Below are 72,089 nucleotides of genomic sequence, written 5' to 3' on the forward strand. Positions count from 1 at the left end.
TGCTGGGTGCAAGCAAGTATCAATGAATATTTAAAAACAATCCTTGTCAATGCTGCCCTTATTTTATTTGAGTAATTTAACCACCTCAGTATGAAAAGGACCAATAGCCAACCTTTTCTTCGCCTCTCTATATATTACATATTATTATCAGCATCATTATCTCACACTCTATATCCATATAATATTCTGTTTTACTATAATAACCTAGACCACAAGTCACTCCACAACAAAACCCCACAAATATTGCTATATTTCTTTCTTTCTTCGCTGCGGGACCATCGTATAAATCTTAAATTTTAATTTCTAGGTAGTGTTGGCCTTTTGTTCTTGTCGATTAAAAGGAAAACAGAAGCATTTTGCTTATAATTTCGGCAAACATTCGTCTTTCTTTTCATGCATGTATGGTTTAAGCTATTTCGTTGTTTATCACTTGGTATAAATAAATCTCATTATCAGGATAACTTTTCTTTATATATTAACCCTGTTTTTTCTTGATTGATTTTACAAAAAAATTTCAAAGGTAGGAGCTAGTAGATCACATTTGTCTGTAGATCTAATCATCCGTAGATAATGTGTTTGGTCGATTTTGATCCTACATGTTAGTATAGTAGTAGGGGCCAGAGAGTATCGAGCGAGTGGAAGGAGCACAAGGTTCATTAAGAAAGGGATACCCTACTAATTCACTTCACTTATTTCTTTTGTCTCCATTCTCTAACCAAGGCCAAGGCTAAGGGGTTTCATACACTAGTTTTTCTCGTTTGGCCTTGATGTATTCATTGTATTTTTGTTTTGCTTAATTAATATCAACATTAGAAAAAAAATTAAAGAAAATGTTAGAAACTTTGACTGCCTTTGGAGCAATCAAAGTTTTGGGCGTGGACATATTTGACTTTTTAATGGTTTATGCTTTAATATTAGTTAACAACAAACGATAAAGAAATTCATGGTAAATTATAATATTATCATCATCCATTTAATTAGTCTTGAAGAGGAAGGAGAGGAGTTTGACCTTTGGTGGATACTTATTTCTATCATTATCCATCTTTCAGAATATTTGAGGTTGTTGGGAAGCTTATTTATAAAGGTTTTTATGTGATAAATGTTCAAGATAATTGTTAGAGTTGTGTGACCCGAATCATTGTTAATGAATCCTTGTTAAAGAAATAAAGTATAGTCAAGATAAGGGGATCTGTGTAGGGCTTAAGGTCGAGAGCATGCTGTACAAGTAGAATATATATAGAACTGCACTTCTTCTATTTGACATTGATTAGAATAAAGTTTTTCAACCTTTAAATAGATGTAGTCGAAACTCCCTTTGTATCATTCAGTTTTCAACATTAGCAAATTTCTTCTCCTCTTCCCGTGGTTTTTTCCCGAAAGGGTTTCCACCTAAAATCTGTGTGTTTTTATTTTTCTTTTCTTATTGCGTTACGATTGTTCTATATTGTCATTATCAACGTTTAGTTTGAACAATAATTATGAGACAAAATCAGTTTTTAAATGAATGTTTCAAGCCTATCACAACATTGTTGGTTGATCACTTGAAGAGGCCTATAAATAGGTTAGGTTGTTTGTGCAGCACACTTCTGTGTAGTTTTTGAGTGTCTTTTCAATAACTTTATTGTGTTTTCTTATGGTTGTTTTGTGACACTCTTTTAGGTATTCTTTGGAAAGTTTTGTTGATTGTAAAGTGAGGGATTTGGGATAGTGGTTTGTAACGATCTGGATTAGACTTTAAGGCTACAAATATCTGTGTGTGTAAAAGGTAGTTTGGAATTTGTAGCCTTAAAGTCTAATCCAGATCGTTACAAATAGTCTGTAAATGAGCAATATTTTCATTATTCTTATGGAACTAATGAAAACACTTTATCTCTATTTCTACTCTGTAATACCTCGTTACCCGACCCGATCATCGGGTCTAAGTTACAAGGTACCACATTTATTGCCGAAACAACTACGATCAAATTACATTCAATTACAAATCGTTAATCATTCAAATATAACCAGGACAAGTGTATAAAATGATACATAATCATTTTCGGGTCTTATACGAGTTTATGAAAACTCTTTTACTAACCTGGGGGCGAAATAGGATCAAATTGTAAAGATTTCAAATTTTTTGGGTTGACATCGCGACATCGGGGGTCCCTCGTCACGATGTAACTCTTTTTTTATGCTTGTCGTGACCTCAGAGCAATAGCGTCACCGCGAGAATTCTACCTTGTTCCTCGTCGCGACACTAGGGGTTCATTGTCGCTACGTGACAACCTGTTACTTCCATAATCAACCTAATACAAGTTTGAAATGACTTGAAAACCTTTATATATATTGCTATGCTATCAAATAGTAAGACTTTCATAGATATCAAGTCAAATTGTGCCTAAAATGGTAATCTCTAAACATTGATTTCAAGGCTGAATTTCAAACTTTATATGTCTAAAAACCATCAAAATTCTATACCAAGCATGACCTTTAACTTAGAACTCAAAGCAACTAGATAAGCACATCCAAACACAATCTTTAAACATTAACATAATGCTACATCACATACAACCTAACTATTTAGCAGCATTTAACCAAAAGTCCCCAGGTACATGCCATAAAACTAAAATGAAATACAATTTACAAACTTTATTTAGTCATAAACGGTAGTCTGGATGTTGACTTCAAGTCTCGAGGCTTCGAGAAATACCTGAACCTGGGCACAGAGAAAACGAAATAGTATGCTGAGTGATCAAGCTCAGTGGTACCTTCACGATTCAAGGTAACATAAACATTTACAATGATCATGCATAACACCATTACACAATTTAACCAAGTTATAATCTACCAATCTAACAATGTCACATCTTAAATGCGAGGGAGTATATGAATATGGCAAATAATTAATGCATTCATCTATATTTGCAAGGCAAATAATCTATACATATCATTTGACAATTATCAATTTTCATACCTTATTAGCTAACACTATCAAACATATATCACACATCTCTATATATAATTAACATTATACTATTCATGTTCCATGGCATTCATATTATTTATCTTGTTTTCTTACCATCCAAACTCGTTTTTGTAGTGTATCAACTTATTTATATTTATTTTGGCATCATATTCTATTATCAATCTATTTCTTTACATATTCAAGTTTTCCAATTCTAATTAGGATGTTACGCTCGATGGAACCCTATTAAAATTTACACGGAAACACGAGTAAACTACACCATACACTTAAATTACAACACAGCATGGCACCGAAGTGCAAAGCTCAAAGGCATCAAATGCATTTTCATATGCTAATACATTCCTCCACCACATCATATTATACTCGACGATCTGCAACAAATGTTGGATCTTGGTACACATATCTCACACAAGTGCGCATACAACCCTATTGGCATTCCAATCGTATCATAATCATCTTGTTCGCATATTGATTCCCTGTATTCAGTCACATGCATTTCATACTCTATGTATTGTTCTATCGCATGACAATTATTTTGCAATTTAGTACATATATTATTTTTCGATCAAATTCACAATCGCAACCCCATTTCATCATCAAACACACATATTACATATTACAAGATATACTTCAATATAATTTTCATATCACATACCATAATTTAAGTATTTCATATCATTTCCCATTTTAGTCATCTATCTCGATGTTCCATATCAAATTTAATCAAAACATTTCATATTATCATAATAGACTCACCTCAATGATTTAACGATGTAAAAACATGCATATAAAATCAAACATCTCTATCATGAATCATAAAAGTACAAATCGAGGTTTTCTATCCCTACCAACAATTCATGACCATTTTGCATTTTATTCAATTTGGTCCATAATGTACGAAACTAACAATTAAGTTTTACAATTTAGTCTGTTTCATATACTAAGCTTAATTTGTATCAATTTCACACCTAATTCTTCAAGAAATCAACAACGACAACTTTCTAAAATTTTAATAGTTTTACAGATTGGTACATGTGCTAGCTAAATCAAGCTCCCGTGACCTCAAATCTATAAAAAAATTACAAGAAAATGACTTGAATTTCATACCAAATCAAGTAGTCGAATGTTGAAAAATCCAAAACGGTTTTTCTTTAGCTTCAAAAATGGAAGACAGTGAGTTGAGGAAGAGTGGTGGTTATTTTTAGCTCGATTGACATCAGCATTGTTGTAAGTGTAGGAGGACGTGGGTTCGAGTGCATTGAAGCGCATTATCCTTATTTGAGGGTTGGGGAGGGGCTATGGGTAGTTTTAGGCATTATATTAAAAAAAAAATATGATAAGAACCTATAATAAGATTAATGTTAAAAAAAAACCTTTAAAATGTGACATGAAAAATAAAATAAACACCACATAAAAGCCATCAATATTGAAATAAACATGATTCCAATTATTAACTTAAAAATAATACAAAATTAATGTTTATCAGTTTTTTTCTTTTTCCTTCACATGCTTCTTATTTTTCTTCTTTATCAACCCCCTCTTCTCACTCTCTGTAAAAAGAATACCACTTGTGAAAGCCTAAAACCCCAACGCCTACAGTATGTTCATGTATTTACTTTTTATAGTAGTTATAGGTTTTACCTCATTTGTTTCGAAATTCACATTTATATATAATTATTACTTTCTAATTTTACTTGTAAAATTTAAATTTATTACGGTTAAAATGTGCTCTAAGAACCTATATTGTTTGTACATTTGAAATTCAATCTCCTTATTTTTATTTCAAAAAATTTATTCTTTTTATTTTATGGATTTAAAAATACAAATCTAATTGTTAAACCGTTAATTTTTTTTTATTAAATTCAAGCTTATTACAAATGTTATTTTCTTGTTACGTGATTACCAGAGGCGAATTTAGGGGGGCTGGCAGCGCCCTGGTCTCCCCTAAAATGAAAAATTTACTATTTTGGCCCTTTAAATTTTAAAAATTTTAAATTAGTAAAGGTAAAATTATACTTTGGCCCCCCTTAAAAATAATAAAAATTTGATTTAAATCTTTAAAAATTATAAAAATATAGACAATTTAATTTCGGCCCCTAAAATTTTTTCATAGCTTCGCCCCTAATGATTATTAAGGTTTTTAAAAAAAAAAGAAAAGAGATTTAAGCATATTTTAACCTTATACCATCAATCTACCAAATAAGAAGGGTACAAGAGAAATTTATTACAGATTAAGATTAGACCACTTCCATGGGATTTTATCCTTAAACTTTTGTCGGTAGAAAAGCCAAGTAATTATAAAGAAGGCTTAGCTTAGGTGTTCACATTAAATGATTGATGACTCGTATGGTTTTGATTGTAAATTAATCAAAATTGTGCGTCTGGCTTTTCGCAAACAAACAAGACCATTAATATATGATTAATGAGAATGATATTAAAAGAAATAAAAAGAATAAAGCAACATTTAATTTTTAATTTAATTTTTTTTGGGTAAACTACACCCATGGTCACTTTTGTTTACCTTAGGTTACATTTTAGTCATTCATATTTGAAATGTTACGTTTTAGTCACTTACGTTATCCTGTTGTAACATTTTAGTCACTGAGTCGTTAATTGCCGTTAAACGGAGTAACAGTAAGCTGACGTGGCACGTTAAATAATCATTTCAAACAAAAAATTTAAGTTAAATTATGCAATCGATCTCCATATTTTTTTCGTTTTGAGCAATTTAATTTTTTTAAATGTTCTTTAAACTTTTCTCTCTTTTATTTATTTATTTTCCATTCTCTTCTGTTTCTCCCTCTAATTTCCTACCTTCTCCATTTCTTTTAACATATCAAGAAGTCGAATTGGCAGTGAAAAATGAAGCAAAAAGTCAAAAGTCATCATTGTCTATAACCAAAACCCATAAACCCATACTATGCTTCTTTCTTCACTGCCAATTCAACTTCTTGATATGTTAAAAGAAATGGAGAAGGTAGGAAAATAGAGGGAGAAGCATAAGAGAATTAAAAAGAAAAAGAAAAAGTTAAAAGAATATAAAAGAAAAAAAATTAAATTGTTTAAAGCAAAAAATTATGGGGACCAATTGTAAGATTTTTGTTTGAAATGATGATTTAACGTGTCACGTCAACTTACTATTATACCGTTAACGACAATTAACGACTCCGTGACTAAAATGTTACAACGCGATAACGTAAGTGACTAAAACATAACATTTCAAACATAAGTGACTAAAATGTAACCTGAGGTAAACAAAAGTGACCATGGGTGTAGTTTACCCTTTTTTTTAACTTAATTGTTAATTTTTTGGGATATTAATCTTTAAATTTAATAATTTTGATTTATATGATGACATTAATTCTAAAATTATATTACATTTATCGCCTAAAAATTATATGAAATATTTAATAAACTAAAATTAAGATTTAAAGGAAGTTGCCAATATCATCCTTATGGAATGCTTAAATTTTGTAATTGTGATCCCTCTTTTACTCATAATATGTAAAGAAAATTAAGAGAATTTACTTAAGAAAGAATATGAATTAATATTATATAATCATATATTATCAATGGATTAGATAACTACACATCATTTAAACTTTTTTGTTATACCACCCATTGATAAGGACATAAAATAATTTATAGGTAATTTTTCGCTAGGAACAACCCACGTGCAACCTTCTACTAGAGATTATAGTGACCCTTCGCTTAAGACAGTTTGTAGGCGATTTCTCGTGCATTTTGTCCAAACCAACTTCGAAACAACCTGTTACACACTTTTCATGAAAACCACTTGTTGCACACCCTTTGTAAAGACCACTAAGGTGTAACAATTTAGTATAGCTTCAAGGATGAAAATATTATAGCAAGACCACACAATCATGCCAATCTCCCCCTACTATCAACTATGTGGCACTACAAGACAAAGGGTAATCGCTTTATGTCAACCCCAAAACATAAGGGACTAAGAATCTCTCCTTTCATAGAAAAACCCTAAGTATCACCAAACACTCTCCCCTTCTCCTTAAACTTCTTTTTCTCCTCCTCCTTTCCCCTTAGTTTCTTTAGCTCCGACTCTTCGTCTATCATAGGTGAATCGACACTCCTCTCTGCCATCTTCTTCTCCTTATAATTCTCGCTTGATTGTTACTTATATCAACACTTTCAAAAATAAATTACCTTAATTTTGGATAATATTTAATCATTTAATTTAGTAGAATCAAATATAAATTTATATTATTATTATTATTATTACTTTTTGAAAGCAACCTCTATCTTTAAGGTAGACAAGATAAATACGTGACTTTAGAGACCCAGCGCTGGTACTGTTTTATATTTTCAGCTTCTTTTTGTCATTTTGTGTTACAATGTCAATATTACATTTCCCACAATTTGGTGCAAGTTTTGAATGACATTTAATGCCAGAGAAACAACCACAAAAGGAAAAAAAAGAAAACGATATTAATTTCCAAGAGATGGTTAATCTCTTCGACAACAAGAAGAATGTATATAGGGTGAATCAGGCAGATGGGGGTTGTTTGGAGAAGAAGAAAGAATGAGAAATAGGCAAAGGAATTTGATTAGCAATAAGGAGAAACAAACAAGTGAGTGAGTTATGAGGGTGGACCCTTGGCTTGGCAGTTGGCAGCAGAAAGAAAAATTCTAAGGGTTGTCCCCTCCCCTCCCCTGTTGAAAAACTGTAGTTTTGGTCGCCGACACCTTATCAGGCACGTACGCTACATACACTGCATTTCATTTATCTGACAAATACGCACTGCATGTTCTTCCCAATTTATCTTCAAATGCCAACTTCTTAATTTGGCTTTGCCTTTGCTTTTAGTCTGCTATTTTCAACACAAAGATGCTGTGGAAAAAAGCAAACGAGTGGTTGGACATGGAAATATTGGAAAAAGAAAGGATTATTCGGTCTGCAGAACTTTTGACTAAATGTATACTAGCTAGGAAAAATATGTATATATAAGAATTATTTTAAGATGAGAGAGAAGAGATTTCACATACATCCAACTTTGTCAACACTTTAAGCCATATACAAGTTGCTACTACACCAATAACTTGTTGGCATATGGGTTCTTGTTGCTGGTATCCACTGCAAGCCTTGGGCAGAGCATTTACCTTTATAAGCCTTGCATAGTTTTGAAATCACAGTATGTTTTCCGCATGAAATCAACCACATCTCTCGGCTTTAAATTTACGCTCTTTTTAAAATTAAATCCCTACGCTATGCTTTTACTTTTAAAAATTTAATCTTTTTCATATTTTAGATTTTAAGATTCAAGTCTAATTATTATCACTATTATTTTTTATTTAAATTTATTAGTGTAATATTTTAAAATAATAAAAAAATACTCATTTAGTAGCAATATAATTAAAAAATAATATTGTAATGAACTTGTATTTAATAAAATAATTTTGACATTAATTGAACTTGAATTTTAAAATTTAAAAAATAGAGAAACTAAATTCCTAAAATTAAAAATAAAAAAGTAAATTTTAAAAAATCATATACTACTTATAATATATTATCAATTCATTTTTACACTTTTTTTTGTTTGACAGAGAATTTTTTTTCAAGAAGTTTACAAATCAAATAAGATTAAAACTTGAAATGAAAAAAAAATTATGGATTTGAGTTTTTCTTTTCTAGGGGATGGAAATTGGGGATATGGAAAAGAGATTTTCTTTTTAAAAAAATTAGGGTTAAACTTTATTTATATTAAAATATTGGAGATTAAAATGATAATTTTTTCTTAATTTATGTGAAAAATCAAAATTTTAGAAATAATTTCACATAGGCTTTTGTTAAAATTTTTAACGAGAGTAACCAAAATGAATCCAAGGGCGAAGCCAGAAAAATTTTCTAGAGAGAGCCGAATGAAATTTTAATTTTTTATAGAGTCTATATCTTTATAATTTTTAAAGGATTAAATTAAATTTTTATAATTTTAAGAGGGCCAAAGTACAATTTTACCTTTACTAATTTAAATTTTTTAAATTTTTAAATGGCCTAAATAGCATTTTTCCATTTTTAGGGGGACCAAAGCCCCTGCCAGGCCCCCTAGATCAACCTCTGAATGAATCTACTATATAACATAAGTGTCTAAATTGTAATTTTTTTTTATTTTAAGTGCCTAAAATGAGAATTATTATAGTCGAGTGACTATCTACGTAGTTTCCCCTTTAGATAATTAATATATTAAGAAAAATAAAACCTATTTATGCTAAAAGTGTTCATTTTGTTAAATTTATGTACATATAATTTTTTAAAATATGAAGTTTAATATTTATATATATATTGGTTAATTATGTTCCCATGGTTTAAAACTAGTGTAAACTAAATCAGAAATTAGAATAAGATCTAGGAACACTAATAGTGAGTCTAATCCTACCATTATTGATAATTTTGTACAAAACTTAAAAGCAGGTGCTTGTGAAGTTGTACAATAAACATATTTACAGTGATAATTGCTTTAATCTAATTGTAAGTTTCAATCACTGTTTTTAACTTAGCAATGAGCCCCCTTTCAAGATATACGTTCCAGAATTTTCTTAATTATGGAGCTGAAGCTTAATTCATGACCCTTTTTTTTTTTCTTAATTCCTCTTAGCCACGCATGATTTCACTGTAACCAAAAAAAAAGGAAGATAAAAATCAGATTTTCAGGGAGATTAGATGACCCAGCATCTTTTTTATCAAATATAAAGTATAGTTTTTACTCACTTCTCTCCCCTGAAATTATTCATACATGCCCTTTACTTATCGGTTCGTGGCCACACTCATCGGCTATACAGCACAGCTTTTAGTGTAGAAGACACATTCATGAAATAAAGCCCTTACTTTTTAAACTCTCAACCGCATCTTTGATTATCTGCTCCATGGGAATAAACTCCAACCCCAAGTCCATCAGCTTTGTACCTCCATTCTTAGCCCTTAACAGTCCAGGTTGAGTATCCCTTGGCAAACTATGCACACAAATTACAATTTAGAGTTAATTTTGACAGTAGAAAGTGTTGCACCTCTATTAACAATTGAAAAAAAAAAAGAGGAAAAGAAAGATGATATTTGAAGGCAAATAGCATGAAATTTTAAAAAGATACCAAAGTGCATTAATTTTATGGGTGCATAAAGCATGAACTTATTACCTGGGAATATTATATTCAGGGTAAAGTTCAGCAACCTTGGCCACGAAGTCACCATAGTGAGATAGAGCTTCAACGCACATGTGCCTTCCGGTTGCTGATGTGTTCTCATATACCAAAATGTGTGCTAACGCAACATCTTTGAAATGGACGGATCCAATGAAAAAGTCCTGATATGTCTCTGTGCAGCCTGCAACAAGAGAAACACTTAATAAATTCAAGCTTCCGGAAATATCAGAGAAAAGAGACTACTTAAATACAAAGCACACAACTCAAATCTTTATGATTGATATCCAATGACAAACTCATGATTATTCAAAGTAAACATATTCATTTCAGGGTTTGGTTCCCCTCTATTACACCTTTAGGCATTAATATCCGATACATGTTTAATTACCTTTCAAAATTTTATTTTCATATTCAATGGATGGATCTTACAAAATTGAATGTTCACCTTAAACCTTCCCACGCTAATTTGAAGTGTGATAAGTATAACAAGCTAATTCTCTTAACAAAAATTTAAATTATATCTCATGCTAGTGACTCTTTTTTCATTTACATCTCAAGTTAGCATGTTTAATTCCCATTTCTAAGCAAAAAATTTCTTCAATACTTGACTATGAATGTTCCAGGATTAAGGTATAAACAAATTTCTTACATGTACATAACAGAACTAACATGGATTTTGTTGAAATGGATTAACAAGCTAAGAGGACAAAAGTCCATACATCCAGAGAGATGAATTTTAGGTCAACCAAATGCAACACATAGATGATAGAGCTACAGAATCATACTCAAAATTTACCCATTTCAACCAAAAATTCCAACAAAAAATATTTGAGAAGAATATTACCTTGCAGAAGGCGTAACAACATTACCATGCTAGCATTAAGGTTTGGAGGTATATTAGGACCCATCACGGTGCCCGGATTCACAACCACCACATCCAGACCTTTCTCCTTGGAAAATTCCCATGCAGCCTTCTCAGCTAGTGTTTTGGAAATTGGATACCATAACTAGCGCAATCCACAATGATCAAAACCCACAATATATTAGCTAATATGGTTTATTTTAACATAGCCATCAGAGGAAAAAATATATAAAAATAATATTTACTTCATTTTGCTTGCAATACTCAATATCAGTCCAGCAATCCTCTGTTCTGATTTTATCAGCTGGCCAGTTTGGGCAGGGCCACATGGAGGAGATTGAAGACGTAACCACCACACGTTTAACACCAAGCTCTTTGGCAGCTGTCAGTACATTAAGCGTTCCTTTAATCGCAGGATCCAAAAGCTCCTTCTGTGAAAATAAACATCTTGAGAATAGTATAATCCACTCTTAAATTTGGAAATAACAGTAGAAATTGTATTAAGAGAGGCCGCGCATACCTGAGGATCGTGAACTCGATCGACGCTGCATGGAGAAGCAAGGTGGAAAACACCAGCACAGCCATTGATTGCGGCGGCGAGTGAATCATAATCGAGGAGATCGATCTGGAAGAGGCGGAGACGTGAGTCTGCTCCTTCTAGAGCTTCTAGATGCTTCGTTTCTTTCTCGTCCTCTGCCACAAGGGAACAGTAGAGAAGATGGAATTAGCATCAAAATTGAAGCCACTGTGAAATGAAAGAAAAAAAAACAAACAAAAAGGCAAAAAAAGTAACTGAGATTTCTGACGGTCCCGTGGACGGTGTAGCCGCGAGCAAGGAGGAGTTTGACAACCCAAGACCCAATGCTGCCGCTGGCACCGGTTACGCAGACCACTTCTCCTTGCTTAGACATATCTCAACTGATTCTCTTCACTGCTCTGCCACTACACCAATATCAGTGAGCAACTGTCTTTTTCTTCTTTTTATTGAAATTAATCAGTGAGCGACTGGAGTGTTGAAGCTCGGGATTTTTTTTTCCCCTGTGTTTGGTTTACACTTTTCGGGTTTAGTAAGTGGTGGTGGGCGGCTTTCTTGTATTCGTAGGCTTTTCCTGTTGATAAGGCATTGATTTGATGGATCATAATTTATAGGACATGTGTTTGTACCATATTGATATGGTAACTTGTGTCGTTTTAGATCTTTTCATACACACGTTAACCTCTATAAATAAGGCATTAGAGATTTTATTACAACTTTTATGCCAATTTTACTAAGCGTAAGTTTGGATAGACAGAGCGTTTACTTATAATTAGTGTAAAAATAACGGTGGCGTGAAATTAGATACTGTAGTGATACTGTCGCGTGAGATAAAAAATAAGTTAAACGCATTGCATCTAATCGTCCATCCAAACTCACCCTAAGAGATATAGGATTTTTAAGTTAGGTTTAGAAGAAAGCTTTTATTGCTAAAGATCATGCTCGAGTGTTTGTCTTTGATTTTCCTCTACTAAAGATTTTAGGCTCTTTTAACAAAGATTTTAAGGAATAAGAACTTTAGGCTTTATATTGGGAATACCATGGCTAGTGTGGAGAGTTGCTTAGAAGGAGGGAGGAGTATGAATTATGGGAGTACAAAATTCTTTAGTATTTATAAGTAAGGTCAATCATCCTTCACATCAAGCCTTGACACATGTTTAATGTTGATCTTATCGTGGTTGGTATAGACTAAGCAAGACTCTGTGCATGATGCGTGCATAGAACGATCTAACAATTGTCCCTAGAGAAGTAGATCAGTGTGATCCATGTGCCATATATATATATATATATCTACAAGGTCCATCAATGGTGAAATGTTATCCATAAGCAAAGTTGTAGCCAACGAGATTGAGGCTGGGCAAGGTGAGGTGTGGGTGGCGAAGCCCACTTTGTTGAAGTACTAATAACAATTGTCTAATGGCTCAAGTGGTAGCATAGTTACCTATAAGTACCCCTATATATATGTTATAAGGTATAACTTCAAACTATACCGAGCACAAATGACTAAATTTTCTTGGTAGGTGGTGGTACGTTACGTACGATCCTTCTCAATGAAGTGTTCTCACTCTGTTTGTTAAAACTAATGTCAATAATGGCAATTGAACGATCGCAAAGTAATAAGAAAGAAAACAAAAAAAAAACACACACACACACACAAAAATTTTTACATGGAAACCTTTTTGGAAAAAAAACCACGGGCAGAAGAAAAGAAAATTCACCAATGTCAAATACGAATGACACATAAGGATTCATATACGAAAGGAAGGTTGAAAAGCTTTATTCTAATCAATGTCAAATAGAAAGAGAGAAATTCTATATGGATTTTACTTGTACAATCAATATCAAATAGAAGAAATACATATATGAATCCTTATATGGCAGAATATTTAGGTCTATGTAGGGACCGATTTTTTTACTATGGGTATTATTTATTTGAAAAGGATGGTAAAATATTACTTGTCTCTTCCAAAGTTTTTAACTTTTTTTTAAATTATCATTGTATTGTCATTTAAAAGAAAATTTAATTTTAATTTTGGTCCCTCCACAAAATTTTAATTTAGTCTTGGTAACATTTTTACTTTAATGATAAATTGTAAATCATTTATTAGTTTTAACTTAGTTTTATTTAATTTTTAATTAATCAAATGGATATTTTTACATTAATTATGTTGTTTAGTAATAGTTTTCATTTTATGCTCATAATGAAAAAAAAACATCACTATACTTAGCACGGATTAAATATTACTTATTTTACTTGTTATACATTAATATAATTTTATGTTTCTATTTATAATATTAAATAATTTTTTACATATTTTAATTTCTTAGGAATTAAAATTTTAATAATTAAATAATTGTTTTTCTTAATTCATTCTACTCCACTTGTCATCTAAAGATATTTTTAATTAAAATTAAATAAAAAATTTTAAATTAATAAAATAAATTCAAGTTTATATAAACTTTTCAAAAAAAAATTATTCGGACCGGATCATCAAATTATGCAAATAATCTAGCTTATAAACAAATTAGCTTGTTTAAAACTATATATAATTGATATATATGTTAACAACATAATAATCTTAAATTTGCGCTTATTTTTTCCCTAAATAAAATTTAACTCTCGTTAATATTTTTCGTCAAAAATTATTATTAATATAAGTTTTTAATTGATTTTAATTGAGTTAATGTCACGAATTAATCAAATATCACTTTAATTAAGAATTAAAATATCATTCATGTTAAAAAGTACAAAATAATATTATGAGCATGTTATTAATTTTTTATGTTTTTATATAAAATCCGAAGAAAATATTTTAAATCTAAAAAAAAAAAAAAAAACCTCACAACTTTAACCTACAAATATGAAGTTACCGAAAATCTCACCTATACCAATTGAATGAAGTTTTAAAAGATTGGACATTGCACTATATTCCAAGTTTCTTAAAGAAGAATGTTAATGAATTTTACAATTATTCTTTTGTATGCATTAGTTAGTCATTAGTCGCTACTTCTCCGAGGCTTAGAATACAACATTTTTCTTAACACATTTTAAAATACATTAATTCGAATTTTAAAACTTAAGCTGAAAATCATACATTAAAAAATGTTAATACAAGTTTTTGGACAACTTAAAAGCCCACATTGCAAGGCAACCCATAAGAGGGTTACCTGATCAAGAAGAATGCAAGAGTTTTAATTGAAATATAGCATAGAAGGATGATTGAACTCGAGACTCATGGAGGAGTTTTTACTCCGTTTAAACGCTTAATTTTCATCTATCATCAGTTTCTATTGCTTGTGACACATCATTGAAGTGTTTAGAATTCTTTTTTATTCCGGAGTTTTATTTATATACTAATTAGTTTATTTTAACCATGAGTATTTTAAATTATTTATATTATATTTTAGTCACTTACATTATCGTGTTGTAATATTTTAGCCATTGATGTTAATTGTTGTTAACGGTGTAACAGTAAGCTAACGTGACATGTTAAATCATCATTTCAAATGAAAATTTTAGGTTAAATTATTCAATTGGTCCCTATATATTTTCGTTTTGAGCAATTTAATTTTTTTTCTTTTATTTTTTTTAACTTTTCTTCTTCTTTTTTTCATTCTCTTTTTAACTGGCAATGACTGGTTAGTTCGGAAAAAAATGAACAATGATATAAAGCAACTTAAGATAGCATACTCAGGTGCATGATAGACGAAGGTTCCCAAAAAACTAGTAGAATGAAGACGAGCAACCATGTCAGGAGCTTGGTTTGAAAGATTAAAATTTACCATCTTCGTTTTGAAGTCTTCGAAAAGAAGGACATTGCAAGAGCTGATATCTCTATGGATAATCGAAGGTTGAACCTTCTCGTGCAAATATTTCAAGCCCCTTGCCGCATCAATCGTGATTCTTACCCTCTGCATCTAGTCAAGAATCAGACCCGGTTGTGCCCCTTGAACTCCATTCCTTCCTGTGATTCCCAAAAGCAAGAAAAAAAAGAGCTTAACCTATATGCACGGATGTTTTACCAAATGGAAAACATAGAAAAATTACGTTAAGAGAAATGAAGAAGAGAGGAAAACAAAAGGAAAAAAAGAAGAGGATGGAAAATAAAAGAAAATTAAAAGAACATAAAAGAAAAAATTAAATTGCTCAAAACGAAAAAATATAGGAACTAATTGTATAATTGAACTTAAAATTTTTGTTTGAATATTTTATTGTGTGTAGAAAATATTGTGAAAATAAGATTGATTTTTTTATTGATATTTTTTGGAGTATTGATTTAGTTTCAAATCTTCAAGGTTGGTATTAATATCCAAATATTTCATCCTTTCTTATTAATTTTAATTTCATTATAAATTATTTGTTTCATTTGAATCTAACTACTTGATTTCCACATTCAATTGAACCTTGCTTAAATACTCAATCCTCTTCTTTCTTTTCGAATCGATTCTTCTCTTTCAATATTTAATTTATTTCTTGATTATAAAATCTGATTTCGTAGTTTTTTTTTTTAAATAAAAGTCTTGGAGTTTCAGTACATTTTGAATCCATCACATATATGTTTGCGTTGGAAATCCAACACCACACTCTGTTCAAGCAATTGATGAAATTTCTTAGGTCAGTCATTGCTTCTACTCTCCACCCTTTGTTTTCTTCGTCATATATATAATACACAGATATTGAAGAACCGAATCTTCCAAATCACCATGCTCATTTAATGTCCGCATCGAAGCTTGCATGTTCCATTGGCCTCTAAGATTGTGAAAAGATGTCTGTTTTTTCCTCTATTCGATCACATTAAAATTATTACAGTAAAACATGGTTTACAATGTTCTGTCCGTCTAGAGTCTAGAGCTAAGCATCGGGGTTTTCCTCCTTTCCCTAGGGCTTAGAGTTTGAAACTTTGAAAAAACAGATACTTAGCCCCAAAATTAATTAATACTATTTGTATGTTTGTTAGGTTAAGACTATATATATTTTTAAAAAATGGTTCATTTAGATTGATAAGTATGTTTTTTTTAAAGTAAAATCTTAGTAAAATTTGTAGTTAGAAAATGATTAAGTTTAAATACTCTGAAAACATCTCGTACTCATACATATTATATATTAAAATTACAAATTATACTATACGCGTATACATGTGCAGATAATGTATTTAGAACAATTAGGTATGTTTGAAAAGAATATATATAATAAATAATAAAACGTATGGTTTGAACCTATTTAATAATAACACATAAAATATGTATGTAATAAAAGTAAAATACATAAATAAATCAAAATGAGATATTGGTTGAGTGGTAAGTTTAATACTTTTTGTACCGTAATTGGCATGAGTTCAAAACCCATCATGTGCATTTTTTAAAAAAACAAATTAAAATACCTTCAAATAATTAGAAACGTTTTTTTAAAAAAATTTCTCAAGTATTCAATTGATTTATGACACCAATCCAATTAAAAATTTTATTAATAGCATTAGATAATAATTGTAAATTATAACAAATTGTACATAGATATGCCAGAGTTGTTTTTTTCTAGACATAGAAGATTAGAAGGGCTTGGATTCATGTGGAAGACATTAAATGCAATCGTCCGAAATAGGTCATAGGGTTTCTGGTTTTTTGACCATAAAAATAAAAAGATTTATATTTTTTGGTTTCAATCTCTCTCGAAACGGGTTTCATTTTTTTTAATAATCCTTAAACTTCAGCTTCATGTCGGATCTCATAACTAGTTGAAATTAATTGCTTGTACGTTTACGACTAAATTATATTCTATAAAGATGATAAGAATATTACCAAGAGGGAAATCCTCAAATTTCTAAAGAAATAATTTTTATAAATTATAAAATAGATAATAAAAAATATCTTAGTTTTGTTGTTGATGTTAACTCTTCGCAATAGTGGTGATTAGGAGTCATTTGGTATGATGTTGTAATATTGTATGAAGTTGTTTTTAGAACTAGAATTATAAATATGATTGTAGATTGCTACAAATATTGTGACAACACGAGAAGAAAGGAAAGTTGGGGTGTGGGAATAGAATGACTACATTGTAAGTGGAGAGGTTAATATATGAAAAGATGCATGCATGTGAATGTCCGCCAACAAACATTCACGTTGGAACCTAAGGCTTAGTTTGGATGGGCGGTGTGTTTAGCTCCGGTGAGGTTAAAAACAGCGGTGGTGGTGAGATTAGTTACTGTAGCGGTGAGATTAGAAACAGCGGTGGAGTGTGTGTTTGGATTCAAACGCAGCTGTAGCGGTGAGGTGAAAATAGAAAATGACTTTTAAGGACATTAGATTAAAAATGATATATAATAGAAATTTTTAAAATTATTTAACAATTATAAAATTAATAAATGATTAAAAATTATTACAATTATATTTATTTTCAATAATAAATAATTAAAAATGAATTATTACAATTACATAAATATGCTACTGCTGGTTTTTACTAATTCCTAGCACATAAGTTACTGAACATCTCAGTTTAACAAGAAGGTTTAACAGTGTTACTCAATTGAACTAATTTCGTTATCTATGTTTGTATGAAATTTTGCCTACATACCAAATCCTTTAAAATGTTTTACTAATACAATATTATAAGACATTGGGGGTGATAAAAAGTTTGATTTAGTTTAACATTGGAGTTATAATATAAGATTAAAGACGTCAAAATATGACTTTATAACATTAGCATTGTTAAATCCCTGTTTAGCCTACAATCAATCAAAACATTATTTCAACAGAAATTGGATAAAATATTTTTAAAAATGTAACATTCATATTTTCAAAATATTTTTATACTTTTCATTTCATTCTTACTATTTATATAATAAATCAAATTTAAATATATAATTTCTGCTTCATTTATATTGAAACCCAAGGCATACAATTCAAATCTAGATCCATGTTTTCAACATCACACTAGTGTATTTGTCCAATAGATTGGAATATTCATCAGAAGAGAAAATGCAAAATGATTCACATTTGAGCTAAAGATGAAGCAATGCAATGATGAATGAAAAATGATTCATTTCTTAATTTCAGAAGAAATCCAATAGAAACCACATGTTCAATTCTTCATCAACATATCTGATTCATTTCTTATTGTTCATGGTTCAAAAACCATCAAAAGCTTGAACGAGTCAAGTATAAGATACATGACTAAAGCCTAGATAGAATTACAAACAAAATGTAGCAGACATACCAGCTATAACATCAAACATAAATCAACAACTACTCCTACTAACTTTAAGTATAAATTACATTGCAACTAAATCAAGTTACAAATGAACAAAATAAACAAAATGCTGCTGCTTATCTGGTTCAGCTTGGATGCTGGTTTGCACGCTGGTTTGCTGCTGGTTTCCTATTGCATTGCAGGCCAAAGTTCAACAACATCCTGTGCACCATCCTTTGCAACAAAAGAAAACCATTCAAAACAAAGACTTATTGATTGAATCCAGGAAAAATGGACAAGCTCCAGCCTTAGGATCATTTTTATAGATAAAAAGTTATTAGGCATCTAACCTAAAACCAATAGGCAATAGGTTGAGAGGGCCAACCTGAATATAAAACCGAAACAAACCCAATATTTAATAACTTTGGGATAGCACTACTTAAGGCCCCTTCAAGTGTAGATCAAAGGGCATAGACATGGACAACCTCAAGAGGGTTCCTTGTACTGCATTTTTTGGTTAATGGGTACCACCAGAGATGCAATAGACAGCAGTAGGTATCTCAATTTTTAGATAGAACTTTATCTAAGCACAAACAAGTCTAAACCAATGTGCATATGTGCACACATGACACATGCCATACAAACACCATTGCATTAACCATATGACATAAAGTGGTATGTAGTTATATAAGATTCAATTATTTCTAACAATTTGAAGTGACTACCAGTACCTAAATATAGTAAATACTAACCAGTTGGGCCTTGATTTCTTCTTGTAAGCTCTCCATGTCAGATTTTAGCCGGTTGACAATGCTTCTCTGGGGAGAAAAGTAAATGTAAGATAATTAAAAGATTTTTAAGAAGGATTGAGAATACAAATTAGGATAATAAAATGACAGAAAGTGCTGCAATAGAGAAGCACGATGAACTGATAAAAAAAACATATCATGACCATGACAGCCGGTAATGCTGCTAATCTAATATTTGGAAACAAACCTGTTGGTTATAACTATCAGTCAAAGATGAATTTTCAGCAACCAAAGATTCTGCTAATGTACGTGAGGCCTCAAGAGCTCATTGCAGTGAAAACTTTTCCTGAGTCAAGTCTTCAATATGCTGCAGAATAAGGATGAATAGATTAGAAAAGCCAAGACAATGAATAGAGAAAACATTAATAAACAAAACCATTAACAAATTTGTAACAAGCTCCCTAACAATTTGAACATCACCAGACAAAGAACACAAGAGAATAAAATGCAGATCAACATACAGACAGCATAGCATTTTAAAATACAGCATAAAACTGAATTCATCCTGTGCACCATCCTTTGCAACAAAAGAAAACCATTCAAAACAAAGACTTTATTGATCAGACTATTGAAGAGTCATAAAAGAAGTCACAGGAGTCTAACAATAAAAATTCCCACTGCAAGCATCTTTAGAAGCAAAAGTTTGCAACATTGATCATAAGAACAACTCCGATTCTACAGAATAGCAAATAAACTCACCGATTCTACAGAATAGCAAGGAACCATAAGAACAATATATCACATTTGCAGTGATTCTTTGATTCTGGATATTAACTGATCCAAAATCCGACAACTTAGGTTATACATACTAAAACGAGCTATTTTTTAATGCTTTTCACGAGTCACGACTTCCACCATATGCCAAGAAAATAAGCAAATGGCATTGAACCAATCTGGTAGATACCACAAAAGTTCACTAGTTTTGCAAAAGTTTTAACAACCTCTCCCAAAGCCCAGTGAAAATAAAAGGAAAAATGTAAAACTTAAAATATTTTTGGGAGACGAGAATGCTAGATCAAAAATCCACAGGACGGATATACTCCAATGACCATCATTACAGAGCCATAAAGCTATGTAAAAACTCTCTGAGAAAGAAAAGTGAAAACAGATTCCATCAAGGTTTACACCTGAGCATAACAAATGTAAGTCCCTTAAATAAGAGAAAAAGAAAAAAGAGGGATCAAATAACAATGTCCTCAGTACACCCCCATGTTATCACTGAAATAATATGGATTATGGACTCATAGTACATGCATATCTGATGCAGAATAGGGGAAACTCAAGATTAGAAAATAATCAACAAAAAAAACTGAAACACGATATTGAAGCATAATTACAAAGGCCTTACAGAATGTTAACCAAGCAATAAATAATGGAAATGAAGCAAGACAGTTTTATTATTGAACTTCCGATCAAGAACTTTTGCTCCTGTCAATCCAAGAACACAGAATTTTAAAAAAAATGCAAAACCAAATAAGGAAAAAAATGAAAATTTCAATTAGAAAAAAAGAGAAACACAAAAAATCCAAGAACACTGATTTGCAACCCAAGGGGAAGGGGAAAGGGGAGAAGAAGGGTAACCAAACATCAGAAAAGCCTGAAGAAGAATGCAACGGAAGAATATATGGGTAAAAGAGGAAAAAAAAAGCAATTGAAGTTACCCAATTTTCACTGGAACAAAAGGCTCCAGTCTGAAATTAAGCCTCCGGTGAGGTGAAATGCATTCTCAACGCACTGAAGAATGCTTTCCAAACAGCCTTGCGTTTACTAACGTTTCAGTTGCAATTTTTTTTTAGCCTAAAACAGCCAACGCACTGAGATGCAGTTGCATCCAAAGGGAGCCTAAGTCTCATGAAATCCCGGTTTGAGGTTAGGGTTTTAATTTCTCCTCATCAATTCTCACCTCTATGATGCGATTACCTAGAAACTTTAATTATTATTTCTATTAACCATTACTGTTGGAGATATAATTTTGAAAATTATATGGAATTTAATTCAGTATGTATGGGATTGAAGCCATAATAAACTTAGACAGAGCACAAGCGTAAGATGTAATTCAAATTGGAATCTTACGTACGTACAGTTAATATTATATTCAAGAGTAGCATCCTTTTATGCATAAATAAATAATTTATTCATCCAATATAAAATAATTTAGTTTTTTTAATTTTTAAATATAGACATATAATTTTTTGTAAGAATTTTCTATTTTGTTCATTTCTTCTATTACACATTTTGAACCAAAATCAATTTATAATTTTAAGATTTAAGGTTGGAAGACTCAAATAAGAATATGGAAACTACACAACTCCACGGCATGCATGACAAAGTTATAGAGTATGGTTATTGAACTACGTGGTTGATATTTTGGTTTTGTTAAATTATAGAGTCAAAATTTTAAAGTTAAAATATGCTCTAAGTCTCTTTACATTTATATTCAGAAATTTAATGCCTTTAATTTTCAAATTAAAAAGTTCAGGTCCAATTATTACTGCAATTAAAATTATTCTATTAAATTTTCTGGTGTAACATTTTAAAATTAAAAACACACACTTAATAGTCATGTAACAATAAAAATAACATTGAAAATACTGATTAAGATTTTTTTTCTTAAAAACATTTATTCAAACTCATCAATATCAAATAATTATTTTTTGCTGGAATAGTGTTCTTAAGAAAAATTAACATTATGATTTTGATTGAAATAGTTAATTAACAGTAGTAACTATTTAGGCTAACTAATAACATTATAAAAGTAAAGAGGTCAAATTATGTTAAAAAGTAAAATATATAGATTAAATCTCAAGTTTCAACATAGTCTAAGGGCCCAAAATTGAAATTTGACAATTGTTGTAAAAAGATACAATATTGCAAACCTAAAAGAAATGGAAAATCATGCGTTAATCTCTAAGACTCTTTTGATCTAAAATATTAATTATTTGGATTAAGTAGTAATATTATAAAAATTAATAACCAAATTATGTTATAAATTAAAGTAGAGAGGTTGAATATAAAATTTAGATATAATAAAGGGATCAAAACTATCATTCCCTAAAAAATGTTAAATTATAATTTTCATTCTTCAAATATATTCATGAAATTGAGTTCCATTTTTTTTTTAAAAAAAGGAGCCAAAAACTGTTTTCGAGCAGTCTCTTTTAAATTTAAAGTAGCAATATTTAAAGTGAATGTTCCTACGTGAATCTCAGTAATTATTTAATCTGATTCTACATATTCATCATTTTGAAATAAAAGAAAAAATTTTATTGGAATAATCACTTAATGTATTATATGTTGGTTCTCAATAATTATATACAAGTTCGTATAATAAAAAAAAGTAGAATACTCGTGACGTATGCATGTAGGATGAACTAAATCTTCATTGAATTTGATTTTTCTATTAAAAGGGGTCCCTACACATTCTGCAGTACCTTTTGTTAAAGAGTATTATATTGTAGGCATGGGAGTTTAGATTCGATATCAAGTAGCCTCATTTCTCACCCTCAATTATAAAAAAGAAATTAAAAGAAAATTTTATATTTTGATAACTAATGATTTTATATTTAAATATGAAAATTTTGAGTTTTTATTTTTATTCAATTCACATTAGCCCATTTATGAATTTTTAAAGATTTATGAAGGTAACTTTTTATATAAAATGAAAAAAAAATTATATAAAATAATATTTCAACAAAACCTATTATAATTTTAATTTTTCCGATCCAACCAAAACTTTTTTTTATATACACACTTTTAATAATATATTTTTACATAAATTTTTTAACATTTAAAGCGTGTTTGTACAGTAGTTATCTAGTAATCCTGGGCTTCCTAAGTCAATTCCATCCAAATTTAATCAAGAAACATAGGTGGAATGAATCCCCAGTCTTCACCCCCTGCCTTTATAAATACCCATTTTAATCACCATTTTCTTCAGCACTAGGCTTTGTTGTTTTGGAATCATATATTGAGTTCTCTTCTTTGGCTAGTATCAGGAGATCATCAGAGAGGTAGAGAAAATGGGAGGTTCTTCACCATGCGCCTCGTGCAAACTCTTGAGGCGTCGCTGCGCAAAGGATTGCATCTTTGCTCCTTACTTCCCTTCTGATGACCCTCACAAGTTTGCTATTGTTCACAGAGTCTTTGGTGCTAGCAATGTCAGCAAAATGTTGCAGGTTTCTTTCTAAATTCCTACGCTATATATTATCATTTACTTAGAAATGCATGCTTGGTACATGTAGTTCCAAAAGTGTCGTCTTTTGTTTTGGTTTGGTTGAATTATACAATGTATATGTTGTTCTAAATCTGACTTACATGCAGGAGCTGCCGGTTCAGCAGAGAGCGGATGCTGTAAGTAGTTTAGTTTATGAAGCAAATGCAAGAGTGAGGGACCCTGTATATGGATGCGTGGGAGCCATATCCTACCTTGAAAATCAAGTATCACAGTTGCAAATGCAGCTGGCGGTGGCTCAGACGGAGATGCTTTGCATTCGGATGCAACAGGAATCGGCCTTGCCAATGCCTATGCCAACTCAAATGCAACAAGATGACAAGTCCTTCCTTGCAGCCACTAATAACTTGGATAACATATCCCAATACCTCAACTTCGCTTCTTCTTCTTCTTCTTCTTCCAGCAATGTAATCCAAGATCCATCGGCTCTCAAGAGAGAGTCTCTTTGGACTTAAAACTCTAATTAGCTTCTCTTCCCTTTGTTCAAATGAACTAGTACGTTTTTTTCCCCGCATTTTTCTTGGATATATTTGTATAGCAATACAAAGAAAATAATCCTCCATGGCAACTTGAAGTACGAGAAAATCATATTAAGTATTAGCACACCCACGGCATGTAAGAAATATATAAAAATTAAATGACTTTAAACTTTAGAAATTAAGGTCTCACACTATAATAATATTTTATATAAAAATATAAAAAAAAACCAAAATATTTTCATATAAATATTTGTTACTTTGTAAAATTATAGATTTCTTTTTTTATTATTTTTTAATTCAGTTGATGTCATTTTAACTTGTGTGATAATTGGAATATGGATCTAAAACTTAAGGTTAAATGTAAAAAGCATGTATATTAATTTTTTGATCGAGGCATTAAATATAAATTTATAAAAAAAATAAAGAATAAAGTATATTAATATTACTATTTCTTAATTTATTCTAAAACGATTTAAAAAAATTTAACCATTTCAAAGGTTAGAAGAAAATTCTTGTTCAATTTAAATCAATTTTTTATAATAATATTTTTAATTTATTTGTTTCTTATATATATATAATATACCAAATAGAGGGAAATTGATTTTCTTTCACCTCGTTTATTTTTTTTATTATACTATTAGTGGTCCTCGGATAAGGAATGGGGTCATTGTGGGCATTTTGTAATGGCCCATTTGATTCTCTTTCGGCCCATAACTTAGAAGTTTCATGGCGGTCTTAGACTTAACCCATGTTGAATATTAATCAGACTGTTTATTTAGGCTAAATGAGAAAAAAATTTTAAAAAATCAATTAATTCCTTCAAGTTAAATTTGTATTCCATTGAACCTTTATGGAGAATAGTTTAATCAATTTGGTCTTTTCATCAACATGACTGTTTATTTATGCAAAAATATAAAATAAAAAATCAATTAAATCTTTTAACAAGGCGGCGGATAGGATGGATTAAAATTGTACTCTGAAAATAAGAGCAGAGAAAAGATTAATCATAAGATGAAGATAAGGGCTAATTAAAATAAAATAGATTGAGAGAACAGAGAAGTGAAAGATTGTTCCTCCTTGAAACAAGATGTTTTACTAAAGACAATTATGTAGGAGAATGGCAAACAATCCTTCAAGTTTAGAAAATTGAAATTTCTTCTCAAGAACTCTAGGGTATTTTCATTAACAAAATAAATTTCACAATGAATACAAATTTATAGGCACCTAAGCCATACAATTTAAGCTACCTCGAACTCTTTTAGGTAAACGTAAAATTCATGGACAAGAGTTAAAGTATATCCTAACTCTTTATCCATTAGAATAGAGGCTACTAACTCATACTAAATCAAAATGCATACGTTTTAAAATAGGGTAAACTACACCCATAGTCACTTTTGTTTACTTTAGGTTACATTTCAGTCACTTATATTTGAAATGTTACGTTTTAGTCACTTACGTTATTGTCTTGTAACATTTTAGTCACTAAGCCGTTAATTGTCGTTAATGGTGTAATGGTAAGCTGACGTGGCACGTTAAATTATCATTTCAAACAAAAACTTTAGGTTAAATTATACAATTGGTCCCCATAATTTTTAGTTTTGAGCAATTTAATTCTTTTATGTTCTTTTAACTTTCATTCTTTATTTTCTTTATTTTCCATTCTCTTCTGCTTCTCCCTCTGTTTTCCTACTTTCTTTATTTCTTTTAACATACCTGGAAGTCGAATTGGTAGTGAAGAAAGAAGCATGGTATGGGTTTATGGGTTTTGGTTATAGGCAAATGATGATAGTCGATTTCTTACTTCTTTTCGACTTCCTAATATGTTAAAAGAAATGGGAAAGATATGAAAATAGAGGGAGAAACAAAAGAGAATGGAAAAAAAAAGAGAAAAGTTTAAAGAACATAAAATAAAAAAAATTAAATTACTTAAAACGAAAAAAATATGGGGATCAATTGTGTAATTTAACCTAAAATTTTGTTTGAAATGATGCTTTAATGTGCCACGTCAGCTTACAGTTACACCATTAACGATGATTAACGGCTCAGTGACTAAAATGTTACAACATGATAACGTAAATGACTAAAACATAACATTTCAAAGATAAGTGACTAAAACGTAACCTAAGGTAAACAAAAGTGACCATGGGTGTAGTTTACCCTTTAAAATAATGGACTAATTTTTGTGATTATTTATCATTTAAATAATGCTAAAAAGTAGCTTAAAATAATATTAAGTGGGCCTATCAACACATTAGGCTATAAATAAACTATTTTAACCCAAATGAGCTAAATGAAGCCTTGAATTAAAGCAATTCAAATGAACAATCTAAATAAACTTGAACAACCCAAATGACGTCATTCTCTATTAAATGTGTGCGTGGCTCATCTCTTCACATTTGGGTCTCTTGCAGGCTTATTAAAAACGTTCATTTAACCGCACTACTTGAACTTACATCCTTGTAACAACATGAAACACTATCTTGAATGTTTGACCCTTCCAATCTCTTCTTTTGAAAGTCTTTTGACACTCATTCTTGTACCAACACATTGAGTTGAGCTTTCAACTGCTTAGCTTTAGATCGAGAATATGGACCTTGTGGTAAACTAAGTCCATCATATCCATGGGCTCAAGAATAACTTTTGATATTCATATCACCTTTCAAAAATTATTATCAGATAATAATATTAATAAATTATTATTCTAATATCAATTTAGTAATATAATTAATAATAAAAAAATTCTCAACAGTTTAAAATTTCTCCAAACTTATAAACTTGTGCTTCTGTATATAAGAAGCTCACATTCTAGAAAGGAGCTAACAGTGAGTACATCTAATTATGAATTATTTTATTAATTGTTTGTTTGGGGGGCTTTCTTAGAGAATAAATCTACGATACAATATTTCCTAACCAGCCCAATTTACAAGCTTACTTTTCCAAGATGTACATCTTGTATGCACTCACTTTCACTCAAACCCTTCTCACACAAGGCTAATAACCACAAACACTTAAGTAGTTCCTCAGTTCCTCAAAGTAGTATTCTTTTGCGTCTACATGAAGGAGGATTCCAAAGACTTTTATAGGTAAAACCTTGATGTAGCTTCAATTCATCTATACTTTTTTAAACATATCCTCAATGCCAAATATTATCTTCTTATAAAAATCTTTTATCCCTTCCATCTCATCTTGTTAGATAGATACTTATTAAGTCCTCAAAATTGATCAAGAGTTTTCCAGATTAAAACTCTAATCATAAAGCATGTGACCAGCTTTCCTAATCCAAGGACTCTTTAAGAGATAAACTAGTTTTATTTTTACATATTGATCCTATATTTGTTGCATAACCACGATTTTAGCCTAAATAACAAAATTATAATAAGTCAAAGTTCACAACTCAAGCAAGTAATACGATTGTCACGAAGCACCGTCCAAACTAGTATTGCAACGCTGCTCATACAATCAATGTTCTAACAAGGGGAAAAGGTCTAAGTTTAGAGGTTTGGAAGTCTTGATTACACTTGGCAATTTACTTCCTTATTTGCTTGACTAAATGGGATGAGAATGTGTTGGGCCATGTCCAAACTCAAAGGTAGAGCATCGATCAGAGCCATAGGGTGCATAGCTTGGAATCCCTACAATTATTACCTTTAGAAAGAAAAAGATTAGTAGGCATTCAAAAACATGGAGATTCAAGCGCGCAGGTTACTTGAGAATGACGAGGAAACAATAGCTTTTAAGGTCGCATGATCTTGGCAACGTTAAAGCAGACACTATTAATCTTCCTGTGGATGCTTGAAAGCTTAATTAGGTTCTGTTTGCTTAGTTTATTTGATGTAATTCTAAGGGGGTGCTTGGTCCAAATCATATTACATTGTTATTGGTAATCTTACATTTTGGCTTAATATTTCAAGTTTGGTTCATACATATTTTGAGCCGATAATCTTAATACCATCTATCCCTTTAAGTAATGTAGTAATATTCACTTAATTTTAACTATGATGTTGAATTTGACATCCCAATCAGATAACTAATTTTGGATTTTGTTATACATGTTGTCCCTTATGGCTAACAGTGTTAAATTTTAAAGTGGGAGCAAATCAAAATATGAAATGTGTTGTTTGGGATATTATTTTAGATAATTTTTGAATTTTATTTTTAAATAAATTTCATAAATATATTAAAATTTTAAATTATCAAATTTCAATAATTAATATTTCCCAATCTATTGGAAAAAAATTATTTATTTAAGCAACATCTAGATATGCCATTAAATAAGGAAAAAGTATGAGAATTTCATGTGCTTATAATATATATAAGATATCTCAAAACTCTTTCCTTTTTCTTTTTATTTTCCGTCATTTTCTTCACCAAACAGGTAACAAAAGATCTTGCTCATTTTTTTGCATGGAAGTGAAATTTACCCAAATCTTTTTTTTAAAGAACTTGAATTAAATTCTAAACAATTTTTCATGAAGTTTCAAGAAGAAATAGTTTGAACTACACAATATATTGAGAATCAAAATCTGATATGAGCTAAAATTTTATGTATAGTGTCGAAATTATTTTTTTAAAATTTGAAAAATGGGTATCGATTTTGAAAATAGAAATGGGAGTCGCCACCGATCTTTTATTAAGGTGTGACCGGTTCACCATTAAAATGATTTCTGGTCTGCGAATTTGAGAAAAATAGATTCGGGAGTCGATTACGCACGAGGAAGGGTTAGCACCCTCGTAACGCCCAAAATTGGTACCGAATCGATTGTTTAATGTCTTAATGTCGAAATTTTGAAAATGTTTTAAAATACGATCCTTTTATTTTAAAGTTAAATTTGACTTTAAAAAAAACTATGCATTTTGAAAAGGATATCTGATTATTTGGGCCAAAAGAGAAGATCAAAACCCAGTAAGTTAGGGTTCGATTTCACCAAATTCCCAAATATCGAATATTGCCTTTATTATTAAAATCCTCGTCTCGAGAAAATAACACGTCATATCCAATGCGTTAGGACACAACGTGTCGAATTCCCGAGAATGAGTTTTTATTTGAAATTTGTATGTTTGAAAAATTTCGATTATTTAGATTCGACGAGGAAATTGGAACCCAATACGTTAGGGCTCAATTCTCTTGAGGATTCCAAACTTCGAGTATTTTGAAGATTTTTGAATAAATTGGTTTTGATACTTAAATGATATGAAACATAACCTTTTAAGCGAATAAAATGCAATAGAATAGTAATGTACAATGCGAATAGATTATTCGTGAATTTAAATACACTAACGAATACAAACCATCAATTAATACAAACAAGAAATACCGTAAACATAAGAGTAGTGATTACATGTAAATATTAACATTTAAAAGCTAATGAATTAAAAATCAATAATATACATATATTAATTTAAATAAGTAACACATATGAGACGAAAAACTTCATGTAAATAATAATATATATATAAAGAAAGAGTTGAAATAGACTAAGTATATAATAAAATAAAATTTAAAAAATAGACATGCAGAACAAAAAGTGATAAAACTAAATAAACAGCTTTTAAATAGTTAATATAAATCAATTTAAAGCAAATAATATAGGTTAATTTTAAAATAAATAATATGTAAAATAACTTAAAATAAAATGACATATAAAATAACTTGAAACAATAATCTATAAAGCAAGTTAAAATAATCACATACAAATTTAATATAATATATATACGCATATGGAAAATTTTAAATAAAATAAATCAAAATAAACTAGTTTTAAAATAACATATAAAATAGATGACTAAAACTAAAGTATAAAAATACATGAAAAAACAGTATTGAATATTTAGGAAAAAAAATTACAGGATAAAAAATAGCTAAATAAATTAATAAATAAAGCTTAAACAATTTAATGGGTAAATAGGGATTAAATCAAACCAAAAGTAAAATTGAAAGGCAAAAAATGAAAATATGATAAAGCGGAGGGGGCCGACTGCAATACGCGAATAACTTGGGAACCATATTGGAAATATCCCTCCTCCCAAAACGCGGCGCAGCAGCACGGACTAAAATGAAACAATAATGAAATAAGAGATTGAAATCGAAAAGAAATAAAAGTACTGGATTGAAACGCTCCTAAAAAGTGGAGGGACTATGTGCGCAAATAGACCATCTAACAAAATGCGCGGATCCTTCCCTCGGGTCGGGTCACCGCGCGGGTTGATGGCCTCTAAACGACGCCGTTTCTTTCGTGGTTAAAAAACTAAACCCTAGTCAGTTAAACATTTTCTAATCTAACAAAACAAAAGAAAACAAAAACTAACAGAAAAGAGAGAGTTCTCTCTTTACGCCGCTCGAATAACAGATTAGCCAGGAGAAGAAGAAGGCTTCATCGGCGCTGTTAACAGGTAATTTCCAACCCCTTTTTTAGATCTATCCTTATATATGTATAGCTGATAAAAAGGAAAAGGAGAGAAAAATGATTCGGAAAAAGAACAGAATGAAAAAGAGAAGAAAAAAACGTTCTTCTCAATTTTTTTTGTATTGATTTCATGTTCATGTGATACAATATGCCCCCCCTTCGTAAACTTTACAAAATGGCTTTATAGCCGAAAGTGACAAAAATAAAATTACAAAAGATCTATTTTTCTTTTTCTTTTTTTCTTTTTTGTTTTGCTGCCGATTTCTGCTCGTATTTTCTTGTTTGCTTGTGCTCTGTTGCTTTGTGTGTTGCAGGAGGCCGTACGGTGACGTGGTGAGGCTCGGTGCAGTGCATGGAAGCGTGGCACGTAGTGGTGGCGCACGTGCGGAGGTGTTGGCGAAGTGCAGGCAGAGGCGCAGGAGGCATGCGGCGCAAAAAGGGTTAGGGAACCCTAGGTTTTTTCTGATCTTGTTTGGTTTTTGGGCTTGGTTTGGGTTAAGGGTTTTGGGCCATACTTAGACTAGTTGGGCTAGGTGTAATTGGGGGTGTTAGTGATTGGGTTCTTGTAAATGGACACTATGGTTTTTGGACTATTTTTTATTTTATTATTTTTTATTATCGGGTCGGGCAATATTGGGCCATTACATGTAGGTCAGATTGTAAATACGAGGGTCATTAAGAGAAAAATTGGGATGCGAATGTAAGGCCATTACTGATACAAATAAGAACGTAAGGTTGTTATTGCTAGATGAAATGATAAAACCATTGCTCACAATTAAATTGTACTTCACTCAAGGCAGTGGGCATTTCTTTATCCACCAAATAAAAACAATAAAAATTTAAAACATAAGAAGTTTGTTTACGCAGTTCGGTTTCTTTACTTATGTGGAATCTAGTTTAATAAGAAATATCTTGTAATATCCCAAGTATCCCTTAAGTCGAGAATGATATTAAAATTGGGAGCATATGTGTGTGAATAGGCGAAGGTAATAAAATAGAAATTACAAGTGTTTAAAGTGAAGGTTAAGTGATATTGAAGGTAATTGAAAAGACGTGTTTTGATAGAAATACATCTGGGTATATTCCACAACTTAGAAGCAAGAAATTAGTAGATAGAAGTGAAGAAAATTAAAAGAAAAGAGAAGGATAGTGATGAAGTTGAGAAAGAAATGGAAGAGAAGCGAAAGAGAATAAATTCTTGTCAAAAGAGGTAAGCTTTCATATTAACTTTACTTATATCTCAATGAGTTAAGTTAAATATGTTATGAATTAAATGCAAGATATGTAAATCTTAATTGAAATAGTAGAGAGAGAGCATATTTGAAGAAGTATGATTTGTAGAAACACCAAGTTTCAAGTGAAAGAGAGAAATATGAATTGTATTATGAGAAGTTTGAAGGTAAAGAAATGAATATGATATCAACATATAAATATAAATGACTAAATTGAATAGTAATCAAAAGTATAATGATTATGTAACGACCCGATAGTCACAGGTGTCGGAAAGTGCATTTTTGGGACTCTATTTTCATAAATTAGACTCGTAAATATTTATGAGAAATATTTACAAAGTTAGTTGTGTAGTTAATTAGGTTTTGGTTAAGTGAATTTGTATGAATTAAGAGTAATTAGGTAAAAAGACTAAATTGCATAAAAGGTGAAAGTTAAATTATAGATTAAAAAAAATTAAAGGGCTAAAGAAGTAATTATGTCATTGTCTTAAAATGATGCGCCATAAGGTGTATATTATTATAAAAAATTTAAAGTTAAAATATATATTATAATATTATATCTTAATTATTAAGTATATATATATTATATTATAATAATAAAATAAGTAATAAAAAGAAAGAATGAAAGAAAGAAAGAAAGAAAAAGAAAAAGGGAAAGAAAGAAAGGAGAAAGACAAGGCTAGGGGTTTCAAAGTTTCCAAGTTCTATTGGTTAGTCAATTTAGTTCCTTTTTCTTGTAACTTTATTTTTTTGGAATCCTGGTGTTAAATACTACTCGACCTATGCCAAAATTTTAGAAATTATTGAGTTTTTAAGTGTTGTTAATGTTGAATAATGTTAGTATTAGGAATTAAATTGATAGATTTTTAAGTTAGAAATGAAAAAGGATTGAATTGTAGAATAAATTGTAAATTTTGAGTAATAGGGACTAAATTGTAAAAATTATAAATTTAGGAATTTAAGTGAAAATAGGGAGTTAAATTTAGTCTAAAGTGGAATTTACATGAAAATAAAGAATTAAATGTGAAGAATAAAAGTTAGTCTCGGTTTAGGGATTAAATTGGAATTTAGGCAAATATCGAGCTAACGTCGTATCGGAATCCTAGTATTTTGAGTATATATATTATATTATAATACCTTGGAATTTCTGGTTTGTATTTCTAAAATTTTTATGTTTTTAGAATCCTAGTATTAGATACTACTTAAACTATGTTGAAATTTTAGAAAATATTGAATTTTTAGATGTTGTTCATGTTGAATAATTTAAGTATTTGGGATTAAATTGATAGAATTTTAAGTTAGAAATGAAAAAGGGATTGAATTGTAAAAGAAATTATAAGTTTTGAGTATTAGAGGCTAAATTGTAAAAATTTTGAAATTTACGGATTTGAGTGAAATTAGAGAGTTAAATTTAGTCTAAAGTGGAAATTGAATAAAAATATGGAATTAGTTTTGAAGAAATAAAGTTAGTCTCGGTTTAGGGACTAAATTAGAATTTAGACAAAAGTTGAATAAAAATTGAAATATTCAATGTGAAATTGTATTGTATTGATGAATTTTAATTGTTTTAATTCCGTAGCTAATGTCGTACTGGAACTCTCGACTAAAAAGGGAAAAGATAAAGTCGATGAGGAATAGCTCGAAATTTCTAGTTTGTATTTCTATAATCTGAATCTAATTATTAATTGTTGTATTTTAATTAAATGTTATGGTAAGTGATTAATGTGAGAATTATTGTGTTTTACAATTTAAATGGATTGATTTAGTATGTGATGAATTTATTGAATTTATAGTGATTGAATTGGTATATATATTGAATATATTGATTATTTGAATTGAAATGAATATTGGTTGTATTTGGAAAGTGAATTGAAACCCTATTAACTATATCGGGCTGAGTTGGTTATAGATGACATGCCATAGGATTGGAAGAGTTCAGGGATTTCTTCGTCTTTGAGTCGATGAGACACTGGGTGTCAATTTATTACTTCAGATTAATTCGATGAGGCACTGGGTATCAATTTATTAATTCGAATTATTCGATGAGGCTCTAAGTGCCAAACTGGTGTGTTTTGGTTGGATCCATGTATCCGTCCGAGTCCGAGTCATGTTAATAGGGGTAAATGAATAATAAAGTATTATAATTGATATTGAAATGGAATGATATGAGAAATGAAGTGGAATAGTGAATTGAATATGGTATGGATGATGCAATTGCGTTATGGATAAAGCAATTGCGTTATGGATAAAGCAATTGCATAAATGAAATGTGATTAAAATTGTGAAAAACTATTTCTATAGCAAGTGATGGAAAATTTAGTATTGTATGGTTTTAAATGTTGCCAAACTGGTGTGTTTTGGTTGGATCCATGTATCCGTCCGAGTCCGAGTCATGTTAATAGGGGTAAATGAATAATAAAGTCTTATAATTGATATTGAAATGGAATGATATGAGAAATGAAGTGGAATAGTGAATTGAATATGGTATGGATGAAGCAATTGCGTTATGGATAAAGCAATTGCATAAATGAAATGTGATTAAAATTGTGAAAAACTATTTCTATAGCAAGTGATGGAAAATTTAGTATTGTATGGTTTTAAATGTTCAATTGTGCTTAACATTTTATTATACATATTATATTGTTTTATTTTTAAATATTTGGATTATAGAAATACCACTGAGTTTTTACTCAGCGTACAGTTTTATTTTTCGTGTGCAGGTTAGGTACTTAATTTTGATCGTCGATTCAGTATCCAACAAAGATCCCAAACTCAAACGTAGTGATGTTTTTCCTTTTGTGTCGGCATGTACCTAAGGTGTCTAAATATTAATCATTTTATGGATTGATTGTAAATAAGATTATAAGTTAATATTGGATGGTTATATACATATAAATATGTGTTTATGTTTGAGGTCATATTATGACAAGTTAATGTTTAATTGACATGAAATAGGTAAAATAGATTGAATTTGACATGTTTACAAATTAGATTTGAATGATGTTTTTATTGATATGTTTTGATGATATAATTGTGATACCTATGAGGATACATTGGTAAGACACCTAGGATGATTGTTTTGGCATATTTTGGAAGTGTTTAATTGTGTTTTGAATTGGTTAAACGAATTGTTTTTGAGTTACTTATTGTTTAAGCTTGCAGGGAATGGTAAACTTGTTGTTAAAGGTATATTTTGAGTCTACACGGCCAGACAGACACACGGGCGTGTGACTGGACCGTGTGAGACACACGGCTAACACATGGGCGTGTCCTCTGCACCTAGGAAAATTTTTGAAATTTTGCGAAAAATTCCTAGAGTACTCCATTTAGTCTCAATTTGTTTCTAACACGTATTTTGGGCCTCGAGGGCTCAAATAAGAGACATTATGTATGAATTTAATTGGTTTTTGACCTGAATATTATGTGATATCAAAGTATAAATTTATGTCTATTTGATCGATAAGTTTCGGTAATGCTCTGAAACCCTATTTCGGCGATGGATGTGGGTTAGGAGTGTTACAGTTATATTGTTTTGTTTTTAAATATTCGGATTATAGAAATACCACTGAGTTTTACTCAACGTACAGTTTTGTTTTCCGTGCGCAGTTTAGGTACTTAATTTTGATCACCAATTCAACATCCAACAACAGTCCCGATCTTAAACGTGGTGATGTTTATCCTTTTGTGTTGGCATGTACCTAGGGTGTCTAACTATTAGATAGTTTGTGAATTAATTGTAATGAGGTTATAAGTTTAATGTTGGTTGGTTATAAACATATAAATATGTGTTTGTGTTAAAGCTATATTATGGCATTCATAAACTAGGAAAATGGATTGAATTAGGTATGTTTATAATTTGGATTTGAATGATGTTTTGATGATATGAAATAATGATATAATTGTGGTACCAATGAGGGTACATTGGTTAGGCACTTAGGATGATTGTTTTGACATGTTTTAAATGTGTTTGATTGTGATTTGAAATAGTTAAACGAATAATTTTTGAGTTGCTTAGTGTGCAAGCTTGCAAGGAATGACAAACTTGTTGTTTAAGGTACATTTTGAGTCCACACGGCCAGACACACGGGCATGTGATTGGGCCGTGTAAGACACACGGCTAACACACAAGCATGCGAGGCCATTTCGAAAGGGTACACGGCCTGGCACATGAGCGTGTGGCTTGGTCGTGTGACCCAAGTTAGAGAGTTACACAGGTACAGACACGGGCTAGGGCACGGTCGTATGCCCCTATTTCGAATACCTACACTGCCTGAGACACGGGCGTGTCTCCTGACCATGTGAGTCACATAGCCTGACCACATGGCCCTGTGAACCCTGCAGTTTTGAAAATTTTTATTATTTTTCGAAAAATTCTCTAAGTTTTCAAATTAGTCCCGATTTGTTTCAAACATGTATTTTGGGCTTCGAGGGCTCAAATAAGGGATAGTATGTATGAGTTTAATTGGTTTTTGACTTGAATATAATATCATAAGAAATGTTTGAAATTTATGTTTGTTTGATCGATAAATTCCGTCAATGCTCTAAAACCCTATTCCGGTGACAGATGTGGGTTAGGGTGTTACAGATTATGTATGTTTAAATGAAAGTTAATTCAAAGAACCATGAAAAAGTAAATATTATCACTAAAACAGTTTCTAGACAACATCAGTAGCTTAACCTAAAATTCACCAAAAAATTTAGAAGATGAGTTAAATGATGAACCAAGTATGAAATTAAATTTTAATGAATTTAGTTTTGTACGAAAAAAACGGTGTAAACATTGGGATTGTATTGAATGGGATATATGCATTTTACTAAGACAATGTTAAATGAATTTTGGGATTCGCTGTTCTAACTTTGAAAAATCATTAAAATTCATACAAAAATAGTTAGGAGATGAATTTTATATGTCTAAAAATCTTAATAAGTCTAACTTCAAAAGAAATAAATGACAATGTTATACGAATTATGTACAAAAGATAAATAATATTAAGTTGTAAATGGTTAAAGTTGTCTAGTAGCAGAATAGGGGAAGATTTGAAAAGATGGTTAAATATTTACATATATATGTATATATTCATGTACATATAGGATGTGGAATAGAAAGGAGAAGGAAGAATAATAGAAGAGTTGTAATGATAAGAAGTTGATACAAAAGATGAAATCGCTAATATGTATGAAAAGTTAAAATGAACTTGTGAATATTAGATTGACCTTTAATGAAATTTTAAGCTTAAAAAGAGACCAACAATGGATGAGAATAAAATAAGGATGTTTAGATATTGTTTCTAAAATGTTTACAACATAAGAGCCAAAGTGTCGAGATAGTCCAATTTCAAATCTAAAATACTATAGTCCGAAAATGTGACAAGTCAATTTAAATAACCTTAGATAGGGCTAAATAATGAGTAGAATGTGAATGAATAATTTAAACTTTGTTGAGGTGATTGACTCGAAAACGTGACATTCTTTGCTCGGGTTTAATTACAAGCTCGAGTTGGTTAGTAAACTTTTAGTAAGTTTACAAGTTTACACTTTGGTCACTTAGTATTTGCACCATTATTCCATAACTTGATAATCCAAACAATATCAATAACAACTCAAGCCCAAACTCTAGTAAAGCCATTGTTGTCCCCGTGTCTCTCTTCTGACTCAACCAACTCAGCAACCTTTCATACTTAATCCGATCATCACTTCTTCTGTAACACCCCTTACCCGAGACCGTTGCCGGAGTCGAGCACGAGGCATTACCTGACTTAACTTACTAGTTCGGAGTATAAAAAATTGCTTTTAAAATTAATTCACTCACGTCTATTCAATATGTCACTAAAAAGGAATCTTAATACCCTAAATCATGCAATAAAAACGGTTCGGGTCCAAACCGGGAACATTAAAAATTTTTCGAATACTTAATCAAATTAAAACAATTTATTTTACTATTCACAATAAAACTGTTCACCTGCATAACAGTCACTAATTTAATTATAACTCGAGTTACGAAACTTGAAATTTAGATCCGTAAATTTTCCCTAAGACTAGACTCGTTTAACTTTAATTCTATATCTTATTCACTCTCTAATTCAATTTCCACCATTTTTGGTGATTTTTCAAAATCAAGTCAATGCTGTTGTTCAAAAACAGTTCCATTGCAAAATTTTTACTCTTTTATAATTTATTTGTATTAACTATCATTTAAGCATACACAACACAAATCACGTTCTTATAAAACCAATTAAATAGTTAATTCATTATCAAAAATTTACTTGCTACTCCTTAGCCATATCATAAGAATACACACAAAACGACCAAGTCCCAATACATGCCATATAAATCAAAAAGTTGTTTAACAAAATCTACCGGAGTAAATCTGGATAGTGTGATCGTTGATGTAGATCTGATCCTCCGAACATATATATCAATCTACAAGAAACAATAAACACACACAAGTAAGCTTGTAGAAAGCTTAGTAAGTTCATAGGCTAATAATAAAATCTTACCAAAATTTCACTAACAATATTAATAAACAAATAAAAATTCAACATTTCGTGCCAACCACAATCTCAAATAATGAATTTACTTAATCGAACTCAAATATCAGATATCAACTTATATTCCAACATTTAGCTTCAATTGCATTTTTAAATACTTTTCAAATTAAGGATCGTCTTACGGATTTGAGTACATCGTTTTCCCGATGCCACGATTTGCTTGAATATTTTACCATGCTATAACTCGGTATGGTTTCCTTCACTGAAATACCATACCTACTTTTCACAACTCAGTATGGTTTTCTTCACTGAAACACCATACCTACTTTTCACAATTTGCCATGGATTCACCATGGACTTATTCGTCAATTCATCACTGATTACCAAACGTATGTACTCAATCTTGCGTATCCTTTAATTTAAACTAACAATCTCATTTTTTTCTCATTTTTACCATAATCATAATTCAACAACAATATACGAATTGATACAATATGTCATTCCTACATTAACAATTAATCATAAAAGTTCAGCCGTATGAACTTACCTGGGCCAATTTGTAGGAGTTGTAAAAGTTCAGAGACTAGTTTAATACTTTCTCTTTTCCGCGTTTATCTTCGGATTCCTGATTTATAATATAAAATTTTCCATTTATTAGCATCTAATTCAATACTATTTCATTTCACCATTTATGCCTTTCAATTTTCAAAATTACACTTTTACCCCAAAAATTTATAGTTTTTTACAATTTAATCCCTACTCAATTAACACTTTAATTGAACAAATTTCTCCTCAAATAACACTTTGTCTAATCATTTTAGTCTACTATACAGCCTTTTATATTCATAATTTTAGTACAAAACCCCAATTCCTAACTATTTCACAATTAGGTCTTAAAAATCATTTTATGCTAAAATCACTTAATAAAATCATAATGTAATGAATTTAAAACTTCAAATATAGATTAATTCATCATAAACTTCCAGAACTTATTCATAGTAACTTACAAAATCACCCATGGAATCAAAAACTAATGAATTCAATAGTTGGACCTAGTTGTAAAAGTCACAAAACATAAAAATTTCAAAGAAAAAGCAAGAATTTAACTCACATGGTATAAAAATATGAGAAACCAGCTTGTTTAGAGCTCCTATGGCATTTTTGCTGATAAATTATGAAGAAATCTCTAGATTTTTCACTTTTGTCTTTGTTTTATATATTTAATTTGTAAAGTTTCCAATTTTGCCATTGTTTCTCCTTACTTTCTTGCTGATTTTTCTTGCCCAACCATCCAGCCCATATAATTGGGGCCTAATTGCCTTTTAAATCCCTCCTTATTAGTCACTTAAGTTATTTATCACAATTTAACAAATTTTACACAATTTTCAATTTAGTTCTTTTTAATTAATTGACTATCCAAACGTTAAAATTTTCTAACGAAAATTTTATACTAACTCAATGACACTCCATAAATATTTATAAAAATATTTATGGCTCAGCTTATGAATTTGAGGTCTCGATACCTCGTTTTAGACCAATTTACCTATTAAATACTTTTTAAATCACAAAATTCACTAATTCAAATTTTTTTTTCTAAATTCACACTTGACCCATAATTATTAATTTATTAAATTTTAAAACTCACTGGTCAGATTTAGTGATCTCGAATCACTATTTTCGACACCACTAAAAATTAAGCTGTTACATATTCTTCACCCAAACTCATAACCCACTAAAATATATAATCAAAATATTCATACACCTTACCTCAAACCAACAATCAAAGCAAACACAAATACTAAAAAAGAAAAAAGAAAAAAAGTCTCATGTTTCAGCCAAAGCTAAGGAGAAAGTTTGTTGGGAAGATGAACATATTAGAGTCAAACATCCATTTGATGACAGTGGACAGAGATCAAAGAGCTTCTCCTTTAAAGTTTCAAATTTAAACCTACGAAGTTTCAGGTCATTTTAAGAAAAATTAAATCATAAAATTGAAAAAAAGAGAGAAAAAACTTTAATTCTATATGTTTCTTTATTAGAGGAGGTTAGATTGTGTTAAGATTATTAGAATACCGCAAAATCTCACTACATAATTTCTATATAGTTATAATTTTTTAAAATTTAATAATTAAAATAAAAAATTTACTAAACATTTAATGTAACTTAGGAATAAATTAATAATTTTGATTAAAGTATATATAAGGGACATTAAATTGATCTCCAATGAGAGGAAGCAGGGGTAGGACCCAGGATCCCAAAACAGGCCAAAAAGGATGTATGGTAGATTTGACTTGTTATGTCAGAGTCGGACTAGGGAGGCAGATGAACAAGTGTAAGAAACGGAATAAAAAGGAGAAATATGACGAAAAAGACCAGGTTTTGGTTTTTCCGAGTGGAGAAACATATTATTAAAGAAAAACAGGGGAGTTAATTGAATTTCTGAGAGCATTCATATTGGTGTCCCCAAATTTTAATAAATGAAATCCAGAACTTGAAAAGGAAAGAAAGAGACAAATTAAGGCCCAAGGCAAAGGAAAAGGCCCCCTTCCTCGAAGCTGGAGAACCTCAGCTGGGGACCTGAGACTCTGTCACCTTCTTTCTACACACTGTACTGAAACACACAAAACGAGAATAATAAAAGAGTATATTATAATGGCGAAATAAGAGGCTATCGCTATAGGGACTTAAAAGTCCAAACACAAACCCCTAACAGAAACAGGTCTAGGAAAAGGGGTATTGATTGTTGAAATGCATGGTGCAAGTGCCGAGGCATCCATCCATCCCCCTCTGGCTCAGAAGAATGACTAGGCGCCTCTTCCCTTTCTTACACCCACTTGTCAGCTTTGCTCCTCACCCCACTTATTTCACACCTCTCTTTTTGGGCATCACTCATTCTCTCTTTCAAATCCCACTTATTATTTTATTTATTCTCTCAACATTTTTATTAATTATTTTATTTTTATGATCATCTTACTATTAACTCTAACAATGCTTCAAATAGAACTTTTTTACCTCTGCTAAATTCTACATTCATCAACTTCAATTCAAATGCTTATAATCATGAACACTAATTTGGTTAAATTCAAATAAATACACACCATTCTTCATATATTTTAAGAGGTATTTGGTTAATGGAAGATAAATTTGGTAAAATTATTATAAAAGTAACGTTTTCCAGTACAATGTAATTGAAAATTTGTAATATAGATTAAATTCCAAAAATAGAATAATAAAATTTTATGAGATTTTTTTTGAAGTAATAAATATTAAAATAAATATTTCACTTTTTTTGAGTTTTATATTTTATAAATCTTCTTTTTTTTTAAAAAATATTAAATATAGATGGCATGAAAGATGATTGTTGGATGGGAAAAGCTCAAGGTTATTCTTGTATCCAATACATATTCTCTGAACATTAAGGACTTAAAATGAGATATCGTATTTTCGTATCCTTACCCCATTTCCCTTGTCTTTTTGTGTGTCGGACCTGACATACTTGTAAAGCTTTTAATTTTGTGTCTGCCTTCTTCAATAATTGGTCCCATCCCATACTGCCTACTTCCTCTTTTTATTCAATTTTCAATTAACTTTTCTTTTTTCTCTTAATTTTTAAAATTTTCTTTTAACTTTTACTTATTAAATAAATTTATTTTTTAATTGAGGATTAATATTAATATTGTTACTAATGCAAGAGGGCATGAGTTCAAATACGTTAAAGTACATTATCTTTTTAAATATTATATCAAAAAAATAAATATAATAAAAATCTATAATAAATTGTTCAAAAAAGAAAATCAATTCACTTTTTTTTTAAATTTGAAAATGAAAAAAAATCTAATTACCATTTTAGATAAAATTTGGATAGAAATAGCATTTTTGATGATTAAATAAATAACAGTCCAACTAAAAACATTTTAATAAGTTCGATCAAGAAAGTTTTGAACTATATATTTTTAAAAATTAAAAATTTTAATTTTTAACTTTTAAAAATTAATCTTAAATTTCATTATTTTGGAACGAAAATGTACATGTCATATCAACAAAATAAACGGTCTAATTAAAAAAATAAGTTAACAATATTAATGGTAAAATGACCTCTTGATTTTAATAAACTTTTGGTTAAATTATATTTCAATTTTTTATTCTTTATCCATTTAAAATTTAGTCTCTTTATTTTTTTAGTCGTTTATTCCCTTCGTTATAATGTTAACTTTTTCGTCTATTATAACATTTTTTTTTGTTATATGAGTACAAAGTGATTTTTTTAAAAATGTTACAATAATGAATTTAACTAAATAATTTTAACTAGGGGTGAGCATTTGACCGAATCGAGTGAAAAAATTTCGAGTTGACGAGTCTTATGTTATCATATTAACTCGGTTTGAAATTTTTTCGAATCGAGTCAAGTGAAATGAAATTTGAGTCAAGTTGAATCAAGTGAAATTGTTTGAGTTAAATTAAAAAAATTAAACATGTTAAATTAAAATCTTATTACAATATAACTAATTCCATATTAGAGCATATAAATTTAAAATCATATATATTTGAAAACTTTTTCAAAGCAAAAAAAAAAAAGATACTTTAGTATGATAAACTTGAATCATTAATTAACTTATTTAGGTCCCAAAGTTATTATTTTGGAAAATTTTTAAAATTTTTAACTTCCTTTATATATTCTTTAGAGAATTTTGTAATTTTTGTTGAGAGAGACCAATTTACTTAGTTTCAAAATTAACAAGGACAAAAGGGGTATTTACACCAATATGTTATTCAAATTATTTGAGTTATTTGAATTGTAAAATTCAACTCGGCTCGAACTCGAATAAATCGAACAACTCGATTCAATTAACTTAAAAATTGATTTTTTTAATCAAATCGAGTTTTACTCGCCCCTAATTTTAACGATGTTAAGAATTAAACATGAACTTAAACCCAAAAAATAAAATAAAATTTAAATTATAAATTTACAAGTCTCCAAAAATATAAATTTAAGTTTTAACATAATATTTCTATACTTGATTATAAATATTTATTAATTTACAAAAATGAATTTTGGTAGATGAAGAAGGTAAGTCCGCTACTTTACATAATAATGATAGATTGAATCTAATTTATTGATTGAGTGTTCACCTTCTTTAATAATAGTCAGAGTTCAAATCATAGTTGTCCAAAAATAATAATAATAATTTTATACTTCTACAAGTATTATAATTAAAAGAGTTTTCACATATTATAGTTAAAAGAGTTTATTTAACTCAATTATAAAATTACTATAAAAATTTTAATTAGTAGAATTATTTAAAACTTTTAAACGATATTTAACAATGTTATATATTTTATCTATACTATTATTAAACTTTTGGTTAAGTTAGTGTCTCGAGTTAACTGATTAATCAAGAAAAGACTTTAAAATTATCTTTTAAATAATGATAACTATTATATTATAATAGCATTTTTATCTTCCAATACTTTTATTATTTTATATATAAAATATATATATATTATTATTTAAACTCTACGTTGGTGTCACAAGTCAGCTGAATACCAATTTACTTAGAAACTATTATATTACTCTTACATATTTGAATTAAGTTATATGCTTACAATGGTATTGTTGTCTTTTTACATTTTTTTTATAAAACCAATATAAAATTTACATATGTTGATATTTGAACCCATGCGACCAGCATCTATAAAATATATTTCTTACCATTTCAACCAAAGCTTATGATGTTGAATTTTTCTTTCGCCAACATGATAACATTTTAACAACATGTTAAATAATAGTACCTAACATGACAACATTTTAACTAACTATAGAAAATTGACAATACGATCTAGAAAGCAATTGAATGTATTTAATATTCTTGATCATATGTACTATTATTATTTTCAAACATTACATTTTATTATTATTTGTATGCTATTTTTAAACACACATGTATTCTATATACGTAATTTCTACTCTCATATGCATGTGATAAAACTTTTAGCTTAAATGAAGTAGCAAAATAATAAATTGAGCGACTAAGAATCAATCTCAATATTGGTGGAAATTTAAATACAAATATTTCACCATACCACTTATGATTTATTCAATGAATAAAATTTACATAAATATATATTTTACGTGACATAATCTAATAGATAATTATGTTGTCTAATAAAAATATATATAAATATAATTTTTTTTTTGAAGTTACCATAGTTCCAATACAATCGGTCATTACAAGCATAAAATTGAATAAATAACTCAATAACGAATAGATTAATTAGATTAAAAAGAACCCACGTACTTACATAATATGAAACTCGAACTTAAAACTTCAAAATTTCCAAAGCGAACCACATTTTCCCTCTAACTTCCTACATTCTTTGTTTTTGCAATATGAATATGTTCTCTCTCATGAGTAGAACCTCCAATGGAGCTTGAATGGCTCTTGTTTGGCCTTCTTTTGAATCTTTTTCTTGTGGGTCTTATTATTATCTTCCTTTCTTTCTTTGTCCTACACATTTCTATTCCAACAACTCACATCTCGCGTGACTGGCGGTAGTTGTGAGAAATTAGGTTAAGTTCGATGTTGATAAATTAGACCTCCTCATATTTCTCAAGAAATTGTAATTCTATGCCGTGTTCATTATTTTGAGAAATATTTAACTTCTTTTTTGAAGTATGAGAAATATTTATTAAAAACAATAGTTAATTGGATTATAACTAAGGATACATGTAGACTTTACTTGAAAATAACCAACCAAGTGACACACCATATGTTCTTGAGGTGACATGACACCAAAGAAAAGAGAACATGCGCTACCTTGTGTAGTTATGGAGTTTGAATCTCTTGATGATGCATATTGATCACAATCATGTGCCAACTCCATCTAGTGCTCGATTTTATAGATCGCACAAAAAATTGGATGATGAGATAAAAAAGAAATTACAGCTACATTGTGATGCTGGAATTAGACCAAGCAAATCATTTCATTCAATTGTCGTAGAGGTCGGAGGTTACCATTTGATGAATAAGATGCCCTGAATTATATTGGAAAATACAAGCGGTTGAAACTTGAGGGAGGGGATGCACAAGCTTTATATAATGACTTCTCCAAGATGCAATTGAAAGATTCAAACTTTTATTATGTGACACATGGGCAGATGCAAGGTCAAGAGCTGCTTATCATTGTTTTGGAGATGTAGTGACTTTTGATACAACATATTTGACAAATACATATAACATGCCTTGGAGTAAATCATCACAGCCAATCTAGTTTGTTAGGTTGTGGGCTACTTGATACGGGGTTACGCGCGGACCAAGATCGAGTTGCCAAGTCACGGGAAACTACTACAAAAGCTCTAAACGAACAGATCTGAAAATTAAAACAAAGAACAAGATTAAACTAATCAGATCTGAAATTAAATCCCCAAATTCAATTAAATGAGCAGCAAGGAACAAAGAACAAATGATTAAATGTATTCGGAGTTCAAGAAGATGAAATCGAACTCCAATAGTGAAACCCCACAAGCCGAATCTGCCAAGAACACCAAAACAGTAAGTAGATTGAAACAATCAGATTTTTAATTGGAAGATTAGGGATTTGGGCGGCAAAAAGAAAAGAAAGAAATAGATGAAATTGAACGGTTCAAGAAGTGAATTTAAGTTGCGATTCGGTCCAATTGAACACCCAAGATGAATTGCCCAAATTTCAGCAGCCGAATTTCACCCAACAAGAAGAAATAGAAAACGGCAAGAACCCTAAATTTTGGGGAATTTTGAATCGATTAGATGCTGCCAATAAAAGAACCGATTAAATGAAGAGTTCTTGGAGTTTTAATCAAGGCTGAAACACAAACAAAAACAGCAAAGAAATTAGATATAGATTCGGCATCAACAGAAATAAAGAAAAGAAATTGAACAGCAAGAATAAAAGATAAGTCCTAAAGATCCTTGAAATCCCGAAAGATCTCACAAATCTCTTCAAACGGCTCTAATCTCCCCTCCAAAGAATATCGATGGCAAGAAGAAGGTTGAAGATGGCTCCCACAATCAAAAGATTGTTAAAACAACTTCTAAAGAAAACTCAAGAGAGAAATCTTGGAGAAAACTCAAAGAAAATTCTGCTCTCTCAAATCTGAAATTTAAGAATGAATCTAAGTGTTATGTACAAGGAGTGGCCGGCCATGCCTTTAAATAGGCCTCAAGTAATCCTAATCTAACAAGTAACTAACAAAATTAAACCTAATTAATAGAATAAATAAAGGAAAATTCGGCCAAGCATATATATGGGCTGTTTTTGGGCCGAATTTTACATGTATGTTCCTAAAGCTTAAAAAGATTAAATTAAACAATTAAAATGTTTATAAATTGGGCCCTTTGACATTTTGGCCTGATTTTCAACTAAGTATGAAGGAATTTCTTGATTGGGCTGGAATTTGGTTATTGGGCCTCGCCTTCAATAATTTGGGCTCGTGATCCATCTCCTTCCGAAATTGGGTCGTTGATGCTCGTAACGGAGATCCAATGCGTGTTGGCTGCAAGATTTGGTTTCTTGGACCAAGATTTCCAAGATTTGAAATCTTGATTTTCTTGATTCTTGAAATCTCTTCGAACAGCATAATTGGGCCAAGATTCGGTTTCTTGATTTTCTTGAAAATAAGAAAGTGAATCTTGATTTTCTTGATTTGAGCCCATCACCTTCTTGAACTTGGGTTGGGCCTTTGTGACTCGTATCACTACTTGCAAATGAAACAACAAAATCATTTGTTTGGTTGTTCAAGACATTGCTCGATGTATATCAGGTTCTTATATATCCTTCTGCCATCATGACTGATCAATGCAAAGCGATTGAAAATGCAATTATTGAAGTTTTTCCATCATATCACAGGCTTTGCTTATGGCACATAATGGATAAGCTTCCTCAAAAATTGAGTGGACATCATCAATATGAGTCAATTAAATTGGCACTAGAGGCAACGATGAAAATTCTTGGATATGAGATGCTTCAAATTTATGGCCTTGGTGGAAACCAATGGCTCTAATCATTGTATGAATTGCGACAAAAGTAGGTGCCTGCATACTTAAAAGGCATATTTTTTGCTGGTATGTCCACTACCCAGAGAAGTGAGAGCATGAATGCTTTTTTTTATTTTTTTTATGGTTATCTGCATAGAAAAATAACTTTGAGTGATTTTGTTAGTAAATACGAGTTTGCACTACAGGATAAGCATAAACAAGAGGCAAGAGCAGATTTTGATTCTAGACATGCAGAACCCGTGATAAAAACGAGATGCTGCTATGAGAATCAAATGTCTAAATTATACACAGTTGCTATTCGAGAAATTTCTTGTAGAAGTGGAGGAAATGTTTTCATGCTTTAATACAAGAGAAGTGTGCAGTAATGGATCCATCAAAACTTTTTTGGTGAAAGCACGCTGATGGAGTGACATGTAATATGTCTTTTTGGTGAAAGTAGGCGAATTTGAAGTTTTTTATAATTGTAAAACAGAAGTGCATTGCATATGTAATATGTTCAATTTCAAAGGCTATTTGTGTAGGCATGCATTATCAGTTCTTCATGTTGAAATACCGAATCAATATATTTTGTCACGTTGGAGAAAGGATTTCAAGCGTGTAACTTGTCTCTCGAATGTTATGATCTTGGACAATCCTACAGAACAGTATGATTATTTATACATTAAGCAGGCTCTTCAAGTTATTGAAGAAGGGCTTTTGTCTGAAAAACACCTTGAGGCGACGTCACATGCACTAAAAAGATCACTTGATAAAGTTTAGCTTGTGTTAAGGTAATGATTATATTTTAAAAACTTTTCGACTATTTTGCATTGCGTAATGTTGAATTTTTAATTCTAACCATGGATTAATATTTTTGTCTATTTATGAGGAAATTTTCAACTGTATTTATTTTAAAAGTTGCGTCTAGTAATTTGAATTGTGTTTTGAGTTTGGATTAATCCGAAATGAAATTAAGTGATATTATATTATTTCATATGAAATTAAAGTATTGTTATATTTTCACGTGTTTATTTTGATGTCTTTCCCATAAAATTTTAATTAATAATTTCAAATTTAATTATAGTTTTCATTAGATGAATAGTATGCATACTCATAATAAAAACAATTATACGTAGAAGTACGGAGTGTGAGGGAATAGTTCTCCAATTAGGCGTTGAATGAGAGTGGTTCTCTCCCTTATATAAATACGTGCTGCCAACCCCATCTTCTTTCCTTCCTTATCATGTGAGAGCTTTGAGGTATCTATATCACGGTCTCTAGAGACGTATTGACAAGTGGTGGTAGCTTTACCCAGCTCTTTTTTGGACGTTACAAACCGAGTATGGGAGAATCTGTAAAGCTCAGGAGGGATAGCGCCTAAGCTATTTCTTTCTTTCTTTCTTTTTTGCAGAAATATCATCTGCGGCGCTATCTATCCTGAGTTTCATGGGTTCTTCCTGCTATATGTAAATATCTGGTGTAGTAGCTTCAAGAATGATCAAAGTTGGTATGTATGTATGTATGTATGTATCTCCTAATTCTGGATTCTATTATGCCATATCTTGGGTTCTGCATAGAGTATAACTCTCTGACTCTTTCTTTTATTTTCTTTTGAATAAGCAAGGATGTGACTATGCGAGTGATCTTTGGAGGTATCTCATCTGCAAAATCCAAAGCAGATAATGATTTTTTCTGTTCTAGATTTATCCTCGTTTCTCTAAGAAATTGTTGTGAGAGATGATGGATTTTTGCTTTATTCAAAAGGCTGCCTCTTGTTTTGTTTTTAACAGCATCTGGAGGGTTTGTACCATACTGCTATGTCTTGTTTCTAGGTTACATCATCAAGTCTTTATAAAAGGACAAAAATCATCTCAAACCAAACCCAACACATAAGAGTTTCTGGGACAAAAATCATCTCAAACCGAATATGCATTATATCAAGATGTATATGTTTTAGAAAAATAATTACTATTGGTAAATATCTAGATATTTACAAAGCAGCAATCATGCATGCATGTTTGTTAAATAAATAATCATGGGTAGATAATTAGTAAAAGTGTGTTGTTGTCCAGTCTTCATCTTGGTCCTCGTCCTTACCCTTTCCACTTATTGCTTTGATTATTTATATTTGCCATTAACCAAGTTATTTCATGGACAACAGACAGGAGCAGTGATTGAGCTGGGGTTTTCTTACCAATATTCAAACCAAAACTGTGTTTTGTGACAGATGTTGGTGGCTAGGGTTTTATAATTTGAGTTAAATGGCTTACAGGCTTTTAGTTTCAGTGGACGTTGACTCCTTTCACACTTCGTCCACACCACGGACTCGTCGCTTTCTTTACTGTTTCAAAACATCAAATCTCTCTCTAACTGAAGCAAATGTGATGCAATTAATAATTATAAATTGCAGTTTACATGCAAATGCATATATATAAATAATCAGTAATTTTCTTTTATATTATTTTATATGGTGTGTATTATATATGATGGTGAGGTTCCATTTTTTTATGAATTTAATTAATTAATGTACATATCCGGTTTCTTTTGAGATTTAATAGTTAGCCAAGTGCAGGGTTGGGCTGAATTCAATTTTGAGTTGAGTGCCATTGTTAAGCAATTTGATCCCAGTTAGGGATACTGGGTGCAACTGTATAGAATCAACCAACGGGATCATCTTTATACTCTTTCTCCACTAAAAGCATTACCAACAAATTTCGTAAATAAATATTTATTCAAGTTGATCGTTTTCATTAAAGAATTTATCTAGTTTTACTTAGAAGCGAATCTAGAAATATTTATAAGGGAGACCAAGATATTTATATAAAGTAAATATGTTAAAAGTAGGCCTAATCTATACTTTGAACAATGTATTTTTAATTTGGAGTTAATCTTGATCACCTAAATTAACATTTAAAAAAACAAGATACATTAAATGTTTAATTTGTATTATATATTGCAATTATTTAAGTTTATTTTTATCAAATTAATATCTAAATACTACTTTGTATTAGTTTATTAAAATAAATAAATAAAAAATGTCATCAAATTAATATAAGAAATTATAAATTATATAAAAAAATCAAGCTAAAAAACGTTTGAGGGGCCAGACACAAATTGTCAAAATAAAAGTTCAAAAAATTTTAAGGGATTTAAGGGGTTAGCCAGCCCCTAAGTTCGTCTTTGTTTATCAATCTATTGATAAAAATGAGTATAATTGACGGAATAATCAGATAATTATACATTTGCTATATATACCTCATGCTGATGTGCATAGACTAACTTTTAACCATAAAAATATATGAAAATTTTCAATTTACTCTTTCATCTAACAAATAATAACTAATTTATCTATTTAAAAAAAAACACTTTCATGAAACATTTACTCTCTCACCATATATGTTTGAATGTCAAATCCGTCAACTACTTTATTCATTTTAAAAATAGCATATGGAAGCAGGACATAGAAATAAAGAAGTGGATATATGGTGGTAGTAATATTTGAAAGGGTAGAGAGTTAAGATTAAAGATGGGGTGGAGGTAGGTTTAAAAGTATAGTAGGGCCGGAGAACGTGCAGTGTCAGAGGCAGGACTTGAATATCCTTGCCTTAACACTGGACCAACCTACCTCATATATACATCCAGAAGATGGTTACTAATTTCGAGGGGCTATGCAACTATAGGGATGAATTTAATGTCCCGTTTATTTCACTCTCTGACCACCAACCACCACCACCACCTTACAGGAATATATCTCCACTTGCTCAGAATGATTTTGCCCCTTTAATTTAAATTAATATCTACACGTATATTGATATATCAAGCTACCACAAACTCAGGCCGGAGATGGGCTTTGCTCCATGTGCTAGGGAGGGCAATGGGCAGAGGCGGAGCCTCTAAGCAGCTACGGACTTCGGCCCCAACAATTTTATATTTCATATATTAATTTAATTTAATTTAGTCTCTTAAAATAAATTTTATATTTTGTTTATTATTTAATTTCACGTTTCGTGGAAGCTAAAACTGCAAATTATTAAAGTTACAACTAATTAATTAACTCAATACTTTAAATATTATAAACATTAAATTTAATAACTTAATTCAAATCTAATTAATTAACTAAACCTAAGTACTAATTAGCCCAAACACAAATTTCACAAAGTGACATCCAAGGACACAAAACTTCAACTTTTGTCAATATAGGCAATAAAAGTTGGGATAAAAGTAAAGCAATAAGCAAAGTTAGGAGATAATTAACACACAATATTTGTTAATACAGTTCGGATTCACCAATCCAACTTTGTGAAGTCTCTCTTAGAGAATGACTTTATTTCACAATTTGTTCAGATCAACTATTGGCTAAAACCCAGACTAACCTTACACCAATGGGTAATTGCAGTCCCAGTATTGAATCCAAATTGTTACAAATCACTATCCCCAAAATAGCTCACAATACAATCAATAAAACTCTCCAATAAATACTAAAAAGAGTACCACAAGAAATATCAAAACAAAGCACAACAAATACTAAAAATTGTCTCTCAAGGACACAACCTGTTGTCTATTTATAAGCTCCTTAAGTTATTCATCCAGTCGATTTTGATAAGCATTTAAACTCTCATCTAAAAACTAGATTTATCACTTGAAACATCTTGAATAATTATCCCTTAAAAATTTTCATAAACAAGCTCCTCAGCAGCTCCAAATACTTTAAAAGATAAGGATAATGATAGAGATGGTGATAAGCTATAAAAGTAACATATTTTTAATCCCATTCTTGATACGTTTTTGGATGATTTATTATGTAAATTAGTGAATTTGATGCTCTTAATCCTTTAAATTCATGTTTCTATACTTAAGAGAGCATTTGGGAGCGAAAAATGAGCCAAAATCGGGCAAATAGAGCTGTTTTTAAGATCCACACGACCTGGCCACACGCCCGTGTGCCAGCCAGTGTCAATATCGCACCCTGCTTCCCAAATACGCAGAAAAATCCAATTTTTAGGCTTTTTAAGGATTCTAAAGTCTATAAATACCAATTAGAAGAAGACCTAAGGGGGCACGCAAAGAAGATTGAAGAAAATCACTCGAAGAATGCCATCGGAATCAACTCAGAAGCGGATCTCCTTCAAGATTGAAGATCTCCATTTAATTTCCTTCGAAGTTTTATTGAGTTTCTTTATGTCTTGTTGTTATCCTAACTTTGAGATGTTACTATTCAGGATTATGAACTAAATTCCCTAGATACCTAAGGAGGATGAAACCTATGATGAATCTTATTATTTAATTTCTGTTTTTACACGATAAATACTTGATTCTTGTTCTCAATTATGTTTGCTTATTTTGTGTTTTAATATTTTCAAGATAGTAATTCATGTTTAATCTACTTATTTCAGTGGAGCAAAAGTCCCTGTTTAAAAGTAGATCTAGCATAATTGAGTGGAGTTGCATGTAATCCTAGAATAGGACGACATAAATCTACCAGATTAGAGTCAAATCTAATAGGGGAATCCATAGATCGAGTTAATGCAATAATAAGGGTTTTAATTAGAAAAAAATTTCAATTAATCAACCTAGAGCCAGTTATTCTTACTCTCGAAAGAGATATTAATATAATTTAAGGATTTCTATGGATCAGGACACAAGTGAATGAATCGTTTAATTCAGATTTATAATAATAGGTGAAGTCTAAGTGGATTCTATCCTAGGTATTGTCTATCTCATTGATTATCTTCGATTATTTTCCTATTTTATTCTCTGTTGCGTTCATAGTTAAATTAGATTAGTAAATTTAGATTAAAAACAATCTCTTCAATTTATTGGCTAAATAATAGAAAAAGGTAATTACTAGTACTTTTAGTCCTTGTGGATACAATATTCCCTACTCACCATAACTATACTATTGTTCGATAGGTGCGCTTGCCTTAGTCGTATTTATAGTTAGTTTAGTGACCATCAAGTTTTTGGCGTTGTTGCCGATGACTAAAATATTAGGAACACTTGATTTTTATTAATTTAGCCATTTATTTTTATTGCATTTTATTTTTGTTTTTATTTTAATTTTTGTTTTCTAAATTTTCTTTTATTTGCTTCTGGCAGGCCCTTTTAGTTTATGACTAGAAGAAACCCGTCGGGACCATTACTGTTTGACAGTGAAATTGAAAGTACAACTCGTAGAAATCGTAGAGAAACAAGGCAGAGTCGACAGAGTATAGTAGACAAGCAGGAGGACATTATTATTACTGAGGAGATGGGTGATAATTAGAATAATCAGCTACCTCCTGCGGTTGTTGCAAATCCTGCAAATTCAAATCCTGCCCCTCTTACTATGTCATATTCCGAATGCACATAAGTCATATTCGCATAAATAAAACTAATGGCTGATTAAAATTTAACATACACTATTAATCATAAAAAACACATACATTCACTTGCATATATTCATAATTATACTTAAACAAATATGTCACAAAGCCACAAAAAAATACATTAAAAATATTAAGCATGAATTATACACTATCACATCTATTCTTTTTTTAAAAAAATCATTTAAAACAAAATATACTCATACATTACCATTTACCAAGTACTCAATTCGGCTAACCCATTTAATTCTATAAAAGTTAGATCTAAGCATGCATCTCTCAATTAACTAACTTTACCCAAATTTATCATGTACATTATTTACTAACCTTAAGCTCATTTAAAAGACAACTACACATCATTATATAAGACCAAAACATACTTATTTGCCTATTACAAGCTTGCGCATGTGTGTATTCCAAATGAGCCACTTCCGAACATCCATATTTCACTATCACTACAAAGCTAAATAATATATATTCGGTCATTGTAACACTCAAACCATAACATATTTATGATTTCATGATATTCACCAAAACACATACTTATCAATATAAATATGAACACTAAAACCGAATCATATAATCACTTACATTTTTAGATCAAACATATTTTAAATACACCACATGTATATACAGTATTTCTAAATACCAAATTAACACATAACATAATCTTAATCCAACTAACATCCAATATTAATCTTATTGTCGAAACACATAACTAAATATCACCTTTTTATTCAACTCATATCTCAAGACTTTAATACCTAGCATAAACCAAATTTATCACATACATGTAACTTGAATATATCATTCGAATGGAAGCTCAAATCATGATCAAATGTAGTCAAATTCAAGCATAAAAACTAAAAACCTCAAGCACCCATTCAAAAACACATAAAACCCAACTTAAACAAAATGATCATGGACAAGCCATTTTAAAACCAAACCGAACACAAGCATGGAAATTAAGCTATTTTCGCATGGCTATTTAGATATACATAATCCAAAACTAACCAAAAGCATAAGCAAACCTATACATGCCATAAGATTTAGTTTAAACTTTAACAAAATACGAAAAGAAGTCGATAGTGTGATAGACTTTGCTGATGATCCCCGAGCTCATAACGTGACTTCAAAAATCTATAAAACAGAGATAAACAAGAACACACACACAGTAAGCTATTTAAGCTTAGTAAGTCTTAAGCAAAAACACATATAACAACAATTACATATTAACATTTTGTTAAAAATACCGAATTTGCATAATATCAAATACAAGTTATCATTTACTACTAGATCACATTTTAACCTTACATACATATACCATATGACCGAATATAATCAATCATATAAATATATTTATTTTCACTTTTATTATTACAAAAAAATCAATAGGCCGAATCACTTATATGTTCAAATATATTAACACATAATTCATATTCACATAACTTTTTATCATTTCAAGTAACCAACTTACCATGTTTTCATATAAATAATTTACTAACACATACCTGAACCTATAATTCAATTTCACATTCGGTCTTTACTTTACATTGCTTGTTGAACCGTTTGAAATTAAAAAGGATACGCGGATAGTCAGAAGGCTCGTGCAATGCCAACGTCCCAGACGTGGTCTTACATGTAATCACATATCGATGCCACTGTCCCAGACAGGGTCTTACATGTAAACAAAAATCGATGCTAACGTCCCAAACGTGGTCTTACACGAAAACACATATCGAAAATCCTATGTCATGACATATGTATCCTAACTATTCCTAGGGTTTGTACGGGGCTTTCGGACATTGAATCTCGATCAAATCGAACTCGAAACATAGTCCCTATCTAAAAAATCACATTCGGCCAAAGCTTATATTTATTCAAACAATTCAATTTATCACATAACATATATATATTATCAAATTTAACAACATTTAAATGCTTATAGACTTACCTCGAAACATAGTCCCTATCTAAATTCGTTTTCTTTGGTTCTTAATCTAAACATATTCAAATTAAACTTATTTAAGCATAATTTTATTCAATTTAGTCAAAAAAACACATAAATTGCATAAAACATAAAATATGCAAAATTTAACTACACTATAGCTTGGCAGAATCTCACTCATGTTCATCTAAGTCCATGCATTTTATTTATTTCACATTTTAGTCCCTAAAAATATTATTTTTGCAATTTAACCCTAATTACTCAATTTCATAAAAAATTCCAATACAAAACATATTAGTCTAAAACATATCTTTCATTATTCATCATCAAACATCACAAAACACAAATATTCATCAATGGCATAACTCAAAATATTCATCAAAATAAAAATTCAAGTATGGATTTTAAAGAACACGAAGCAACGATCTCAAAAACGTAAAAAATTATCAAAAATCGAAACCGAAACATACCTTAATCAAAGTCTTCAATGGCCAAATATTTCAAAGCTTCAAACCTAATTTTCTTTTCTAGTTTCGGTGATGAAAAGATGAAGAACATGGTTTATTTCTTTAATGTTTTATGATATAATAACGTAATATTCATTTTACATTTTTAACTTTTATTACTAAATATATAAAACATATAATATAAGGTCATTCTTGACCATTGCCATCCACTAAATTTAATAGTGGGCTAATTACCTATTAAGGACTTCACATTATAAAGACATTAGCAAATTAGCACTTATACATTAATTAGCCACTTTTTCATTTTACGTGATTAAATCTTTTTATCAAATTAAGCACACAAACAATAAAATTAGTTCACGAAAATTTCACTCATGTAAATTCACACATAATGAACACAGAAAATAATACTAAAATATTTTTCTAACTCAGATTCGTGGTCCCGAAGCAACCGTTCCGATTAGGGTCAAAATCGGGCTATTACATACTATGTACGATTATTCCAAGCCCATTCTAACTAGGGCTGAATCGAGTATTGTGAGACCCACTATTGCTGTAAATAATTTTGAACTGAATTCGAGCACTATTCAGATAGTACAACCATTTGTTCAGTTTGATTGTTTGCAAGACGAAGGTCCAAATACTCTTTTGACTAATTTTCTAGAAGTCTGTGACACTTTCAAGATTAATGGCATTTCTGACGATGTCATTCTCCTACGGTTGTTCCCCTTCTCATTGAGGAACAAAGCTAAACAGTGGTTGAATTTCTTACCACGAGATTCCATTCCCACATGGGAACAAATGACTGAGAAATTCCTGCTGAAGTACTTTCCACCGGCTAAGACAGCAAAGTTGAGGAATGATATCTCTTCCTTTGTTCAAATCGACTTAGAAACCTTATATGATGCATGAGAGAGGTATAAGGACTTATTGAGAACGTGCCCTCACTATGGGTTACCTTTTTACTATAGTTTGAACCCCTCAACTAGACAGTTGATCGATGCAGCAGCCGGTGGTACTCTGAACAATGAAACACCTGAAGCGGTTTATGAATTTATAAAGGAGATAGCACTGAATAATTATCAATGGTAAAACATGAGGACAAAACTGATGAAAGCAACCGGTGTTTTTAACTTAGATGTGGTCACCATGTTATCGAATCAAGTAAAATTTTTAAATAAAAAATTGATGGTTTATGTGTTTTTATGCAGGTACATCTGGTGATGTAATGCGATGCAAATGGAGGTGGAATAAATAATCCAGAATATTTACCCTACGATTTTAGCACAGAGGACAAACAAATCAACTATATAGGTAATAATTCTAGGCCTTAGAATAACCCTTAGAATAATACCTATAATGCAGGTTGGAGGAACCATCCCAATTTCTCTTGGGGTGGTCAAGGAAATCAGAGAGCACAACCCCTTCCAGGCTTCTAACAACCTTACCAGCAAGAGAAAAAACCAAAACTTGAGGAGATGTTGACGAATTTTATCTTGGTGTCAAAAACTCACTTCTAAAACATCGAAACAACATTTAAAAATCAACAAGAGTCGATCTAAGGGCTCGAGAACCAAATAGGTTAACTTGCTAAATTGATTTTGAAAAGACCACAAGGTAATTTGCCTAGCAATACCGAAACTAACCCAAGAGAGCAACTTCATACAATTACTGTACGAGATGAAGAAGGGTTAGTTGAATCTAAACCAGAACCGATGTAAGAAACTGTGGTAAGTAATCGTAAGGTTGAAGTAAACCAGAATAAACAAAAACTGGTTGGTAAAGGATATAAACCTTGAGTGCTATATCCTAACGCGACGGAGAGAGACTACACAAACGAACAATTTGGTAATTTTTTTAAACTTCTGAAAAAAAATTACATATTAACTTACCATTTATTGAAGCTCTTTCGTAAATGCCCAATTCCGTTAAATTTTTAAAGGAGCTTTTAGCAAACAAACGGAAGTTTGATGACTCGTCGCATATGGAGCTAAATGCAGTATGGTCAGTCATTTTGCAAAATAAACTTCCCAACAAATTGAAAGATCTAGGGAGTTTTACTATTCCTTATTTAATTGGTAGTTAAAATGTTAATAATGCTTTGGCTGATTTAGGGGCTAGTATTAATGTCATGCCCTATAAAATGTTTAAGCAATTAGGTCTTGGGAAACCCAAACAAACTAGGATGAGTATTCAATTAGCAGATAAAACCATTAGATTTCCTAGGGGTATTATTGAAGATGTTTTTGTCAAAATTGTTAAATTCATATTCCCAGTTGATTTTGTTGTTTTAGACATGGATGAGGATAGTGACGTACCTTTGATTCTAGGTCGACCTTTTTTAGCAACTGCTACAACTTCGTGTAGGTGATGACACGATTACTCTCTAAGCTCATGATTCTGTTAAGACATCTAGTGATCGAGATGATTTTACAAGTTCTGTTAATATGAGTAACCATGTGGCTCAAACTTCTTTGCAAGAAACTTCTCAGAAAAATGTGATGAAGTCATGTTCCAGTCCATGCAATATAAACAAAACGACTCATAATGAACGAATGTTGCAAATCGATGAACTAGATGAATGGCGAAAAAAGCATGATGAAGACTTGAGACATAATGATAAGCATGTGGATGGAACAAAACAATTTAAAGTTAGAAACAAGGTACTTTTAGATAAAACAGATCCTCGAATTGCCACTTCGGAGCTTGATGCAAATGGATCAAATCCCTTTACGGTATTGAATGTATTCCCATACGGTATAGTCGAGGTAACCCATTCTGAATTTGGCACATGTAAGGTAAATAGCACTTGACTCAAACCTTATTTTGATAATAGAATTAATAACAAGAAAGAGGAATTTCGACTCCGTGAACCACCGTGACCGTGCGAATACAAGGTAAGTCGAGCTTAGACTTTAAATAAGCGCTTCACGGGAGGTAACCCAAGTGTTAACACTGCTAATTTTCTTAATTTTATTTCATGTTATTTTTAAAATTAATTAATTAAAAATTTTTTTTGACCCATACGACCTGGACACACGGGTGTGCCCCAGGCCGTGTGCACTAAAAGAGGTTCGACAATGAGTTACACGGCCTGGCGACATGGACGTGTGTGTCACATGGCTTGGATAAATGGGCGTGTCATTCGCCATGTGGATCTTGGACTTAATTTTTCCAAAAATTGACTGAGACACGGCCTAAAATAGTTCACACGGGCGTGTTACATGGCCGTGTGGACTACACAGCCTGGACACACGGGCGTGTCCTAGGCAGTGTGAAACCTGGAGCTAATTTTTTTCAATTTTCAAAAAAGTCAGAGAGTTACACGGGTAAGACACATGGCCGTGTGCAAGACATGATCAAGCTACACAAGTGTGTGGGAGGTCATACAGGCGTGAGAGAAGTAAAGGAGATTACACACGGCCATACGACACGGTCGTATGTGCACACGGTCTAGACACATGGTTGTGTAACGACTGGGCCTATATTTTTTAAAGCGCACATGGGCTTAAAAGGAACCACACGGGCGCGTGACACGGCTGTGTGGCCCAACACGGGCCCTTACATGACTGTGTCACCTATTTAAAACCTTAATCCCTTTTTATTTTTTACTTCATCTTCTTTAAATTTCAACTCTTAACCCTAGCCGTAGTCAACCTTCCCCTTGCAAATTCAACCACCTCCGATCACCCTCTCCTTCGCAAGTACCGACCAACTTCGCCGCCGACCATCCACTCATCCCACACCCACAAACGAGTCGCCACTACACCGCCCCCTCTCCTCTAAATTTTCCTTTCCCTCACCCACTCACACACTTTTCTTTTCCTTTTCCCCTTCTCGCTGTCCGACCCCCAGTCAATCCCTACGTCGTAGCCCATCTTTCGCCACCATCGATACACGCCCATCCCGAACCACCACTGCTCCACCGCCGTTGACTCCGGTCACCATTCACCACCGTTTGCCTATTTTATTTATTTATTTATTTATTTGTTCTTATCTATTATTCTTATTAGTTATACCATTTTATTTGTTTTATTGTTTATTGTTTATTATCTATTATTTTTATTATTAGTTATATATTTATATTTTTTACTTGTTGTTGCTCTTATTATTATTTTATTTCATTATTTTATCATCCAATGTTAATTCTTCATACTACTGTTTTCGTTTATTATTATAACTATTATTATGATTTATCATTAGTTTATTATTTTACATTCCTTGCTTACTGGTTCTATTACTATTGTTCTTTGTTCGTAGTATTCACATTGTTTATTTATTTCTACTTTTTATTATTCTTATTTTCAGTATGTCATGATTTGTTTTTAGTTACAAACTCATTATTTTATTCTTTATTGTTTTCATCACTTTGATTCATCATAGCTTCACTTTATGGTTTTTGCATTCTTGGGTATTCGTACATACTGTTTTTAGGATTAATTTGATATTTAGGACTACTTGGATTTTACCTTCTTGGCCTTTGTTTGCATATTTGGTGCTACTTTATTTATTGATGGATTATTTTACTTTTTCAGGCACACTATGACGAACACTGACAGCAAGTCTAAGATCGCCGTCCCCGTTTCGAAAAATCGAAAGACACCTGGCATGACCTCCTCCTCGAGTGCCTCTGCTGAGACTCGCCATCCTTATCTCTGATTTTTAGCGGGTCCCCAAGAGGAATTATTTCAGCTACTTCGATTGCGACCACTCAGCTTAGGCCGATGTATTGGTTGAGCCACTTTAGAGCAGGTCTAGTTAGCTTATCATGTGCGTGCCTTTATTGCCATAGCCCCATGAGACCGGTTCTTCTCGATCATCAAATGCACATACATAGAGTTAACTTTAGAGTTCTGCTCGACATTTACTCTCTAGTATGTGATGACGACTTATGACGAGCCGGACACTATCACTTTCAGACTCGGTGGCTTGGTGCGCCATATGAGTGTCCCTGAGGTCGGCGCTGGTTTGGGACTATACTCTGAGGAGTTTATGAATGCCGAGAACTTCCTCCGCCTACATCGGCATATCTACTACTCGCCATCTAGTTGTTGGACAGATCTTACAACGAGTAGGACACCCTATGACGTGAATTGCTTGAAGGCGACTTCTCTCTCTTCGGTTTTACGGTATATTCATGCCCTTTTAGCTCATACTTTGACTGGTAGGAAAGACAACACTAGAGTCGTCAATACCATCGATGCATATTTTTTATAGAGCATGGCCATAGGGCATCTTTTTATTTGGCTTACTTCATCGCCCTCGCTTTCCGCCATCAAACAGACCGCAATAGGAAGGGTTCTATCTATTTAGGCCCTTATGTAACTCGCTTAGCTCGACATTTCGGTCTCCTCGACACACCGGAGTAATCCTCTACACTTACACTCGCCGGCCAGATATCCCCACAGGGAATCTCGAGCATGATATATATGAGAATGATCGAGCGGCTTCGTGGAGTAGATCCTCCTTAGTATCGATTATTTCATTCTAACTCTCAGAATGAACCAGATGACTTCACTGATGATGTTCCTTTGCATTACGAGGACTCACCTCATCCTTCACCTTTGAGTCACCGTCCTGTTTCTTCTTCTGCTACTTTAGTGGACCTCTCCGAGCGATTCACTCGCTTCGAGCAACATTGTTTTCAGAGGTTCGGTTGTATTGATGCGATATTGCAGTAGATTTGTCAGCATCTCCATATCTGCTCCTACACGCCGACGACTCACGACACCGACATTTCTAATGATAAGGACCATTAAGTTTCTTTATTTTATTTTTATTTTTATTGTTATTTTCTTAGACTTATTTTGTTTTTATCTTTTGAACTATATTTTTATTTTTTATGATGGTTTCTAATTGGGCTAGTATCCCTTTAATCTTCTTCACTATTTGTGTTTATTTTCTTATTAGTTTGCTTAAAATCATGATCTCCATTTAGAACTGACTTCAATTCCGCTTTTCACTATTCTGGGGATTTCATCCAATATTCAGGGTAGTTTCAGTTTTCTCCCTCTCTTATAATATTCTGTTTATACTGTGATTATATATGTTTGTACATTGAAGACAATGTAAATCTTAACTGTGGGGAGGTTATTTATATAATTATTAGAAAAATCCCTAAATTATGTCTTGTGTTTAAGTAATTTTCTCATACTTCTATTAGAATAAATTTTTATCGATTTGTGATTTTTATTGATATGTTTTGGATTAAATTCATAGATATTTATACATTGGTTGTTTTAAACTTTAAGACATGAGAGAATCAAGCATGATAAGTTTATTTTCAGATTAAAAATTTTAGGTTGTTTCCCTGAATTGAGGTATTATCTTGAAGTTTTAAATTTACAAGTTTGACATCAAAAACCATAATTTTTGTGAGATTTTAAGCCTTTAGAGCATACATTTTTCTTATTCATTTTATTATTGGTTATGAGTGTGTCAATTTGATTTGTTATTCTAGAACTTGTGTCGATTATACATGTCGAAACCACACCTTTGATTTGATATACTAAGATGATAAAGACACTTAGGTTTTAACCCACTTATCCTATAAAAAGTCTACCTACATAATTAATCCTTAATGAACCCCGTTGAGCCTAACACACAGTTTCATGATTTACCCATTAAGTTAACCCATAACTCTTTATTTTTGCTCATTGAGAATTTTCCCATTTTATTTATTTATTTTATCGAGATTTGATTTTGTTAATTGCCTAATTAAGCACTTTTGTTTAATTTGTTGAATTATTTCTTATTGTAAAAAAAAGATATAAAAAAGAAAAGAAACAAACAAACAAACAGAAAATAAAAAAAATATTATTATTATTTAGTTCTATGTTGATTGAGCTTGAACAGTTAAATTCATATTTTGAGAAGAAACTCGTTTTTCTTGAATAGTTCCTGATTTATGTAATTGTTTTTAATTTAGCATTTGTTTATTTTTTCTAGTTTGGTAATTTATCAATTCGATCTCGGTTTTAACCAACTTTTTCAACCTTTCTCCACACCCTTAACCTAAGCCCCATTACAACCTCTTAAAGACATTTTGATTTGTGTATCATATCATTTTATAGTGGTGGAGATTTGATTTTCATGCAAGCCTATGGTAATGACTTTTCATGTTTGACTATTGACTACTTATTCTTGAACCTTAAACACTTTGAGTGATTGGAGTGAATCTTTAGTGAGGATGTCAATTTTTGTTGATTTTGAATTAAAGGTAATTACTTAGATAAGGGGAAATATTTATACTTTCAAAATGTTCGACTTGGATTGTTTGAATCTTTAGTGCTCTTTTAGTTGAATTATCAATGTATGATTATTTGTGAATTATTTTGAAACATTATTGATGAGAATTATTGTAACACCCCTAACCCGTATCCGTCATCGAATTAGGGTTAAGAGGCATTACTAATCAAAACAGAACTTAGAACAGACATTCAGTATAGTTCAATAATTTTAACGGTTATATATAAATTGCTAGGTCTAATATTAAACATGTAAAATTTTAAACTTCTCTTTAAAATTACAATCCAGTTAAAGCATAAGAATATAAGTAATTTTCGTATGACTATTAATTTCATATACAATATATCAAAGTACGACTTTCCAAAACATTTATCTAGCCTATACATGCCATAATTAAAATTTAAACAGTTTAATACCGAGACAGTAGATAGAGTGATGATCTTGCTGACGATCCCCGAGCTTGAAGCTTGATCTTTAAGTATATAAAACAGAAAGACATAAACAAACAAAGTAAGCTTTTATAGCTTAGTAAGTCTATTGCATAATGAAATATATATATATAGAAATAATATAACTTTTTAATTTAATTTACTGAGATTACAATTAACACATATAATTAATATTTATACATTTACTCTACTCAGACCATTTTATTTATAGTCAAATATATGTACCTGTCGAAATGCGTTTAATTGAATATATATATTTATACCAAACAACATTACAACCAAATGAATATAACTGAGCATATATGTATGTTATACACTTATCATATCCAACTGTGCATGTATCCTCATAATAAACTTATAACCAAATAAAAATCTAATACATGTGACCAAATGCATTCATCTTCATCAAATAATTATAAATAGAGGTGTATACATTTCAAATGCATATGTAGATACTTATCAAATACATATACCGAATATTTATACGTATACATTTATCGACTACATAAATCGAAAGCATGTATGTATATTTTTACAAATGCATAGACCGAATATGTACATATTCATTAAACACACTTAGCTGAAGGTATATATGCTCATCAATTAAAGATAACCAAAATCATATAACTGTACACTTAATCACATTCTTTAAACAGATTCACTGGCACTTAGCCTGCTAGACTTAAAGCCTGATTCAGTACACCGGCACTTAGCCTGCTAGACATATAGTCTGAAATGTTTCACCGGCATTAAGCCTGCTAGACGTAAAATCTGATATTGTTTCACCGGCATTAAGCCTGCTAGACGTAAAGTCTGAAATTATTTCACCGGCATTAAGCCTGCTAGACGTAAAGTCTGAAATGTTTCATTGGCAATAAACCTGATAGGCACTGAGCCTAAAATCTCAATTCACAGAAGTTATATATCATATTTGTATATATTATCCACATAAAAATTCAACTCAATAATTTATAAACTATATCTTTAATCCACATAGGTATATAAAGTTTAGACATCAAATTCAGCTCAATAACTTAATTATACATCCGAACATATATATATATAACTTAATACATTAAAGCCTACTACCTAATATCATGCATTCGAACACCTTATGATATTCCAAACTAATAATTTCATATCTTCAATTCCATTCAAGAATTTTTACATGAATATACATACATAATCGAACCTCCCTTATACATATATAAATTTCATACTTAAACTCATTACAGAACATATATATATATGCATATTTGCATAATTGAACCTCATATAAACTTGTATAAATGGCATACCTGAATTCAATACAAGGACATATACATGTATATTTGCATATTATAGATCCAATACAAAGTTTTATACCAGTATAAACCTATGTTTATTTCCGAATCTTAAGTACACACACACACACAGACACACATATATATATACCTTTTATTAAACCAATACTTTATACTTGTATATACATGTATAAATTCAAAACTTGTACATATAAAAATATAAAACTTTTATACTCCAACTAAATTTGATAACATTTATAATTGTATATCCTTATATACCTTCATACTTTAACTAAATTCAAATGACCATATAAGTATATACCTATGATTCGAATATGTAACAATAATGCATATAATTCACTCATACTTTTAATTATTTCAACCAACATATTTTAAATTATAATTCATCAAAATACAGCACATATACATACCTATATACTGATTTTATGACATTAAATAGCTAATAGACTTACCTCGGACAGTGTAAAATCGAAACCGGACGATTAGTCGACGACTTTAACTTTTCCTCGATCTAACTCCGATTTCTTTGGTTCTTGATCTAAATAAATTCAAAATTAGATAAATTAAATATTATTACATTAAATTTAGTCCAAAAACACATAAATGAGAAAATTACCATTTTACCCCTAATATTTACATTTTTTGCAATTTAGTCCCTATTACATAAAACACAAAATACACAAAATTTGCCCATACTATATAGGGGCCGAATGTCCCTAGTTCTCATACAAGTCCAAAAATTTCATTTATTTCATATTTTAGTCCCTCAAAATTTTAATTTCACAATTTAGCCCTAATTACTCAATTTCACCAAAAATTCAAAGACAAAACACGTTAATCTTTCACATATCTTTCATATTTCATCATCAAATATCACAAAGCTTAAGCATTCATCAATGGCATATCACAAAATCAACACCAAATTCTAAAATTAAAGCATGGGTCTTGTAGTACACAAAGCAACGATCTCAAAAACGTAAAAATTTTTAAAAACCGAACAAAAACGAACCTTTAATTAAGCAAGGATATGGCCGAACTTTAGAAAGCCATAGTTGAGCTTCTTTTTGCTTAACATTCGGCTTGGAGAAGATTATAAAATCATCTTTTCTTAAGTTATTTTAACTAATATATATTTTAATTACTTAATGACTACTTTAACCTTAGTTTAATTAATTATAAAACATATAACTTAAGGGTAATTTAGACCATTGCAGCCCACTAACTATTAAATGGCCTAATTTCCATTTATAACCCTTATTTTTAAAAGACAACAACAATTGGGTGCTTTTAAATTTAACCCTTAAATTTTTATTTTATACGATTAAGCCCTTTTTATCAAATTGTGCACTCAAACGATCAAATTTTTATACAAAATTTTTACACATAGTAATTCACATACTGCAAATATCAAAAATAATTTTAAAATATTTTTTTGACTTGGATTTGTGGTCCCGAAACTACTTTGTCTGATTAGGGTCAAGATTGAGTTGTTATAATTATAAGTTGAGAAAAGATTAATTTTAATTGTGAGTTGAGAATTTTTCTTGGGGACAAGCAAATGCTTAAGTGTAGGGATATTAGATAAGCTATAAAAGTAACATATTTTTAATCCCATTCTTGATGTGTTTTTGGATGATTTATTATGTAAATTAGTGAATTTTATGCTCCTAATCCATTAAATTCATGTTTCTATACTTAGGAGAGCATTTGGGAGCGAAAGGAGCAAAAAACGAGCCAAAATCGGGCAAATAGAGCTATTTTTAGGATCTACACGGCCTAGGCATTTCCACATGGGCTGGCCATACGCCTATGTGCCAGCCTATGTCGATATCGCACCATGCTTCCCAAATACGCGGAAAAACCTAATTTTTATGCTTTCTGAGGATTCTAAAGTCTATAAATACCAATTAGAAGAAGACCTAAGGGGGCACGCAGAGAAGATTGAAGAAAATCACTCGAAGAACGCCATCGAAATCAACTTAGAAGTAGATCTCATTCAAGATTGAAGATCTCCATTTAATTTCCTTTGAAGTTTTATTGAGTTTCTTTATATCTTGTTGTTATCCTAACTTTGAGATGTTTCTATTCAGGATTATGAACTAAATTCCCTAGATACCTAGGGAGGATGAAACCTATGATGAATCTTATTATTTAATTTCTGTTTTTACGCGATAAATACTTGATTCTTGTTCTCAATTATGTATGCTTATTTCGTGTTTTAATATTTTCAGGATATTAATTCATGTTTAATATGCTTATTTCAGTGGAGCAAAAGTCTCTTTTTAAGAGTAGATCTAGCATAATTGAGTGAAGTTGCATGCAATCCTAGAAATAGGATGACATAAATCTACCAGATTAGAATCAAATCTAATAGGGAAATCCATAGATCGAGTTAATGCGATAATAGAGGTTTTAATTAGAAGGAGATTTCAATTAATCAACCTAGAGTCAGTTGTTCTTACTCTTGAAAGAGATATTAATATAATTTAAGGATTTTTACGGATCAGGAGACAAGTGAATAAATCGTTTAATTCAGATTTATAATAATAGGTGAAGTCTAGGTAGATTCTGTCCTACGTATTGTTTATCTCATTGATTATCTTCGATTATTTTCCTATTTTATTCTCTGTTGCGTTCGTAGTTAAATTAGATTAGTAAATTTAGATTAAAAACAATCTCTTCAATTTATCGGCTAAATAATAGAAAAACGGTAATTTCTAGTACTTTTAGTCCTTGTGGATACAATATTCCCTACTCACCATAACTATACTATTGTTCGATAAGTGCGCTTGCCTTAGTCGTATTTATAGTTAGTTTAGTGATCATCAGATGGATATCCACACAAGTTCAAACTCCTCTCCTCCCTCTCCAAGACAGTCAATTCAAAGATAATGATCACCATACGTTGTAGCACGAAATTACCTCCTCATTTGCTGCTCCATAAGATTAAATCATAAATCATGTCATTAAAAAGTCAAATATATCAATTGAAAAACTTTGATTACACCAAAATTATTATTCTATCTATTGTTGGAACATGAAGTGAAACAAGAAAAACAATCAAAGTTCCAACAATTATTTTTAAGTCTTTCAAATGAATTATTTTCTTCAAATTAATTATCATACATATCAAGTTATAATAAGATGAATTATTATCCGTCATTTTCAATGACCATGCATACATTTCTTCATCCTCAGCTTTGTACTAGTTTCACAAGTCGGTTATTTTTTCATCTATTATCATTCAGTACAAATTCATATATAAATACTAATGATTTGTGTTGGTAAATAATAAATAATAGATTGGATCAAAACCCAACGAGTGGAGGCTTACATATTTTTAGATGTTATAGTTGAACTATGTTAAGTCCTCTTAATTAGCATATTACCTTTTTAAGTGTTGGATAGAATGATAAGATATATTATATCTGTAAGAGATAATACATATTTAAACTTTATAAATGACATTATTGATAGAAAAAATTAAGAAGGATCTTAAAATAGACATGATACTCGATAATCGAAAAGAGTTAAAGTTGATATTATTTCATTTAACCAATGAAATTAAGACAACCTTATTATTTCTAGTGCTAATTTTTTGGGACTTCTGTATCAACTAATATTTGTTGCTTCAACTTAGTTGGGCATTATCTAATGTATTATCGGCCATAGAATTTTGTGGTTTTAAAAAGTTATATATAACTTCTTCTCCAATAAAATTTAGTTCCATCATATTGTTTTCATTGTTAATGAGCGGGGAGGTTTCAGATGAGCTCTCATTTATTAACTAGTGAATTAAATGGAGATCGAGTTGTACGGATGGATTTTATGTATAAAATGAAGAAACTTGGTTTGGTTACAAATATAATAATCTGATTTCCCCTTGTGTAATCTTAGAAGCAATACATAGATCATATCAAATCATTTGCTTAATTGTGGAATTCAGGACGTATAACATTCATATAAACACAAGCTAAAAATCATTCAAACCAACTGCAGGTAATATATTCAAAGGAAGTGAGCATGCAGCCAGAAACTAGTGGAACACTTCACACTAATAGATGTTTGATATTGGCTCTAACATTGGGGTAGATCGAGTGGTGGTGGCTGTACAGTCTGCAATTTTCCAACTCCGTTTTCAACTAGCAAAGCTGTTGCCAAGCCCCAAGGGAGATGGGTGTCTAAATGGCAATGGAGCAGCCAGATTCCTGCTTCGGACAAGTTAGTAATTAACAGAGATCAAAACATGGAAGCTGTTTAATTTGGAAAGAATTAAAGTACTTATATGGTACCTGGATTGTCGGCCACAAACCGGATGGCTACCCATCCACCAGGAGGTGTTCCAATGGTATTTCTCAGTGGTGGATCAACAAGGTTGAATTTGGCTGGATCATTTTTGGGATCAAAGTTACCAAAACCACTCCCAACAACATAGAAGTCGTATCCATGAATATGCATAGGATGATCCTCAACTGTGACAATACTTGTATCCTGGAACACAATTTGTACCTTGGACCCAAACTTTAGTTTAACGAGCTTTGTTCCCTTAACAGGTTGCCAGAGGCCTCTGCTCACATTGCCTGTATAATCAAATTGTATGGGAGGAACAGGTGGAAAGTCTGTGGTGAAAACACCAGGTTGACCTTGGTAGTAGGCCTGCATTAAGGAGGTACTTCTTGGGAACACAAAGGACACATTGTTGATACTGGCAGCAAAGCGAGTTCCGTTGGGGCCTTGGCATCGTGGGCTATTCTTATTTTTACAGTTGATTAGTCCTAACCCCACTGTGAAAAACAGGCTTTCATTAATCTCAATGGGAACTTTGACCTTGCAAGGACTCCTTAGCTGGGCAGTGAATGCAGTTGCAGTGGCGGTGTCGTTGAACCCGGGTAGCTGTGGGAAGATCGGTTTCAAATATTTTCCTCCTTTTGCGGAGTAGTGAGCAGATTCATATTCAAGGATTGCTGTGGTGGTGGTATTGTCAAAGGCTGCATTGGCGGTGTTGTAGGCATGTGCTGCTATGTAGTAACGAGCTGGAGGCTGATCAGCAGTGAGAAGGACATCGGTTGTCTGGCCAGGAGCAATCATGATGACATTTGTTGTGAAAGGTTTGGTGTAGCTAGCATCAACAGCAACAACAGTTAGTTTGTGATTGGCCACCCCGAAATACAGCTCCTGATTCAGTGCAGAGTTGATGATCCTCAGAAGAATCGTCTCACCCGCCTCCACTGGATATATGGCAGTTTCTGCATTTTTGTAATATTGATCAGGCTTTATGATATTAATACTTTTTATAATTGGCAAGGTGAGTAGATGAAGTAGCTGAAGCTGAATGGTAAAAGCATACCTTTGCTAGAGCATCTATACAAGTCGCCTGGTTGACCATTAATTGTATATGCATCTGATACATTTGGAGCACCTCCAGTGAAAAGTGCTAGCTTTAGCACATCCAGCGGATTCCTATCCCACCATTCTCCTGTTTATCATTATAATTCTTTTGAGTTATGATGCCATATAAACCGAAAACATAGCCCTGTGAGATGTACAAAGATGGGAATTACCAAGAATAACAGGCATTTCTCTCTTGGGCATGGGGAAGGGATATGGGGAACCCAACTTAGGATATATTATGAGAGCTCCATACACTGTCGCTCTAAGCCATTTGCTATGAGCATGCCACCATAAAGTCCCCTCCTGGTTTTGGATGGTGAATTGGTATGTGTAAGACCTCCCTGGTTGGATAGGACACTGCGTCACATATTCGGGTCCATCTGCCCATGGATTTCGCAGTTGTCGTACTCCATGCCTGATCAAAGCCAGACGAAATACAAGTTACAAGCACCAGTAAAGTAATGTTGTCTAGTTTATAAATTGGTTTATGATATACAGTTTATTGTATAAAGATTACCAGTGGAGGGTGACATTGTATCTGGCCTTGTTTATAGCTTTAATGACCAGAGTATCGCCATCTCGCACTTCCAACGTTGGCCCTGGATATTGCCCATTTACTGTAATTGTACTATGAGTTCTGCACAGCCTCTTCACTGGCTTTGCTTCAATCTGTTTAAAAGAAAATGTTTTAATAAAAAAGGAAAGAAGGTATGATACTTGAATAATACAAGATTAACATGATGTTATAAACCAGTTAAGACATACAACAAATTCATGGTAGTGAATGGCTGCACTTGCAAAGGATGCTAGGAAAGCAAAGATTAAGAGAATGCAAGAGAATAAGTAAAAGGTGCATGGTTTGGCACTGAGTATGTGAGGCTCCATTGCACTCAGGCTTTGGTTGATTTGTGATTGTGAGGTTGGACACAAAGGGAGAGCAGCGATATTTATCCTAGGAAAAGTGGGGCGGGGGGGGGGGAATGACAATTTGTTTCGAAAAGAATAATGATTAGGCAAAATTAGGTTTAGGGTCAACATGTACGACATTAGTATTACTATAAATTAGTTAGTGTAACCATAAGGAGGATTTGGTGCACCCACTAGGCACTACCCGCATTCTTCTTTCAGTATTTAACAAAGGTACATTCTTTCCACCACACTTAATTCTCAAATGGATGGGGTAGTTGTAGTTGCAATCTTTCCATCATTACTAACTCAATATCTTTCATTCTTGCATGTACTTTAGTGCCCATAAAGAGAACCAATGATTTTCATTCTTGCTTAAATGTTTATTTATTTATTTATAAATGAAGCATTTTTTGAGTTTTTAATGAAAAAAAGAAAAAGAAAAAGAAACACATATTGCATAAATATTCCATACATGGGATAAAGTAAATGAAAATTTTGTTAAAATGCTACTAATTAAGGTGGCGAAAGGATTGATTTGGTTGATGCAAAATGCTGTCACTCATCTTCAAAATTATAAAGCTTAACACAAAATTATTAAACGTTGATCTCCTCTAAGAAAGCTTTCAATTATAAGAAGAT

General features: G+C 31.1%; 3 protein-coding genes, 3 long non-coding RNA genes and 1 other non-coding gene across 9 annotated transcripts; 3 read left to right on the forward strand and 4 right to left on the reverse strand.

Moving 5' to 3' along the window:
* Positions 1–9,346: 9,346 nt before the first annotated feature.
* Positions 9,347–12,160, reverse strand: LOC107933810 (cinnamoyl-CoA reductase 1). 2 transcript variants are annotated; one of them, XR_001693712.2, is made up of 7 exons: positions 11,794–12,131; positions 11,521–11,693; positions 11,246–11,431; positions 10,983–11,145; positions 10,133–10,319; positions 9,711–9,952; positions 9,347–9,612 (listed from the first exon to the last, which is right to left on the reverse strand). XR_001693712.2 is itself a non-coding variant. In XM_016866095.2 (6 exons), the coding sequence occupies exons 1-6, from the start codon at positions 11,909–11,911 to the stop codon at positions 9,808–9,810; spliced, it is 972 nt and encodes a 323-aa protein (XP_016721584.1). In that variant the 5' UTR covers positions 11,912–12,160; the 3' UTR covers positions 9,647–9,807. The 2 variants fall into 2 exon arrangements, 1 of the variants encoding a protein (XP_016721584.1); XM_016866095.2 differs by lacking the exon at positions 9,347–9,612 and having other exon boundaries at positions 9,647–9,952; positions 11,794–12,160.
* A 6,393-nt stretch (positions 12,161–18,553) lies between these two features.
* LOC107933759 (uncharacterized) lies at positions 18,554–21,517 on the reverse strand. Of its 2 annotated transcripts, XR_005917006.1 has the most exons (5): positions 21,189–21,517; positions 20,876–20,955; positions 19,715–19,834; positions 19,471–19,536; positions 18,554–18,952 (listed from the first exon to the last, which is right to left on the reverse strand). It is a non-coding gene; the product is annotated as an uncharacterized lncRNA (long non-coding RNA). The 2 variants fall into 2 exon arrangements; XR_005917005.1 differs by lacking the exon at positions 20,876–20,955 and having other exon boundaries at positions 21,189–21,462.
* Positions 21,518–23,466: 1,949 nt separating this feature from the next.
* Positions 23,467–24,273, forward strand: LOC107933774 (LOB domain-containing protein 12). Its single transcript, XM_041098815.1, has 2 exons — positions 23,467–23,702; positions 23,848–24,273. Exons 1-2 carry the CDS (start codon positions 23,547–23,549, stop codon positions 24,211–24,213), a joined length of 522 nt encoding a protein of 173 aa, XP_040954749.1. The 5' UTR covers positions 23,467–23,546; the 3' UTR covers positions 24,214–24,273.
* A 5,812-nt stretch (positions 24,274–30,085) lies between these two features.
* LOC107933749 (uncharacterized) lies at positions 30,086–31,388 on the forward strand. The gene is made up of 2 exons (XR_001693697.2): positions 30,086–30,627; positions 30,956–31,388. It is a non-coding gene; the product is annotated as an uncharacterized lncRNA (long non-coding RNA).
* A 17,194-nt stretch (positions 31,389–48,582) lies between these two features.
* On the forward strand, positions 48,583–49,961 carry LOC107933760 (uncharacterized). Its single transcript, XR_001693701.2, has 2 exons — positions 48,583–49,024; positions 49,534–49,961. It is a non-coding gene; the product is annotated as an uncharacterized lncRNA (long non-coding RNA).
* A 7,037-nt stretch (positions 49,962–56,998) lies between these two features.
* Positions 56,999–57,105, reverse strand: LOC121220482 (small nucleolar RNA R71). The gene has a single exon (XR_005917683.1). It is a non-coding gene; the product is annotated as a small nucleolar RNA R71 (small nucleolar RNA).
* An 11,956-nt stretch (positions 57,106–69,061) lies between these two features.
* Positions 69,062–71,451, reverse strand: LOC107933770 (laccase-13). Its single transcript, XM_016866054.2, has 6 exons — positions 71,307–71,451; positions 71,059–71,210; positions 70,712–70,956; positions 70,498–70,626; positions 69,443–70,396; positions 69,062–69,358 (listed from the first exon to the last, which is right to left on the reverse strand). The coding sequence occupies exons 1-6, from the start codon at positions 71,424–71,426 to the stop codon at positions 69,228–69,230; spliced, it is 1,731 nt and encodes a 576-aa protein (XP_016721543.2). The 5' UTR covers positions 71,427–71,451; the 3' UTR covers positions 69,062–69,227.
* Positions 71,452–72,089: the final 638 nt, after the last annotated feature.

This window comes from Gossypium hirsutum, chromosome D08 (assembly GCF_007990345.1).
Source record: "Gossypium hirsutum isolate 1008001.06 chromosome D08, Gossypium_hirsutum_v2.1, whole genome shotgun sequence".
NCBI classification, from domain to species: domain Eukaryota; kingdom Viridiplantae; phylum Streptophyta; class Magnoliopsida; order Malvales; family Malvaceae; genus Gossypium; species Gossypium hirsutum.

Excerpts from the sequence above, each read along its gene's own strand:
- LOC107933774 (XM_041098815.1), top strand. The coding sequence starts at position 23,547 with ATGGGAGGTTCTTCACCATGCGCCTCGTGCAAACTCTTGAGGCGTCGC. Across the intron at positions 23,703-23,847 it reads ATGTCAGCAAAATGTTGCAG|GAGCTGCCGGTTCAGCAGAG; the intron begins GTTTCTTTCTAA and ends ACTTACATGCAG.
- LOC107933770 (XM_016866054.2), bottom strand. The coding sequence starts at position 71,426 with ATGGAGCCTCACATACTCAGTGCCAAACCATGCACCTTTTACTTATTC. Across the intron at positions 71,211-71,306 it reads TTCACTACCATGAATTTGTT|ATTGAAGCAAAGCCAGTGAA; the intron begins GTATGTCTTAAC and ends TCTTTTAAACAG. Across the intron at positions 70,957-71,058 it reads TACAATGTCACCCTCCACTG|GCATGGAGTACGACAACTGC; the intron begins GTAATCTTTATA and ends GGCTTTGATCAG.
- LOC107933810 (XM_016866095.2), bottom strand. The coding sequence starts at position 11,911 with ATGTCTAAGCAAGGAGAAGTGGTCTGCGTAACCGGTGCCAGCGGCAGC. Across the intron at positions 10,320-10,982 it reads GTTGTTACGCCTTCTGCAAG|GCTGCACAGAGACATATCAG; the intron begins GTAATATTCTTC and ends CTCTTGTTGCAG. Across the intron at positions 9,953-10,132 it reads CCTGAATATAATATTCCCAG|TTTGCCAAGGGATACTCAAC; the intron begins GTAATAAGTTCA and ends TTGTGTGCATAG.